The sequence below is a fragment of the Vicugna pacos genome, chromosome 11 (genome assembly GCF_048564905.1).
Source record: "Vicugna pacos chromosome 11, VicPac4, whole genome shotgun sequence".
In the NCBI taxonomy this organism is placed as follows: domain Eukaryota; kingdom Metazoa; phylum Chordata; class Mammalia; order Artiodactyla; family Camelidae; genus Vicugna; species Vicugna pacos.
The window spans coordinates 39,135,981-39,196,928 of record NC_132997.1 but is presented as its reverse complement, the minus strand read 5'-3'; the positions used below and the strand labels follow the sequence as shown (position 1 = coordinate 39,196,928).

Here is a 60,948-nt window from a genome sequence, read left to right as displayed (position 1 = left end):
GAGGAGCACCGTCACTGGGGCTGAGGGGCTGGTAGGGGCAGAAAGCAGAGATGGACTCCGAGGAACCAGAGCAGGAGATGCTCATCACAACATGTTTCCATTTCATACTCTCAGCCTTGGAAGTGGGCACTGCTCCCCTTCCAATGAGAAGATCCAGGCTGTGGGAAGGAAAGGCTAAGTTTACCCTGTAAGCCAGTAGCGGGTCTGGAGTCTACACTCGCCCTCCCCAAGTCAATTTCCCTCATAACGAGGCAGTGCTCGCTGCGCCCTCACTGCCTCCTGAATTATCCTCCTGCACAGACCTCGTTACCACCGGGAGCAGGGAGCGTGGCTCCAGCCTCACCCACCTTGGCTGCTGATGAGCGCCCTAATTTGATTGGCTCCAAATGAATGTGATGCAGAATTAAAAGATGCCAGAAGACACTGCCATAAATCGAATGAGTTGGCTTCAATTTATTATGTTTTGAATTTAATTAGATTTCTCCTCTATTCCTCTCCGAATATGAATCCAGCTGCTGGCTGCAGAGCAGTACCTGGAAGGGGCTATAACTGTTACGTTCCAGCCTCTGCCATTCGGCTTGAGCCTGGGGGACAGCGCTGGACGAAAGAGCTCAGCCTGGGCAGGGGAAGGTCAAGGGAGTTCAAGGCCAGCTGCCAAGACTTCCGCCAGCAAGCCAGCATATCTCCTGTCGGGGAAGGGATTCAAAGCAATGTACCTGCTTAAAGTGGTTTAAAATTATTTTTAGTGCATAAACACTTCGAGAGACAACATAGAAGGGGGAGCATTGGAGTCATGGACTTTGTTGTGTGACTGGCAGCAAGAGACGTGATGACCTGAGATCTGGGCTCAGCCTGGCCACAAACTCTCTCTCTATGTGACTAGGATAAATCACCAACCTCTCCCAGCCTTGGTTTCCCCATTTGCAAAATGAAGGAGTTGAGCTCCAAGAAGATTTGATAGCCCTGGATTCTGTGCTGCTCACCTGACCACCCATCCCCCGTGTCCCCCTCCTGCTGTCCTTCTCTGGCCCATTTGGCCTGGGAATCTGGCCCCTTCAGGCTGTCCCTCCAGGGCTTTCTTGCTGTCATAGGTCAGATTCAGCCAATGGGAGGCTCTGGCCAGAGGGCCAAAGGACAGGAAGAGATGGGTTAGGGTACCCCCTACCTCCGTCCCTTCAAGACCCCGCTCCTGTCGGCAGCCCTTTCCCCACATCTCCAGCTCTTCCTGGCAATGGCGCCACCATTGCCTCTTGGGCTTTTTAGCCTCATGGCTAGTACAACATCTAGAGTTACTGTCTCCCTGTTCCGCAATCTCCCTTGTTTGTTTTCTGCACCCTGCCCGCACTTCTGCATGGAATATTGTCATTAAAGTCTCATTAATTGAACCATCTGGGTTGAATTCCATTTCCTGCCATGACCCCAAATAATGCAGATGCTAAATCCGCTTTTTGATTGAGGGTCTCCAGGGAGGGTCCCCCAAGGAGAGAGACTGTAGCTGAGAAATAAAACAGGCTTCTGGTTTGGGAGACTGGTCGGAAGCCAGGGAGGTCTGGGAGCTTGCAGGAGGAGCATGGGAAAAGTTGTCCCCATGGGGACTGCCGATCCTCGGGTGGAGAGCACCAAGTGGAGAGGGAGGCAGTGACTGCAGGGGACTTGGAAATGGAAGCTGGGGAGTAGCTGTGTCTCCTGGCCCTCAGAGGGCAGGTGATGCCACATGCAGTTGAACAAAAGAAAGAGGGAATGCCTCCCCCACCCTGCTCCATCTTTGACCCAATTGGATGTGGGAGAGTGAGAAGCCCCTGACTGAAGGCAAAGGGCATGTATCTTCAGAGAGCATCAGGGCTGATGATGGAGGGGTTTGTGTGCTATGGAACAGAGCTCCCAAGGGTACAGTAAAAGGACTTGGAGTCAGCCGTGGGGGAAGAGCTGGAAGGAGAGGGGTCCCAGAGCAGGACAGAGGGAGAGGGAGCTGGTGGGTAGCTATGGGCTTGCTCTGGGATGGTGCCCAAAGATTACAAGGGAGGGGTCAACTAGGGTTATTTATGGCTCCTAATTTACACCTTCTAGCTTTGGTGTAAGTAAATGACCGGGACCCTGGAGGAGGGTGGGGAATTCCTCTCTGTATGCCTGGTCTGGGATCCTATGCGGGTGAGCTTGGACCTGGAGAAGAACCGGAGGTCAGGGTCACCAGGACTGGAGGCCTGGGTCGCCGTGTATCAGCATCCTTAGGGCAGCAGCCTGGCCACCTCGGGGCCAGCTGGCAGAGAAGGCTGAGTTCTGCCTCAGTGGCTCCCACATTTTGGTCCTCGTGCTGCCCTTTGGCTCATAAGGAGACTGGGCAGTGATTACTGACTTACCTGGAGAAGGAGCAGCCAGGGGAGGGATGTGGTCCCTGTCCCTGCAGGTGGGTCTCGAAAGCCCAGGACTGATAAGAAGGGAGACAGCTGACCTCAGGGACCTTTCCAAACTGGGGGCTCCAGGGGGCTGTGACCTGTGAGTCACAGGAAATGCAGGTATGAAGAAGCCAGACCCGGATTCTGAGTGACGAGAGATGGGGGTCTAAGCCATGTGTCTGAGCGCCAGGTCAGGGCCTGGGAAAGCAAAGGCGAATGGACCCTGGCCAGCTGCTCTCAGGCGGCTTCCTTTCATTCCCCAGGGCCAGAGCTGGCAAGAGCAGTGGAGTGAGCACAGCGTAGCCAGTGCCCTGCAGACACCAGAGACGGGAGAGCCACATGCCTGCCAAACAGGTAAATGTGGGAGCGGCAGGTCTTCTTGTGAGAACTAAGACAACTCGCCGTCTCTTGGAGAAAGAGGGTTGACAAGTAGTCCATCCATTCACTCCTTTGACTGTTTGTAATGGCTTTTGTTTCCTGTTGTTGGAGCAGGTAGGTTTTTTTTTTTTTTTTAAAGCCTTGGAACATCTATCTTTTACTGAAAACGACATAGCAGTTCAAACTCCCTAGAAAACCAGCCTAGCAGATAAGAAACAAGGTAGTTTCCTTCTTAAAAAACATAACTTAAATGCTAATAATTATCTGATTGTCTCACAAACTTAGAAAACAAACTTATGGTTACGGGAGGGGTTGGGGAAGCGCGGAGGAAGGGATAAGGAGGGGGTTTGGGATTTGCAGATACCAACGACCACATATAAAATAGATTAAACACCGGGGTCCTACTGTAGAGCACAGGGAACTATATTCAGTAGCTTGTAATAACCTGTAATGAAAAAGAATATGTATATATATACATATGTATAACTGAATCACTATGCTGTACTCCAGAAACTAATACAATGTTGTAAATCAGCGATACTTCAATTTAAAAAAAAGGAAAAAAATCATCTTTATCTGTATGTGACCCTAAAATTTCATCCCAAATGGAGCCACAGTACTAGATATTGATCAGATCCTTTTCAAAGCTTAGGTCATTCATCCAAATATTTAAAGGTCTTTCATTATCACAGTATGTCTTGTCACTGATGTAATGCCTACAAATAGAAACAAATCAAATAGGAGAGAAGTTTATGATGAAACAAAACAGTTGTTAACCTCACTTCTCCCCAGTCCCAGTCTCACTCTCCAGAAGCACACTTCTTTTAAACATTTCCATTTTTAGTACTTCTGGTGGATACCTCCACAATTCTAAGTAGCATGTAGACATACCCTTATTTCTTGATCCATCATCTGCAGAAAATTTATGGACCCGCTACAGTGGAAAGTAAGAAATTGCTTCATGGACATGCCTCTCCTTCCTCCCTTCATTTTCTCAAGTTTTATAGTTTTCCCATGATTATTTTTAGTTCTTCCATTATTTACTTTTTTTCACTATTCATTAAATTATGTTTAATCTGCATTGAATTTTCATACATTCAGAGTAGATATTACTACAAACAATTGAAAAGAAGGCACACAGTAACATAAATTTAAAAATATATTTTTAAATGTTTCTATATAAATAGCTAGTCTGGATAATACAGGACTAACAGCCAAACTTGCTATGCATCAAAACTAACTGGGAAATAGAGAGCGATATAGCTCATTGTATTAAACACATAGTCTTAAAAATAATCCGAAAACTATCATCTTAGAAACTACATATTGCTGACAGTGAAAATACAACTTACATGGCAAATTTTTATTTCAAAGTTGTATCTTAAATCTACTCCCTTGAAGGTTCTACGCCTATCCTTTCTACAATGATTTAGATTACGAGTGAGAAACCCTTCCTACATGAAAATATTTTAAATCCAATAAATTTCTGAATGAAACTTGAAACATTAAGAAATACAAGATCGATAACTTTCTGTAGCTTGCAGTACAGTATTTATGGACACGGAGCAATACTATAGAGTTCTGTGATGAGGTCTTCTATAAAAAATTTACATGTAACATACACAGATCATCCTCAGTTTATGATGGGGCTGTCATTTACTTTTATAACTACACTGTGTAATTATACCTTGATGCTGCATTGCATCAGCCTCAGTGAAGGTAATGGGCTGTGACAGCCAGTTTTGGTCTCTTCCTGAACTTCCCATTCTTCTTTTCTTTTGGGAGGAATCTTTCCTTGTCTCCCTGGGCTGGGCTGGAGCCTGCTCCTGGCATGCCAGTCCGTGCACCCCATCTCCTTAGCCATGGCAACTGCCTCAACACCGGGCATGTTCCCCAGTCCAGGCCATTAAGCATCCTCCCAAGCCTTTACCACTAAGACTGCTCTCTTTTTCTCTGGGATTACCTCTAGCAGGGAAATGGAACATCTGCTCTTGTCGGGTCCCTCTGGGCCACCATATGGAGCAATCCTGCCTGGGAAAACCAACCCAGAGGCCAACAGTGGTGAGTGAGAGACTGAGCTCTGATGATGGGAAAGACTGCTGGATCTGTCTCACCTGGAGCCCAGATCACCTCTTGACCTTCACAGCTATGTGAGCCTGAACATTTCATCATTAGCTTCAACCAACTGTATCAGCTCCCTGACTAACACAGGGCTAAGGTGGCGTGCTGAACACCCCACTGGATGGAAGATGAGAATTAGCAACTTGTTTCCTGTATTATTTTCCTATGGCTGCTGTAACAAATTACCACAAGTTTAGTGGCTTAAAGCATCACAGATTTTACAGTCCTGGAGGTCAGAGGTCTGAAGGGGTCTCACTGGCCTCATGTGTCCACAGGGCTGTTTTCCTGCTGGAAGCTCCAGAGGAGAATCTGTTTTCTTGCCCTTTCCGGCTTCTAGAGGCTGCCTGCCTTCCTTGGCTTGTGACCTTCTCCATCCATCTCCATCCCAGCAACGGTGGGCTGAGTCCTTCTCACCTGACATCACTCTGACCTCCTCTACTGCCTCCATCTTCCCCGTTTAAGGACTGTTGGGGTTACACTGGATAATCCGGGAGACTCTTTTCCTACCTCAATTTCCCTTTGCCACTCTGATGTTCTTTCTGACACCCAGTGTGTGGAATCTTTTCCAACACCAGTCAGTTCTCCAGTTCTCCAAGATTAACACCAGATCTCTGATTCTCTGACACAATTCGATGTCCAACAGTTCAGTTCTGACACTAACTACCCAGAGTTAGCACAGACCACACAGTTTTAAGGGTTCAGTCCCTCAGAGCTGACCTCACTTCACTTGTCAGTCACAAATACCACGGCTCCAGGTAATCCACCCTTCTGTCCAACAGCTACAGATTTGAGGCTCTGCCCCCACCAGGTTTGATAATTTGCCAGAACAACTCACAGAACTCAGGAAAGTGCTCTACTCACTATTCAAGTTTATTATAATGGATACAAGTGAGCATTTAGACGAAGAGGTACATAGGTGGGGTCTGAAAGGGTCCTGAGCCTCTGTTCCCACGGAGTTGAGATGCATCACCCTCTTAGCACATTGATGTGGGCACCAATTTGGAAGCCCTCCAAACACTTCTGTTCAGGGATTATTTTTTTGAATTTTTATTGGAGTGTAATTGACTTACAGTGTTAGTTTCAGGTGTACAGAGAAGTGATTCAGTTATACATTTATATACATATATATTTTTTCAGATTCTTTTCCATTATATGTTATGACAAGAAATTGAATATAGTTCCCTGTGCTAACAGTAAGTCCTTATCGTATGTCTATTTTGTATATAGTAATGTGTGTCTTTTAACCCCCAGCCTCTAATTTGTCTCTCCCTGCCCTTTCCGCTTTAGTAGTCATAGATTGTTTTCTATATCTGCGAGCCTGTTTTTGGTTTGTAAATAGAATTTGTATCTTTTTTTTTTTTTAAAGATTCCACATATAAGTGATATCATATGAGCAGTTAGATGAAGAGGTACATAGGTGAGGTCTGAATATGAAGTGAGATTTTTTGTAAACAGCATATAATTGGGTCTTTTTTTCATTTTAAAATCCCCTTTGCTAAGTTCTGTCATGCTTGGTGTTATTTAGACCATTGACTTTAAGGCAATTATTCAGATGTTAGGGATTAAATCTGCCATTTTATTATTTGTTTTATGTTTGTTTTCTATGGTTCTTGTTCCTGTTTCTCTTTTCTTACCTTTTTATGGGTTACTTGAGCACTTTTTAGCATTGCATACTGATTTATTTAATATGTTGAAGAATGAATCTCTTTGTTTTGCTTTTTTGGTGGGGGAGGGGAGGAGGTAATTAGGTTTATTTATTTCAGTGAAGGTACTGGGGATTGAACCCAGGACCTCATGCACGCTAAGTACGCACTCTACTGCTGAGCCACACGCTCCCCTGAAGAGTGTATCTCTTTGTGTCGTGGTTACTCTGGGCATTACGATACACATGTATGTCTTACAAAGTCTACTAGTATCAACATTATACCATCTTGGATGAAATGCTGAAACCTTGCCTGGTTGCAGCCTCTGTTCACGCCTGTTAAGTGTGTGAAGAGGGCCTCCCCCGCCCCATCAGGAGTCCTCGCACACACTCAGAATGCAGATCTTCCCAGTCTACTTCTCCTCTCCACACTCTCCCGTGGACTTGTCTTCCCGAAACACGTTGGTCTCTTTCATCCACGAATGGCCCTCCCTTCTTTTTGCTGCTGCCTTCTGGGCTTTATTCATTTAAAACTTACAGGATTAAATTTCAGGATATCTTCAGAAGAAGAGGAGGTGAAGGAACAAAGGTAAGGAACAGAAAACTCCGAGGTCCCTTTAAAAGGCGTGCGGTGGGAAGAGCCTGGACTCTGGCTCTGGGTGGCGCTGGTGCGACGTCGTGAGTCGTGAGTCTGCGCTGCTCCTCGTCACTCACACGCGGCCAGGGTGGGCGTGTGCTCACATCAAGCCCCGGAGTCCTCCCGGCAGCTCACAGTGTGGCCGAGAGGATGAGCGAGCCGGTGTGAGCGAGGGGTCTGGCTCGGGGCCGGGCACAGAGAGGTGCCCAGTTAACGGCTCTTGTTGCTTTTACGCCTGCACTTTGGTCAAACGCGAGCGCTGGGAGGTGCCGCACACTCCTGAGGAGCGACCGCAGACCTCCTTCACTGTGACTCCTGAAGCAGTCTGACCAAGCCAGCTTTGGTGCCGAGGAATGTCCCAGGGAAGGAGGTGTGTCCCCCTGCAGGGGACAGCTTCCTGGTGACTGAGCTGAAAGGTCAGGGCCATTTTAAGAAAGTCATTGCCCGCTACCCTCTATTCCTTGGAGGCTCCACCCACCCCATTTCAAACAATAAAACCACCCCATCCACCGCCATTAAACGCAGTTTATACGTAACTGTAGGAGTTACACGTAATGACGACAAACAAGCTCACCAGTTGACATGTTACATGTTGTAGGCGTTTAGCCAACTGTGGGCACGTGATTAAAATCCCTACATATTGTAAGGGATCTTGCATCAAAAGATGTCTTTCTAGTTTCGAGAATTTCAGAGCACCACACTCCCAAGGTTTCTCATGTCTCAGACGTTTTTAAAGGCCCTGGAAAAACTCAAAGGACCTGCATTCTGGGCTCATAAACAAAACAGCCCTGGGCAGTATTCTCAGGAGGGTGGTGGGGACCAGGCTCACTGAGGGAGGGCCAGCCGGATGCCCACCACACCAGAGGCAGGGCATCATGCCGCAATGATCGGTTTGCTGAACACACCAGCAGCAGGACCAACCCACAAAGCCCACAGTGAGTGGCCAGTGAGCGCCAATAAACAGACAACGGGTACAAAACGAAGTAACTTCCCCACAGAGAAAAACCAAGGGATGGAAGGAAAATGATGGCGGAAGGGGTGGGTTAGACTTTAGCGAGGGAAATGGGGAGTGGTCTCTGCGAAGGAGCGAGGGGGAGGAAACTGAGGCTCAGAGAAGTGAGGTGACTCACCCCCAGGCCACCTCCTGGCAATGGCCGGGCTAGTTAGTGGGTTGTCCTTTTCTACTTTGTCCTCATCATTATGTCAGCCTATTGAGATGAGGGTCTGAGCCAGGGCAGAAACTACGGTGCTGCCGGCATGTGGAGCCCCAGTGGAGAAGGTTAAAGCCCAGGCAGGCCAGTGCCTGAGCCTCTAGGCTCTGCTTTTAAAGTCAGAGTCCAGCATCCTGTCCCCTCCCAACACCCAGCATTTTCCTGGCTCTACACTGGTGCGCTCAGGAGTGAGACATGCCCTTTGCAAAACAATGAAAAACAAGGAGCCATATTTTAAAGGTGAACTTAGAGAACACCATCCCTTATTTTGTAAAGGAGAAAAATAGGTCCAGAGAGGGCGAGTGATTTGCCTGAGGTCACACAGCTGACCTGGAGTAGTCTCCCAAGGGATCCCTCAGTGCTCTGCCCACTGCTGTGGTTATATTCCCTTCTAGGAAACTTGCAAGGACCCAAAGGAATGCATCACTAATGGCGGAATTTCATGGAAGGTGGAAGTGAGGGATATGTGTGGCGTGGACACAGCCTGCCAATGGCATAATGTGGAACTAGCACACGCTTGGTATGTGGGAAGCTGTCCACGAGTGGCCACTCCTTTCCCCTTCCATCACCTGGTCTGGGACATGATGTCTGAGTTCAGGGCCTTAGGTACTGTTGGCACGCTACCAAAGTGTGCTGAGTGACCGCAGGAATGCTGAGGTGTGGGGGTGTGTTTCTTCCTACTTTCTCAAACTCAAAAAACACTCCTTAGACGCTTAGAGTGGGGGAGGTGTAGGGGGCGCCCATTTTCACTCTTCCTCCTGATTATGTGACCCTGCCTGCACACGTGCACATGTCTGAGAGTGCACACACACACACCCCTACACACACACGGCCCCCCATACACCTCCCCCCCAGCGTCTCAACTTTTGGAGCCAGCAAGGAGCATAGCCAGGCCTAAGATAATATTTGCTGGCCTCTTTTTTCTTGTGCTTTAGAAGGAAAAAAAAAAAAAAGAAGCAACCCTCCCAGCCCACAGCCATGGAGATCTCCTGGGCAGCAGAGTCTTAAATCACGCTGTGGAGGACAGGATGATCTGTGACTCAGGAATCGGCTGGGTTGATAACTCAATTCTGCCGCTGGGCCGCATTTGTAAGCAGCGATAGCACACCCCACGGAAACCCAGAATCCAATTAGGGCGGAGGGCTGCATCATTTCTCCTCCCTCACCCGGCCTTCCACAGCCCCTGACCGTCCATCTGCCTTGGCTGAGGCTCCCTGCGGTCTGCAGGGCGAACTTCTGACCCTCCCACTGGGGCCCCGGGCTGCTCCCCTGAGCCTCACAGTGGCCACGGGTATTGGAGTCGAAGCTCGAGGGGACGGGCTTTTCTTGGTCCCTGGGACTGGGGCACTTAGGATAATTCCAGACCTCCAGTGACTGGTGACACTTCTTCAGCTCAGTCCCACCTAGTCCTGGGGGTCCTGGGGGTTTTCAAAGCTCCCCTGGCCAGAGAGCCACTCGTGTGAGGCTGCATGCATTGCTTACCGGCGACAAATGTTGAAACGGAGAGTGTTAGAAAATCAGACAGGGTTTTCACAGCACAGAAAGCGGACCCCCAAGGGTTTAATCAGCTTCATTCACACAAAAATGCTAGTGCACTATTTGATAAGGCCCGCATGGCTTTGCATCAGGCCGCAAGATCAAGAGGTTCTGAGTTTTTTCTGAAATTCAGACTCGCCTCCCCATTACTAGGACTACTGAGGTTCCCCCAACACCCCCAACCCCAGGAAATATCTGACGGATACACTTGTTCCGTGGGCTCAGCCGCCTCATTTCTTGAGGACATCATTTGTTCTACTACATTTCCCCCCCACAGCTCAGCCTCCTCATTTTATGAACTATTTAGATAAGAAACAGCAAATGTCTTTCAACTTGCCTGTCGGCTCCAGGTGATCCGTGGTGGCTGCTCTTAAAACTGGGTCTAGGTGGAGTCCTCACTGGGCGCAGAGGGGAAGAAGGCCAAGTTCAGTCAGCAAAGCCCTTCACGCCTGCTGGAGGGTGAGAGGTGGCCCCTGTGCGACGTGATGTGCTGTCTTTGCGCTGAGCCATTCTAAACACTGAGAGGGGCCCTGAGCATAAATGAATAGAGCTGACTCTCCAGTTGCTCCCAGTATCGCAGGGACGGTGCGCCAGCAAGTGCTCCCCGGTCAGTGGACAACGCCCTGGCTGAGGCAGACGTCAGCTCCGGTGTCCAAGCACATGGGCTCTGGAGCTGGACGTTCCTCGGTACGAAGCCTGCTTCTGACACTTAGGTGCTGGGTGGCCGTGCTCCGAGTCACACACCTTCGTCTGTGAAAAGAGGAGAACACCTGTCTCACAAGGTAGCTGTGGTCATCAAATGCTGTCAGGTGTCTATGTATCGGACGCCTACCGGGCAGCAGGGATCACTGTTACAATGTCGTTGGTGTGGAAGCACACACGGGCCTCTCAGCTTCACCTCGGCCTACAGAAGCTCCGCAGAGAGGCCTGTTTCGCATTGAGAGCTACACAGACGGTCTTCAGTAGAAGACAGAGGCCATTCAGCACGGAAGAGGACATTCTGTCCCCTTGGTTAGGGAAACTGAACGATGGGTCAGAAAAAAATATTAGGGTCAACATTCAAACAACTTTCCTGAAATAAAGGAAGACTTGAATTTACTGAGTGGAAGGGAAATTGATACGGAGTGGTCAACACTGAGACAGATCCCAATAAATGAATGTTTGACTTTAGAGAAAAAAACTTTAAGGGTGTGCAGTGAAAAACTACCCCTTTAAAAGCCAAGTTAAGAAAGAACTCCCAGAACAAACAAACGAAAAATCACGTAAATACTCAAACCAAGAGAAGCACTTTAAGAATAGCCAGATAGAGACCCCAGAAAACATTTCCTCCGTTAAAACAATGAGAACACTGGCAAAAAATCATTGAAATCAACTTTTTCAGAACTCTGGAAATAACCAAAGGTTTTCAGCAACCTGAGTATCATTTATTGAAGGGAAATGGCTAAATCAGGGCAAGAATAGCAAGTTTTATGTTGTTTTAATTTGCCTTATTTCCAGCCTTCACTCAAGCTCCATGGTAGACTTGAAAACTAAAGGCCTTACGACCACAGTAGCTGTGAAAACCCGCAGCCTGACTGCCACTGGACAGGACGGAATGGTTTGGAGCTTTCCAAAAGATGCCGTCCCCAGAGAACTGTCACTATTTGATCTGACAGCGCCCTGGAAAATCTCCCATCTTAGGGATTATTTTATTTGACATGGCTCAGAGCTTGTTCTGTTCAAACAACTGTAATTGGCCTTTTGTCAAAACCAATCAGCAGCCTGGGGTGGTAACACCAGTTGGGGCTAATAGGAGGCTGATCAAAACACTCAAAAGGAAAAACTGGGGAATAAGATACTCACAAGGGCTTGGAAAAGCGTATTCCTAGAATTCTAGAAGGCCTCATGCCTGTGCGGAGTTGTACATGTGCCTAGGAAAGACCTGCACTGGCCTTAACCGCTGACTGACTGTGAGGCTCTGGGAGAGCAGGAGGTAAAGCCTGAGGCAGAGGTGAAAGTTGCTTGCTGGGGTATTGAGGGCAGACCCCCAGCATGCACAGTAGTTTCGTAGAAAAGGTAGGGAGACTTAGTGGTTCCGGCACTAAAGGAAATCTCTGTCCAGTCATTAGCTGACCACCAAACCCACCAAGGGGTTTTCATATTCTTTTTCATTAAAGGTTATTACAAGATATTGAATATAGTTCCCTGTGCTATACAGAAAAGATACTTTTTTTTAATCCTTTTTTGTATATAGTGGTTAACATTTGCAAATCTTGAACTCCCAAATTTATCCCTTCTCACCCCCTTTCCCCCGGTAACCATAAGACTGTTTATTACATCTGCGAGTCTCAGAACGTACTCACCTTATAGCTGGAAGTTTGTACTCTGACTAAGAATTGTAGGAATTCTTAAGCGTTCTTCCATCAAGTTCCTTCCTGGGTATGTTTTGTGGGTGCTTTCTCCCAGTCCTAAACTTATCTACTAATTCTCTTATTGGTGAAGTTTAAAACTTTGGTAAGATCTAATTTATCAATGTTTTCCCATTGTAGTTTCTGCTCTCTGTGTCTTGCCTAAGAAATATTTTCTTATCCTAAGTTGGTGAAGATATTCGGTTTTATTCTAGATACTTTTAAGTTTATATCTATGATTTGTCTCTAATATTTTTTTTTACCAGATGCATACGTTGCATTTAATATTAAAAAAATAACTAATTAAAGAAAAACATGTAGGAGTCAGTGGGAACATTACTGGCCTTGAAACCCAAGGTGTATCTTGGTTGTGTCCAGCCAGGTGGCCTTGGGCAGGTCCCTATCTAGGGAACAAAGTGACCCACTGAAGGTCAGTGCATGTGTGTGTATTTTTTTTTTAAATGGAGGTACTGGAGATTGAACCCAGGGCCTCGGCATGCTAAGCATGTGCTCTGCCACTGAGCTATACTCAACCCCTACAATTGTCTTTTGTGTGTTTTTTGTTTTTCAATTAAGTGTCTTTGAAATCTAATTGGAGATACTGCTCAGCAGTGAGGACACATGACTCTCCAGAAGGCTGACGTACAAGCAAATGTGGAACTCCTAGCGCCCAGTGCTGACGAGGGCCGGGGGTCCCCCTCCACAGCCTGGGCAGTGGGTGGCCGCCCGGAGGCAGACATTTAGCCTTCCTGCTAGCTGGAGCCGGCCACAAGGGGGCACTGTGACAGCAGGTTTCTAGGCCAGCTTGGTTCTGCCAGCTGCGACCATGCAGGGTTGGTCCCTGCCTGCTTGTGCAAGGGTGGTGTTGGCTCTCTGGGGGCAGAGGGGGCTTTACATGTCATGTATGGTCACACGGGGAGGTGGGGAGGGGGGCAGAGCAGTGACTTCGCCTAAGGTGTAGAAGGGTCTGCCCCAGCTGGTGTGTTCCCTCAGAACACAGACCTGGGAATGGATCTGTCAGGGGGACAGAGGCAGCCCGGGAAGGGAGGAGGGGCTGAAATGAGGGGCAACGTGGGACAATGGGCCCCAGTCGGACTGGCACAGGGAGACATGGGGACCAGGACAGAGTCTGATGTCTGCAGTGGGTCAGTCCACCCTAGGTTACGAGGTGACGGCCTGTGTCCCACCAGGCCAGGGGCTGAGCGTAGATGACTGACTGCTGTTTCAATTAGGATCAATTCATGACAGGGTGGGATGGAGGTGGGGAGTAGGGAACTTACCTGTGGGGGGCTACAGACAGCAGGCACAGGGGTAACGGGGTGGGGGGGCCACGGTTCACCCATGGCAGCCTGGTCACTCCAGCAGCGAGGCATTCTGGCAGTAAGAGGACTACTGAGTGTCAGAGAGGAAGGCTTGGCTGTAAAGCTGTGGCCCTGGGTGGGAGCTGACTGGCCCAGACAGAGTGAGGCAGGCATGTCCAGGCAAGCTGAGTGTCAGGCACTCCTGGGGTGTGGGTCTGAGAGATGCTGATTGGAGTTCGGCTCTAGAGCACATCACAGAAACACATAAGCCCTCATCTCCAGGCCGGTGGCCCCGGAATTCCAGCAGTGCCCAGCCCGAGGGCTGGGTCCACAGCCAAGAATGGGCTGGCAGGGAAGGAAGGTAGTCACAGGTTACTGGGGCATCAGATAGGGTCCACTGTGGCCCAGTGCCATGAGGGAACTTGGACACTTACACAGGGTCGTGGAAGTCCCCAGAAACTCACACCCAGGCCCAGGGCTCACAGAGCTATTTCAGAATTTATGGGCTGAGGGTGAAAGCTGTGGAAACCAGTATCTGCTCCTCATCACAGGGACAGAGATGCAGTGGCCTGGTGCCACATCACACCTACAGAGAAAGACCCCCCAGGGCAGGACAGGAAGTGGCCAAGGCCACCTTCCTCCTCGGGAGTCATCCCCTGGACAGCAAAGTACTAGACTGGGAGGCTAGAGGGAACGGCTGGCTGTAGTTGCAGCAGCTTCAGCGCTGGACTCGCTGCTTCTGGACTCACGCAGGCGCGCTCACCTTCGGCAGTCTGCGGGAACTCTCACTGAGATCTGTCCCGGATGCCCCCGGCCTGATCCCTTAAAGGCTCCCATTGTCCCTGGGAACAGTTTGAGCTTCTCAGCCTGATAGCTCAAGGCCCCTCACTTGCCCCCCACAACTTTTTTATCTTCCGACACTCCCACCTCCAGTGGCATGAACTTAACATTCTTGGTGTGTTTGCAGTCCTCCCTCTGCCTGGAATGTTCTTCCCCACCCTGTCTAACTGATAAGCACTGAGTCATCCTTTGAGACTATCGCCCTCCTTGTGAAGACTTCCCTGACCAGCTCCAGCCAGGTTGCAGGTAGAAGGCTTGACTGCGGTAACAGACAATGTACGGTTCTGACCACAAATCTATTCTGCCTTTTGTTTCTTACCAAGAGGATCCTGATTTTTTTCCCTAGTCAACCCTCAGCAAAGTTACCCTTGCTGAGCTCAGGGATAAACTGGGAAGAGGCCGCGCCCAGCATGCTAGCCCATCCCCCTGGCAGCCAGAAACTGACACTGGTGGGCGTGTCCTGGTTCTGGCCATTGCCCACGTGCCCCACGGGCCTGGTGGGCGGGGTGGCGAGCTCTCACAAAAGGGCTCAGTCAAGGACTGGTTCTGCTGGGCTTGTTTGTCATCACAGTGACAGAACCTGAAACAGGGCTTCCCTCCTCGGGGGAGCCCAAAGGTCCAGTGCACCTTCTGAGAATAAGAGACGATGAAGGATTGGCTGGGGCTCACTGGCTGTCAGGTTTTCTGTCCCCCCAAAGTCTGTGCTCTTCTTTGTTGTCTTTCATCCAAAAACCTTTCCTGAATGCCTGCTACGTGCCAGCTGATGGCTGTTCACAAATGAACAAAACCCAGTTCCTGCCTCAAGAGGTTCACAGCTTTTCGGAAGGAGGCACACAAACGGGTAACTTCCCTCTGATGCCATCAGGGCAGTGATTCTATGTAACAGAGAGACTTCTTCGTCGCTCACAAGAGCATCTACCCTGAATAGTATAAGCCAAAGAGGAATTTGTGAAAGGTCTTTGGATAACTCATAGAGTCCTGTGCCGAACAAAAATAACGTCTCAAGTCAGACTTGTAGGCTGGGGAGGGCATAGCTCAGTGGTAGAGCATATGCCCAGCATGCCTGAGGTCCTGGGTTCAATCCCCAGTGCCTCCATTTAAAAAATCTAACAAACAAACAAACAAACTTAATTACCTCCCCACTGTGGGGGCGGAGGGGAAGGAGTCAAATCAGAGTGTAGGACAAACTGTGACCTCAGTTTACTAGATCAGTTTCTGTCCTTCCCCACCAGGCACTGCAATGGAAGAAAACGAATCCAGCTTCAGAGTGAGAAGCCGTGGGTCTGAGGCTACTGGGGGAGAGCATGAACACATAACGTCTTCTAGAGAGTTAGAGAACAAAACAAAACAGCATTTTTCATTATAGAGCTACAAGCAGGGCGTAGATACCCTCTTATTTTCCCTCTTCGCTGAAATCAGAATGACTAGACCCCGAATTACCTTCAAGAACACAGATGTGGTAAAAACAAAACAAACAAGAGCCCTGAGGAGCAACTGCAGAAGCGCCTCAGGAACGTGTCTGTCAGAAGTTCCCCAAAGCTTTTTCCAGCAGAAATGAGTTGGAGTCCAGAGGACGCTACCAGTGTCCCGGCCAAGTCCCTCTGCCAGCTGGTGCCCCCTTCCCCAGCTGCCGGGGGAGCCAGCTAATGACGCCTAGCCAGTCCCTTCTCAGGAGAAGGCCCTCCGCTAGAGCGGAGCCACCTCAGAAGGGGGCCAGGTGACGCCCCTCGGTGCTCCAGCTGTGACCCCAGGAGGAGAGAGTGTCTCTCTAATCTGAGGGGGACCTCCTGCTTCCTCCCTGGGGGGATGGGGAGCGCTCCCTTCTGCTCCATCGGGAGTGATGGGTGAACTGCATGGTTCTGGGATTCCCTTGCTGGGCACATAGTTGGACACAACCAGGTTTCCTGGGCCGTCTCCTTGGCTGCTGCTTTTCTCCAGGCTCCTGTCTGGACGTGTGAGGCCAGTTTGGGGGCAGGTTGCAAGGGAGCTCTCTGCCCAGGGGACCAGCTTCCCAGAGGATCACAGGGCGGAGGGAACCTCTAAGTCCTTTCTAAAGGGCTTTGGCAGGACATGACGCAGTGACTCAGCACTGGAGGAAAGTCCGGGGTGGGACTTGAACAAAGCCAAACAAAAAAGGAATCATCACACCTGGCAGCCTTCCCTGGGGCGCCACAGACATCCCTGAAATCCAGTTTAAGGATTTCAGCCTGGCCTCGCAGCCCTTTAAAAAAAAAAAAAGAAAGAAAGATGAAACCACAGGCCCAGCTCCTCAAGGCTGCACTCTGAAAGGGGGTTTGTAAATGAGGGCGTGTTCAGAGGGCTTGGCCCCAAACGAGACTTCCGGAGGGGCAGTGGAAGGGACTGGGGACATTCAGCTTTGACAGAAGTCTTGGCAGAATATGTGGGCTGTCTTCAGAGATCAGAAAGTTGTTGGTGAGAAAGGCTAAGCTTTAGGGCCCTAGGCGGCACCCTCAGGAGCAGGAGGCTCCGTGGGGCAGACTGCGGCTAAGTTAAAGGAAGAATTCTGCTGATCACACCTGCCGGGAAGAGGCCGGGCCGTCCAAGGAGGCCAGGGGTTTAGAAGAGCCATCCCTCGGGTGACAGCAGGCCCACGCAGAGTGTCCCCACAGGGAGATGCCCACCTGTGTGCTCAGGTCTGATCAGCAGGATTTTTTGATCACATTTCTTTGATGTCCACTGACAAACTGAACTGGTGCTACTTTGGTCACCACTAAAAATCCAAAGACACTTAGATTCCAATGTACAAATCTTTATTATTCTGGAAAGCACAACACAGGCACCTCAGCTTCTCCTCTAACCAGTTGCTGTTGCAGGATTCGATCAGGATTAGAGATGTTCCAGGCTTGTGTCATGGAAGGAAAAACGGCTAATGTGATCGAGGACCAGAGAAGCCCGGGCCTCTTAGGACGCGGTGTCCTTGGGTCAGGACACTGAGCTGCAGCTTTCTCTGTTGGCAGGATGGCGAGAGCATTTTTCTCCCACCTCTAGCCTGGCATCTCAGATGAAGCCGGTGAACAAATGTTAGTGATAGCCCAGCTGGCCTGGATATACGTGTTCCTTTCTCAGCTGCCCACAAGTACGTGCTGTGAGACAAATGGGCTCTCACAACCTTCTCTGGTTGCCTGAAAGAGAAATATCTCAGCCGAGAAACTTACTAAAACAATTTTTTTTAGCTTTTTTCTTGGGAGGGGGGAGAGGGTAGGTAATTAGGTTTGTTTATTTATTAATTTTTAATTTTTTTAAATGGAGGAACTGGGGATTGAACTCAGGACCCCGCACATGCTAAGCGTGCACTCTACCACTGAGCTATACCATCCTCCTGAGACTTATCAAAATTCCACGTTCCCTGGTCCCTTCTCTGCAGATCCAGATCAGTAGATGAGGGTGGGGCTGAGTTTCTCTGTAGCTTGCGCCGAGGGGACTCTGTGGCCCAGGCTGAGGAAGCTTCTGTGCAGGAAGGAAGAAGTGAGGCCCAGCACCTGCAGACCCTTCAGGCGGAGGCACTTGTCAGGCCAGATCTGTGCTGAGATACTGGCCGTGTGTTCACACCTGAAATTGACTTGGGAGTTCGGCGGAGGTAGGAGCCCCAGGCTGACCCTTCCCCCTGGGTCAGAGGAACTGGCTGGAAAACACTGGAAGCTGGGAGATAGAAGACTGAAGGGCGTGCTCTGGCTCCCCCCCACCCCCACCCCGATCCACGGCCAAGTTTCAGCAAGCAGGATCCAACGCCTCCGCCTTCTTGGCCTTTGCGCTTGTCCTTCTGAGCCTTCAGAGGTCGTTGCCCACCAGGTTCAGCAGGGCGTTCTTGTAGTCGCCACTGGTGTCTTCCTGGGGACAGGAGGGACATGAGAGTTAGAAGGCAGTGGTTGTGGCAGTGGCCTGGCTTGGAGTCCTCTCCATCGGGAGCAGCTGCTCTTATTCCTAAGAGTGATGCTTCTTGCAGGAAGGCTTGGCACTTCCTAGGCCCTACGCCACAGGCCCCACACTGGGTCACCCATCTCTCCTTGTTTGCCATTTCAGGCTGTTCCTTTGTGTCTCCTTTTGATTCTCTTACTAACTGCAGGGGGGCTCACTGTGGCCAATGAGTCACAGAGACAGTTCTGCTCTTGAGCGAGATGGGCATTTTGGTGCCCCTTTACCCCATCCGCTGCCCCAGGGGGCACCCCCATGTTTCATTCAAGACCCAGGTGCACCCAACCATTCATTTATTCAACATGATCCATCATTCATTCAACACCTGTTATTGCAGATCTGAGAACAGAGGCTGAAAGCAGGGTGCCCAGTTCCCAACCTGTAGGTGGAGGGTGCGGTAGAGAGAGCCTGGGCTCTGAGCCCACGCAGAACCTGGATCACAGCTCCATCACTCACGGACCCCGTGGCTGAGTCAAGCCTCATCGTCACTCTGAGACTCAGACTCATTTATGATATGACATTGATGATGATATGAACCTTGCTGAGATGTGGCGAGAGTTAAATAGCAGGAAAAACATGAGCTTGACTGCATAGCAGCTGGCTCACGTAGGGGTCAAGTGACGTTGGTCGCCAGTAGGGCAGACCCCAGAGGTCGAGTGGCTGAACCCCTTTCTGTGGTCTCCCAGGCCCCCCCAGCTATTAGGCAGGTCCTGATAGGACTGGCCAGCCAAGGATCTACACACAGAGCCGGGGGAACAGGAAAGCTCCCTTTCTATGTGGTTGAGGAAAATGGGACCATGAGAGGGTACGGGGTTTCTTCAAGGCCACTCGGTGAGTAAGTGCGAGGGCTGGGGACTAGATCCACCTTTCTATTCTCTACAGCAGTTTATGTCTCATGGAAATTATCTAATTCCTTGACTGTTCTGTCAAATTTGCTCATAAACTCATTGGTGCCTGAAATTTTCTTGGAGATTTTAAATATCTTTTTTCTTTTTTTCACTACTTCCCAAAAGGTTTTTGTAATATGGTTTTTTAAAAAAGCCATTCATTTTGTCTACCCTCTCAAATATATGAGTATAAAGTTATAATGGGATTTTTATACATTTTTCTATTAATTTCTAGGCCAGAGTTTTTAATGCTGGTATCGCTGTTGGAAATCATTTTTGCTTTGATGACGTCTACAGGGGGTGGTCTATGCTAAAAAGAAAATATTTGGTCAACTTACTCACGGTTCCTAGGAAATTCTCTCTTTAGGTAAACTTTAGGTAAAACCTAAGAGGGTGGGCTTCATGTAGGTTTAAATAAGGCGCTGTATTAGTGATTATGCACTAATTAGCCTAATACATCTCTCTCCATAATGAGGTCTACATGTTAGTTGGGTCAAAAGTAATCATTTTTACCCAGCAGTGCTTTTGTCCTTCTGGAGTCTGACTGTGGCTCCACCTAACTGGATTGGCGAGAAGGAACAGAAATCTTCCTGATGCCTCAGAAACCACGTGGGGTTGTAGGAATTTGTGACACTGGCTGGGACTAAGTGTTGGGAAAGCCAGCCCTTTGAGTGACACAGCTGTAGCCTCCGCTGATTTTCACCCAGCCCTCCTAAAACAAAACCAAGAATAATTTCCACCCTTCCCACCCCCACCTACCTACTGGGCCATTTGGAAATATCTTAAAGCAGAAATGTCTTTTTAACATACGGTAAGCTATGTGTTTCTCAGAAAGTGTAGTGAACAGTAGATGTTTGTAGAATGACTAGAGACCTGACTTAATAGCCAGTGAAGACTTAGGGATGTGTTTCTCATGACTTGACTTCTGGTAATGAAACTGTCAAGGTCTCAATTGGCATCAATGTCCGGGAGAGCTATTTCTCGGGAAGTGATAATCACTCTGCGTTTTCTCAGCTCCAGAACTTTCACTAATTGGAATCAAGTTAGGCAACCCACTGGAGCCCATCTGATTTATCTCCGTAAAACTTTGCTGCTAGAACTACTTAAATCTGGATGGGACTGCCACGCCTCGATTCCTACCAAACTATCTGCTCTCACTGACTCTTGATGATTCAGTGTGTCATTTTCAGAGGGGCAACAGTAAGTCAAAGGCAAAGCTAACCTTCTGTGTGAAATGTACAGGGGCCTCCACTCCCCACCAGGCTCTAGCCGCACCCACCTCCTTGCTGACCCCTGCACACACCACGTAGCAATGCAAGGGTCTGATGCCCACTGGGAAGGGATGGGCACCTGTGACTTAGGACATTAGTTGCAGGATTCAGGTTTCCCAGTAAGGTCTCTGTTTCAAACTGGTGTTAGAATTGGGAGAACTGGGAACTCGTGGCTTACCATGATCATGCTGCTGAGGGTCTTGCCGTACATCTTGTTGAACTGACGCTTGATGAGATTTAAGTCAATCTCACTCCTTGAAACGATGTTTCTTATCAGGGTCCCATCCCGAGTCCCTGCTCCCTGGATAAGACACAGCAATCAACCATCACTTCTTTGTTTTTTTCCTTTTTTTTCGGTGGGGTGGTGGTAATGAGGTTTATTTATCTATTTACTTGTTTTTGAACCCAGGACTTCGTGCATGCTAAGCATGCACTTTACCACTGAGCTATACCCTCCCCCCAACCATCACCGTGTGCCTTTGTCCATCTCTGTGATGATGGACAGACCTATGTTGGGTCCCGGGGCTTCCACAGAGGGTGGAGATGCAGGAATGAGCCCCTGCTTTAGCAGTGAAGCACTGAGAGGGATGCGCTAAGGGATCCCTTGATCTCCTCTCACTCACTGCCCATGTGTCTCCCTTATTAGGAGCCAAATGCCCCCAAATTGCAGCGTGTGATTGGCCACATCAGATTCTAGACACAAAATGCTCACAGCTCCAGGAGTAAGACCTCTTCCTAGGGCAGCAACATCATGAAATCAGCTTAACTGGCCAACCCACATGCAGGACCTTCCTGCTCACTTTTATCCTTGGATGCTCTCATGTCAGAGGGAGCCACGTGGCCAAGGGGATCCCACACCCTCTGTCATTTCCTGGCCAGATGTAGCCAGAGACCTTGGGGTTCCGACTTTAGGTGATGTTAGCAACCATCAATCACAGAAGGTGGGCACCAACTTTAGTCCCGGGGAATTTGTCTGACTGTCTGTTTTCCACTGTGGTTCTAGTGGAACCAGAACCTCAACTTGATACGAGTGTTTTGAACATACGTCTGAGCAGCTAGTGCAGGCTTTCGGACAGCAGGCGACCCTAGACCGGCAGCTGGACACACGCACGAAAGTTGAGTTGTCATGTGTGGCCATCCCCCTCTGAATGTGTCTGCTCAAAGGGTGCCTTAACCTCCTGGCAATCTTGACCTGGGCTTTCTCAAGGAGGCCACATGGACAATTACACATAAATAAAATTATACATAAAAAGGACAATTGCAGTGGCTTGGGCTCAAATCAAGGCTCTATTACTTCCCAGCTGCGTGACCTTGGACCGCAAGCCTTGGTTTCACCATCTCTAGGAGGGCAGTTACGACATGGGTCTCACAGGGTTGTTGTAAAAGTTCAGCGCAATGAACACCTGTGAATACACCTGCTCACAGCCAGCCTTCAGGAGATGCGGCTTCCCCTCTCCAGCCTCGATGTGCCCTCTGAGAACTAAAACTATTCTGACCCACGACAGGCTGGGATAAGAGGAGACCCAAGTGTCGAAGACTTGGGTGGTGGCTCTGAGCATCCTGGCTTTGCCGTTGGTGCCGTGTAGGGTCGGGGTTAAGGCGCACAGCAGACAGATCAGTCACCTTCATGGCGTAGTAAAGTCGCTCCGCAAAGTAACTGTGGAGGTTCCGGGTGCATTTAACTGGCAAACAGGAAAGTTGTGTTAGCAACCAGAGGTTGTCAGCGGCACTGTGTATGTGTTTATTTATTTAAGTCTTGCCTCGAATCTTAAAGGTTAGCATTGTGCAAGTCCTAGCCTACTTATCTGTGCCCTGCCTCATCTTAAAATGAGAGGCTTTGTGTCAGGAGAGGTGGGGCAGGGAAGGAGGCCTTGGGCACTGGATACGGGTGCGAAGCCCAGAGCAGGCAGACAGAAGGGCGCGGCGTGGGACACACTGGGGCGCACGGGGCCAGGCTGGCCCGTCAGAGCACCGCTCCACCCAGGGGAGCTCCTGGGCTTTTACATTCCAGAGCCGGCTTCCCCAGGAGTCCAGCCACTCAGCTCCGGGGAGGAGCCACTGTCATGATGACCACTGGCCTCTAAGTGCCCGCTTTATATGTCACTTAGCAGAGGGCCCCTGCAGCTTGAGTTCCCCTGTGACGGGTGGGTCTGGGCCCCAGAACACGCAGGTGCCCGGGCGTCTGGTCTCAGGCTCGTCTTCATGCACAGTGTTTCAGAGACTCGGTGTCCGGGTGGGGAGGTTGGCATTTTAACCCAGGCGGCAGAAAGAGTGAGGGCTTGGAGGGGGGTAGGCATGAGTTCAGACCCCACCTGATGGCACCGTGTGCCCTTGTGACTTGACTTCCCTGTCCTGCTCTGTCCTCGCCTGTGGAATGAGTAATGGGAGTCTTCGAGGAGAAAGACAGGAAGCGCCCAGCACCCGAGGGCACCACATGGCTTCACTTTTTCCTGCCTGAAGATGTTATTCAGGAGTTTAAATTGGATCCAGGGGCTGCCTTTGGAAGCTGGGACTGGAGTGGGGGGCATGCTTAGATGCTCACACAGACTGGATTTATCATGGCAAAGGCGGCTGGGGAGTGTCAGATATCCCAGTTCACCCTGGAGACTGGGACACACGGTGCAGCTCTCCTGGCTTCCTGGCTGCTCGGCACCAAATGGGGGACCTTCTGGTGTGGAGGTGACCTTGGCTCCATCTTGGGATGGAGGAGGGAAGTCTCCCTGCCCTGGGGCTCAGTTCTTCACTCTGCACTGACTCCTCTCCCTGTCACCCCAGCTCTGGACCCCAGGATGTGCTCTGGAATGGGTCCTCCTACATGAACCTGACCTCATGGTTTGGGGAAGATTCTCAGCGTTCCCCAGCATCAGACCACCAATCCCTCACTTTGGACCAATTGCACATCGTCATTTCTTCAATCAGCAGCTGAGGCGGGGACCGGAGCCCTGGCTAAAGACCCAGACAGGTGAGTTCTTCAGGGCTTCACAGTCAGAACCAGAACGTTCTCTGTGTGGCTGCCGTGAGTGAGCAGAGGTCCTGGGCCTGGCACGATCCTGCACACGTGTGCGTACGTACACACACTCACGCACTACACGGTCTCACGTACTTCACGCACACACGTACACACACGGCTACACACAGCAATGGGCACTGTGTGAGCAGCCCAGAGAACAATCTGGCAGGACACAGCTCACTGAGGACACTAGTGTCCCCCCCACCCCCACTAGACTTCCCGTGTCCTGGGTGAAGGGTCCATGCTGAGAGTGGGGGCTGGAGTGGAGGTTCACCTTGAAGGTGAACATGGGGATCCCGTCTCTTGCTGCTGCACCCTGGGCCCTTTGCCTTTGGCGCTGTCCCATCACAGCGCCCCGGGGCCGGCGGACACACGTGAGTCTGAGCACGGGGCTCCGTCTCTCACCCACTGTGAGCATGGCCTCCTCCAGCGAGCCGTGGGTCTCACTCTTGATGCTGTCCTCAATGCTCTTGTTGGCGATTTTCTCATACTCCTCAAACACTGTGGAGAGAGGCCTTCTCTTAGGGGACATGCGCATCTCAGTGTGACCCGCCCTCACCAGCATCTCAGATCAGAGACTCCACATCAGTGCACCACCCTGACCTCCAGTTGGTTGTCGGGGAAAGGATGCAGGGCTCCCTGGCTCTCTCTTCAACTCCGTGACTTGACAAGGCCACACACTGGCTATTCAGTGTGAAGGGAGAGGCCCTGTGGCCAGAGTGCCTCCACCCGCCCCCTTCCCCTACCAGGTCCCACCTGACAGTGCCTCCCTGCCTCCCTTCCCCGGTACCTCTCATCAGGTGTGTGGCACTGCGTGTGCACAGGATGGTGATGAATTTCATCTCATCAGTCCCGCAAATCTTCTCCCCGGCTGCGTACAGATCCTGGCATTGGGACACCCACAACAAGCCAGTGAAGGTGAGCAAGCGGGTGAAGGATGGTCCCTCGTCCACCCTCCCAGGTCGGCATGCTCCTCTGATTTTTGACAGGAGCCCGCTATCCCTGGTTAAGTTCTCTTCTTGATACTAGGCTCTGCCTCTGGGCACCTCTAAGCTCTCTGCCAGCAGGCAGACCTATGGAAAGCTGATTGCACGCATCTGGGCCTCAGAGCCCCAGGGTCCCTGGGTTCGTAGGTTGCTCCTGCCAGGGCAGAGCTTCAGCGGACCCCACCCAAATCAGTCTCCTTCCTCCTCTACACCCTCACTTTCCTCTATAGACACCAGATGGTCAAAGTCTGCAGAGAGTTGAGCTGGGTTCCAGCCTAGCATCAGAGAAGCCCCCCACGGGCAGAGGGGCTGGGTGAGGCACCAGCCCCCTGGGTCTAGATGGCAGAGGGTGGGGCCAGGTGGCCAGCAGGGTGAAAGCTGCTGAGGGAGACCCCCCCACCTGTGCATCTTGGAGGGCCAGTCCTGGGTCCACGAAGCCGCTCAAGTCATCCCTGCTGCCCTGGGAACAGAAGAGGTGGCTTCGTAAGGCGGAAGCCTGAGCGGAGCCACTGGGGCAGAGGGCAGAGTCGGGCAAGAGGGCAGACAGTTATCCTCTCCAGGTCTCAACTCTCTCATCTGAAAAATGAGAGGAGTTAGGGACGCCTCGTAGAGAGCTGGGGGGTTCAGTGAACTAAGGTGAGTGAAGTGTCTGGCCTGGGGCCTGGCGAGAAGGACCTGCTCAGTGACCGGCCTCCTCCCACTTCCCGGGTGCCCTCTGTGGCTGAGTCAGGAGAGGCGCGGGGGCCCTGCACCGAGGACCCTCCAGCCACACCGGGAGGTACCCAGTGAGCCCGGGCCACAACCGCCTTGCCCCTACCCCACCGCACCCCAGCAGCCCTGCCCGGGGGGGAGCTGCTGGGATTCCCCAGACAAGGGGCTCCAGGAGCCTGGGATACCTGCAGGAGGCACACCAGGATCCTCTCCAGGTAGCCACTGGTGTCTGCTTGGATGGCTTCCTCCAGGCTGGACCCATAGTCTGCAGGGCAAACAGAACCATGAGGCTCAGCCCAGCTCTCCTCCTCCCCGCCCTCTTTCCCACACGTCTCCCCACTAAAGCCTCCAGGAAGGACAAGTCCTTGCCGTGGGGAAGGTTTGCCTGCCCAGGCGTCTGAGAGGCTGAGGTTGCATCCCGTGGTGGCTGTTCAGAGGGAGGAAGCAACGGGGATTGGCAGCCAAGCCCAAAGCACAAAGATGGGCCAGGCCAGAGAGCCGGGGGCTGCCAGTTGAGCTCCATTTCATTACAAAGCCAGACCCTTCGGGCAGGCTCCCCACCAGGCAGGCCTCCTGGAGGATGGGCTTTGCCTTGCGTCCCAGAGACTCCACGGAAGCTGGTCTGTGCTCTGCACTCCCCACTGCAATGGGCCCCTGCATGGTCCCCTCGGCTGCCTGTGCCTGGCCGGGAGGGAGCCAGCCCCATCCACTGCTGACACAGCTTGTGCCCCTCAGCACTGCCACGTTCTCAAGGGGCAGAGAGTTAGGGGGTGCCTGCCTTTCCCCCCAGCAGCCCGTGGGCTTAGGGAGATGAGAGACAGCGCCTGAATCATATCCAGTCTCATTGTCAGGCACGGGACTTGACACACAGTAGGCACTCAACATCCATGTCTGGAAAAGCCCAGAAAGGGTCCTTTCCAATGGGGCCAGTCCACTGCTTGTCCCTGGTCCCTGCTAGGCTGCCAAAGCTCGTGGCCATTCCCAAGCTAGCCTTTACCTCGGGGTCCCGCGCCCTCCCTCTCGGCAGGCCCCTTACCTTCCTCATACGCCTTCATTATCTCCCGCAGCTGGTTCTTGGTCCGAGAGGCCAGGATTTCGATGATGACGCCCTCTTTGGTTCCTAAGCCCTGTGGGTAAAAACCTCTGCTGCAGAGTACTGCCTGTGCCCTCCTGCTCTGCCCACGGCAACAGGCAAAGGGAAGAACCAGTCACTGCTCTGCCCGACTCGGATGGGGGCCTCTGCTGGAGGATGTTACCAGGGAAGTCACGTGCGTCTGTCTCCAGTGGTGGACACCGTGGCCAAGGGGTGTGATGGGAAAGCTAGGTCTCAGCTTGAGCCTCCGTAGCTGGGTGGTCTCGAACAGGTCCCTCCACCACTGTGAGCCTAAGGGTCCTCAGCAGGACACGGGGGTAACAAGCCCCCACCCCCCCTGCAGGTGGAGCAGGGATAATAGACGTAAAATGCCCGTCGGCCCACACAGTGAGTGTCCTTTCAATGGAGATGATTATTGTCACTGGGTTCTGACTCCCTCTTAACCATCTGCGAATGCGAAAGGAACCGTGGGAAGTAACTAGAAGCCAGGGGACCAGGCCCAAGACTGCAGAGGCTGGCTCCTAGTTCCTGTACACCTTGGTCTTGCAGTGACCTGGGAAGGAATGATTTTGGCCTCACCATGGCCGCACGACAGTGGAGGCCAGTCTGTTTGGCAGCAGTCTGAGCTGCAGGCTACAAGCTCGCTGGGCTCATTCCAAACAGGGTGCTTGGAGATCCCAGAGCCAGGCTTTCTTGGAAAAGGGGTCCCAGCGTCGCTCCCCCACCGAGTCCTTGTGAGTGTCTCCCGCCCCTCCTCCCCACCACGTGCTTGGTTACCTTCATGGCGTCGTACAGCTCCTTGGCTTCGTATCTGTATGGAGGGTACATGAGGGCTATGATGAGCCTCTCGAACTTGCCGCTGAGCTCCGACTTCAGGGTCTCGGTGAGGTCCTAGGGCAGGAGCAAGGAGGGGTGATGCTCTGACACTGCGCCCGCAGGAGTGCAGGCAGCAGGTGGCGACGGGGGCCCGGGGGCTCTGGCTGGATCCCCACGTGCGCTCTGCCGTGCGGGGGCGGCTGGGGTTTCTGGGACCAGCAACTCAGCCTCTCTAAGCATCGTTACCCCGTCCCGTGAAGTGGAGACCGCAGTGCTCCCGCTGTACACCATCGCTTAGGGGATTGGCGGAGAGATGTGTGTGGCTCAGCTCTGCTTCCAGGGCGGTGCTGGGCACGCCATAAGCCCAAGATACAAGCTTGTCATTGCCCGCCATCAAATCCCTGTCACTGAGCCCATAGGCACTCAATGAATGCGAGGAATGAATTAAGGAACCTATCTCACGTGTGTCTGCTTCCAAGAGAAGGAGAAGCCACAAGACCCAGCTGATCCCCCTGCACAGCACAGTGAAGGACCAGGGGACCTGTCAGACCTGGATTTAAATCCCAGCCTTGTTGCTGACAGGCCCTGGAATCTTAGGCAACATCCTCCACCTCTCAGAACATCAGTTTCCTCCAGTATTGAATGCAGAGAATAATCCATAGTTGTGAAGATTAAGAGAGAGAATTTTTTTTTTTTTTTTAGAAAAGCACATTGATTTCCTCCACGGAGTGTTTAGGCTTCATCACTCATCTTCCTGGATTAAATCTCCACATAATCAATGTGCACTGATGGAGGCTTCTGGCCACCACACTCTGCGCACATTTATTCCCGTGTTTACCCAGCACGCCGATGCCTGGCTCTGTCCTGTGGGTGGTGGGAGGAGGGGCAAAGGGTCCAGGCTGTGTGCTCCCAGCCCTTGGAGTTCCCGCAGGGCACGAAGGAGGAGGGGCCGGTGTGGCAGCTCCAACGCAGGGAGACAGCCCCGTGGCACAGCACAGAGTGGCACAGCCTGCGTCTCTGGCATGTGGGAGAGAGGAGGGCATTCCAGGCTCAGGGAACAGGACCAGCAAAGTACAGAGGGAGGGAGACAGCTCAGGGATGGGGCCATGGAGCAAATACAGCAGAGCAAGTGAAAGAGAAGGTGGGAAAGGAAGGCTGGGCCAGATGACAGAAAGTGGGACCAAGCTGGGGCCGTGGAGGGCCATCAGAAAGTCTTCCAGATAAAACACAGGATGGTGAGTGAAATATGATTTTCACAGAAAAAGTACATCATTTTTTTAGTGTGAATGTGTCCCATTTACCCTATGTTGCCAGCGGGCTGGGCTCTGGACAAGGGCCTGGTCCAGAGTGGGGCTGCGTCCCCGGCTGTTTTTGGCAGCAGCAGTCCCCACGGCCCCCCCCCAAGCACACAGGCCCCCATTTACCTTGCCAAACTGAGCCTTGAAGGACTTGGCGATCTCCTGCCGCTGCGCGTTGCTTCTCTTCGTGAGCACGTCGATGATGGCCTGCTCGTTGGTGCCTGCAGGGTGCACAGCGTGAGCACCCCCACTGCCCCCGGGGGGGCGAATGAGGGCTGGGGAGGAGGGAGGGCAGCTGCTTGATGGCCAAGCAGTGGGGACACACCATCTGAAGATCTCCAAAACCTGATGATTTTCATGGTGTAGACAAGACAGTCAGGAAATAATTCTGTCCACCCTGCCACCCGCACAATGTTGGGGCGCGGCCTAGACCCATGCTCACAGCGATGAACACTGAGGACCCTCTGGTCATCTGATAGCCCCTGAACATCACCCAGGGCCTTTGGAGCTCAGGCGGGACCTCCTGCCCTGACCTGCCTTGTGCTGGTGGCCCTGGGGGAAGATCAGGTCGGAGGGGCCAGAAAACTGGCTCTGAGCCCTGGCCCAGGAGCTGGGTGGCTAGAAGCCTCATCTCCCCAAGTCTCCGTTTTTCCCTTTGGAAAATGGAGATGATGGTAAAGATTTCACAGGATATCGAGGGCTGAACATGCTTTCTAAGCTCATCTGGGAATGGCAGTTTTTGTTAATGCCCCAATTCACCAGTCGGAGCCAGTTAGAGGGTAAATCCTGCCTGGGGTTGTAAATCTGACAGGAGGGCTGTCTGGGCCAGGCTACCCAAATCCCCTAATCCCCAAGGCTCCTGGCTAGCCCTTTCAGGCTCACAGGAATGCAGATGCTGGAGACAGGATGGAGCCGGCCCTGTGGCCCGCCTAAGTGGGGCGGGGGGTGGGGATATGGAGGGAAGCTGCAGCTCCTGCATGGCTGGAGCCCCCTGGGCCCAGGTCAGCCCCACAAAACTCCCAACATCATCCCATCCAAAATTCACCGTGACACGCAGGGTCCAGAGTTTCTGGGGCCATTTTACGAGGGAGAAAGCTGTGACTGAGTGTGGTGAAGTCCTTTGCACAAGGACACCCAGGGACACACAGCAAATGTCCCCCTTCCCCCACCCCCGTTACTCACAACCGCCTTCCCCCCCTTCCTTGGTCTTGGGGGTGTATATAGACCCGTGCTGGGGAAGGTGGGGCCTGTGTATTCTCTGGGTGGCAGGAGTCAGCCACAGAGGGTTATGGGGAGGCCCCCACCCCTGACCAGGCTGCCCCTGGTATCCCCTCTCCAGGGCCCCGGTGGAAAGGCAACTCACCGATCCCCTTCATGGCTTTGTAGAGGGTCTCTGCGTCGGGGTTTGGGTTGAAGTGGGGGCTGCCCTTCACCGAGACACCCTCCTGTTCAATCTGCAAGAGAACCCAGGCCCGCTCAAAGCCGGAAGGCAGGGCAGTTTGCAGCCTATCCCAGCAGGGTGAGCACCAGTTTGGCGCCTGCTGACCAGGGGCTGGGAACCTCCATCCATCCAGGCCCTGCCCATCCTCCCTGGAGGAGGGGCACCTGGGAGGCCGCAGCTTCTGGATATGCTAGTTTCCAGCAGCTGTGTCTTGAGGAAGGGGCATCTTTGTCCACGTTGCACCAAGCGGCCACGTGGCCCTTCCACATCGGGCCTGCAGAGGCCCCCAGTGCCTATTAGCCCCTCGGCCAAGGGGAGGCCTGTCCTGCCAGCCCGGCCCTCAGGCTGGAAGGAGGTGTCTCCTGAGGAGCTGTAAGCACCACCTGGCCACGCTAAGCGATGGAACCCCAGCTCTCAGCGCCAGCGCCAGCCCTGGAGAGCTGGGGCTTGCAGGCTCAGACAGCACGAGGGAAGGCCTCAAAGGTGGCTGATACCGCGGCCACTTACAGAGCCGCCACACTGACTGTGGGGCATCAGGAGGAGGGTGTGAGACTGGACTCCAGCCTTCAGTGTCGGGAGCCTCGTCTCCCTCCTGTGTCTCCCACGGCCAGCTGCCCCGTGGGGACCGCACACCCGGCAGTCCTGTGCCACGTCTCCTCTGTGGCGCTGGCTCCTTAGATCCTCAGCTGGACATTTGTTTTCTCCTTACTTGCATTTCCTGGATTTTTGTGATGAACATTGTCTTGAAAGAAAATATTAAAAACAACCCCCAAATGTGGGGGGCTGGCTCCAAGGGAGGACCAGCTGGGGCACCAGAGGGGGAGTGTCCTTCAGAGGCCAGCAGTGGTTTTTACTGGGGCGACAGGAGGTCTGTGAGGCTAGATGACCCAGAGACAGCCACTCAGAGGCATCAGCTGTGTAGGGAACCTATTTCATACTTGAGGGGGACCCCCGCCACCACCCAGAGACCGTGCCTGCTCAGCCTGCCTGGGAGGGATCGCTGGTTCCCCTCACAGCTCTGTGGGACTGCCTTGTCTCCTCTGCAGAATGGCTCCTTGGTTAACAGGCTGGCGTCAGCCAGAGCCACAATACCTTCCCCATCCCTGCCCCTGCCCTGGGCGTGGACTCTGAATCAGGCTGGGTCTCTCCCAGCCAGTGCCATCCGAGCAGGCCCGGCCACCCCCAGCTCCCTCCAGCACCACTGGCTGGCAGCAAGAAGGGACAACCCTTTCCAAAGCTATAAGGACAGTGATCAAGAAAGGAAAGGCTTCAAAGAGCTGAACATGCTGCCTGGGGAGTGTGTAGACGAGGTTGGGAAGTCAGGCCTGGTCTGAGCTCAGTCTGCCCTCTTCCTGAGAAGTGGGTATTTACCAGAAGGCAGAGAGCCAGGGCACCCAGCCGAACATCCTGCTAGCTCAGGGCTTTTGCAAGTCTACAGGCTCTTGGAGGCAGAGGATTAGGGAAAAAATTAAAAAGTTTGGTGCTTTAAAAATTGTGAATTAACTGGATAACCAAAGTACCTTGGCCCTTGACTTCAAATCTCTAATACAGATCTTGTCTGAGGGCTCTCGAGACGTGTGCCCTGCAGAGTTTCTCAGGTGCAAATGAATGATCCGTCTTAAGTACGCGATTTGGGAGAGGAATGGTAGAGGAGGAAGATTGGAGATGGGAATTGAGTTTCAGGGAGACGCAGAGATCCTTCAAATGGAAGAGTTTAGTCCCATTGCATTTGATCTCCCACTCACTTGTTCATTTGCTCCTTCTATCTGCCCCACATCCACTGATTTTCTCTTCCATCTATCCTCCCACCAAGTAATTCATTCATCTGTTCATCCCTTCTCCACCCAGACATCCCACTACCACATCCATCCATCCCTCCATCCAACCACCCAACTACCCCTCCAGTCGCCACATCCATCCTTCCTCCCTCCCTCCCTCCCTCCCTCCCTCCCTTCTTTCCTTCCTTCCTTCCTTCCTTCCTTCCTTCCTTCCTTCCTTCCTTCCTTTCTCCTCCCTTCCAGGCCCTGGTTAGATCCTGAAAATACAGCGCAGCCTCCCACCCACGGTATATCTGTACGGATATTTCTTTTGAGTAAAAGGTAAGGAGTCTTTCCATAGCTTCTGATCGAATTTCAAATACCTAGTGACAGAGTTTCCTAGTTTACTTCTTAGCACCGTGTTTCACAGAAGAAAATTTTAGAAGTAATTCCTTGTGGAAATTTTGTCCAGAGAGCCTGTGTGGCCCCAGATGTTGCCCAGCTGTGGGCTTGCATACATTGCCTCCCTTGTGTGTGGCGTCATGAGCGGCTGTTACTCCTGCAGTGATCTGAACACCTCCTGTGTGCCAGGCCCTGTGCGTCAGCTGCTTTAGGTGCTTTGGATGCAGTGCTCTTCCTCAATGGCCCTGCCTGTTGCTCTAGACAGGTGCAAATGCCCCATTTACAGGCTGGGCTTGGAGCATAAATGGCGGTGCTCGGACTGAACCTACAGCCTGACTCAGAAGTGAAGCTCCATCTACCGATGACTCAACCTTTTCCAGACTTTGAGTTTTCCTGAAACTCTTCACTGAAAGAAACCTCGCCCAAGGGAATGCAGGTCATCTGGGAGTGTGGGATCATCTCAGACCTCAGTGCTGAGCTCTGGGGGCCTCCTAGGAGGGGCTCCCCCTCTGCTCTTTTCCCCAGGCTGACACTCTGGGGGCCATGCAGCAGTGACTGACCAGGCTGTGTGTCCCAGTCACCATGGAGCGGGCCACTCAGCGGGTCTGAGGCTGGGCTCGGGTGGCCGTGTCTGTAAATAGCCCCCCGGGGGCTGTGATCTCACTGCATGGAGAAGCCTCCGTCTCCCTTCCTGTGATGTGGTTTTAGGGGAAAACAAGACAGTTTCCTGGCTGTCAGACCCCCGGATGTCAGCATGGTGTGGTGGGGCTCCGGATTTTTGATCTAAGGCCCCCATGTTGGAAGAAGGCCCTGCCTAGGCCTCTGCTGGGCCGGGTGGAGTGGGCTAGTCCAGACAGGAACGTCTTCTCTGGAAAGGTGACTCAGTCAGTCAGTGACTACATCTATATCGTGTCTGAGAAGCTCTCATTGGAGCTGCCATGCCTCGGCCTGCCCTCATCTCAGGGCTGACCCAGGGAACCCGGGAGACAGAGCTTCGTCTCCACAAGAGAGGTGCAGACAGGGCCCCGTCCCGCAGGCAGGCCTCCCTGAGCGGACCTTTCATCCCGCTCTGGTCCCGGTCCTGGGCTGGCCAGGGCCTCAGAGGTCATCTGTTCTTCCCTGGTACCTCAGCCAGTCCCAGGTAGGGTCTACCTGGAATCTTGCTCTCATGGGTGTGGGTGGTGAGGCCCCCAGGGTTTGGGCTCTGGCACCAGGCTGCTCAGATTCTAACCCAGGCTCTGCTGCTTACTAGTGTGACAGCCTCGGGCACCGTCTCAGCCTCCTTGTACCTCCGTTTCCTCGTCTGTGGGTAAGGATGTTAGTATCTGCAATGCAGAGGTGGCCCGAGGCTCAGGTGAGATATTGAATGTGAGGGGCGTAGAGGAATGTGCAGCACACAGTGGCTGCTCAGTGAGTGTCATCCTTGTCCGGCCACGTTGGCCAGGTCCCTACAAGGAGGCCTCTGTCTGCCTGGCTGGGTGGGGCCCCGAGGATGGGTTTCCGCCCCCACCCTACTGGGAGCAAGGCCCAGAATCAGGCCACCTGGGGCAGCAGCTGACTTTGGAAAGTGCCCAGCACTGGGCTCTCCCTGCCACGTCTGCCTCCTCAAGACAGATTCCCATCAGCCAGGACGAAACTGGAGGCCGCCCTGGCTCCTCGACCTGTCCTGGCTGCTTTGCCGGGGCCAGACTTGGGGCTGCCCCACGTTGCCCCTGGCTTCCACTTGGTCCCACCTGTCCAGGCCTGGTATGTCTGAATCTGAGAGCCCCTGGGTAGTGACTTTTGTAACAAAGAGACTTCCTGCATTAGGATAAGCCTGGGTCACCCACTAAGGCTCACAGAGAGCCTAGGGGCAGGGGCAGAGAGAGATCCAGTTTCATGCTAGACCCCTGCCTGCTCACTTTGGGACAGAGCAAGTCACTAGATATCAATGAGCCTCAGTTTCCTCATCTGTAAAAATGGAAAGAGCAGCCCTGATGTCCAAGGGCTCCCTGGGGATGAAGGGAAGGAAGGAGCGCAGAGCCTGTGACATCACGCCTGCCCAGGAGACATCACCTGCTCATCGTCTTCATCCCCCTTTTGGGTTTTCAACTCCTTAGCATGAGACCGCCTCAGACTCAACCCCGTATGAAACACTCCTGAGAATCTGTTCATTCAGCTGGGACACAGAGACTTGGGGTCAGGGTGTGCTGTCCTCCCTAACTCGGCCCATAGGTTTCACTCCTGGATTTCAACTGTGCAAGGTCCCTGCAGGCCAGGTCACCCTCCCATCACCTGAGGTGTGGGCATGGATGCGTCCTCCAACCTCAGCCTCTCAAATCAGGTTGCTCTCCAGCTCAAGCTCCTTCAATGGCTCCCCATTGCTCTTAAGGTACAGCCTGAGCTGCTTAGCCGGCCATGCATGCCTCCATGGGACCCAGCCCTGCCTGCTCCTCTACCTCTGCCTGCATGTCCCCCTACCCTCTACCTTTCCCCCCAGGACCCTCAAGCCAATGGGACCTACTTCTATTTACAGCCAAGCTTCCCGCTCTTTTGAGCCTTTGCACGTACTGTTCGGTCTTTAAGGGAACATCTGCCTGATTCCTCCTGGAACACATACTCATGGGCATACACCACGCATGCGCATATGGCTCAACCGTGACTCCCCCTCTCTTCTAGCAGCCTGACCCCTCCCTGCAGGCGCCCTTCCTCTGGGCTCCCCCAGCCCCTCAGCTTTCCTGGGAGCATTTCAAGGCTCCTTTATCTGCCCATCTCCTCTGTTCCCATCCCGGCTAGACGTGAACACCTCTAGGGCTGGAGCCGTTTCTCCTCGTCTTCCTCCCCAGTCTGGCGGGCAGTGCGGTGCCCGGCCGGGCAGGCAGCAGAGTGCTGCCCGAGCTGACCTCCCTCCAGACCATCACCGCGCGGGCACCCTCCGCCTCTGCTCGCTCTACACTCACCCAGGCTTTCCACCAGGCCATCTCGTTCACTTTGCCGGCGCCTTTCCCGGGGGCGATGAAGATACACCGGTCAGCCCTCCTTCCACCCAGAGGCTCTGCAAACGAACTCGGCCCCTACCGCCCTCAGAAGAGATGGTGCTCGGGGTTGGGCGTGGTTGCACTGGCAAGTAGGCCCCAGGCCCCACCCAGCACCACCCCTGGCCCTGCCCCGCCCCCTGGGCTCTGCCTGACTCTGGGTCCCTCCTGTGGCCCTCAGGCCCCACCCAGACACCAGCCTGGGCCTGCCCTGTGGAATTACACCACTCGCTGCCAAATGTTTGGGCTGGGGCTGCTACGCAGACTGGAAATTCTGAGTTCCAACCTTTGAAAGCCCCACTTAGTAAACATGGCTATTCACTCGGTCTTTGCTCAACCTGATTTCTATAAAAAAGGAATCCACTAACTTCACGGCTTCTCCACAATAAATCATGCAATGAGGGGGCCTGGCAAAGGCATACAATAATGGCAGGCTTTGCTTATTGGGGGTCTCTATGCCCAGATCCCTCTTCAGTCACTTGGTGTACGCTGTCCCCTACAATCTCTGCCACAACTCTAAGAAGCAGGTGGAAGTTCCATGTAATATACTAAGAAACGGAAACTCCAGTGTTAGATAATTTGCATAAGTCACACTTTTTGTGAGGCCACACGGTCCCCCAGGCCCCTCTGACTTGCCTGCTCTGCCCTGGGCCCTGCAGGACAAGCTGGCTGCCAAGGGAGGGAGGAATCTGCCTGGAAGAAGTTAATTTTTTCCTTTCTGGAGTTTGCCCTCCCTGTGGCCCCTGCCTGGAACATTCCTTGGCACCACTTTCCCCTTGCCGCCCATTAATTTGCCCTTTAGGGTGAACCTGTGCCTCAGAGATGCCCCGGCAGCCCCTCCATCCTGGGGAGACCCCTCAGGGCCTCCAGCATCCCCGCTGCTCCTGGAGCCCCAGAGAAAAACAGCCCCACAGAGGTGTGACTGTTTCACATTCAGTGAAGCCTTTCAGGGTGTCAACGAAAAACCATCAGTCGATCTAAGAAAGAAATGGAAAATTTTATTCGGAGGAAATTTGAGTATTATAACCTACGAAGAGCATCTCGGAAAGGTCTGAGAACTGTTCTGCCTGTTAGAAGTCAATTCACGTAAGTTTTTTGAGACAGAAGGCTGTATGTTAAATGAAGTATTATCAACTGTTTACACAATACAGAGCTGAGCATCATCGTGGCCCCTTACAAGGTCGAGCAGGAATGTTATCTTTTAAGGAGCTGTCCCGTCGTTGCTAGGAGAATGTTGCTCTTGGTAGTTGAGAACATATTTCTGCCCACGGGGAAGGTTGGTCGATGTGTGATGCAGATACACCACGCACCGCAGCTGGGGAGAGGAGGTCAAAGGAGAGGGAAAACTTTTTATGTTGACATTTTTCTCATCTTACGGTAAAATGTGAATTTTATTTCACACGGGTTACAGGTAAGAACCGTCCCCTCCGGTTTCCTGACCCTGGCTCCAGCGCTCTCTTCTCTACACCCAGAGTGTCCCCAGGCTGCTCCTTTTGGACCTGTGAGCGGGAGTGGGTGGGGCTGGGGCCGGGCCAGCACGCAGGGGGCGGGGAGACAGCTGTGCCGGGGCGGCAGCCGCTGCCCAGAGCTGCCGTGAGAACTGGGGATCGGTCACCACACCACATTGCGAGATGCCACCAGAAGAGGAAGACTGCGGCCGTCTTGGGCGGCAGGGACTGACAAATCCCCTGCTCGTGGCCCCAGACTCCCCACTGTCCTTGGGGGCCTTGCGGGCCAGCACTCAGGCATCCTCACGGGTGAGCTTTCTGAGGACCCCGGCTGCTCACGGAGGGGCGCCCACGTCATGACACGAGGGTCAGTGTCTGGGGAGCGGGCACCCTCTAGGAGGGTCTGGCCAAAGCCTAGTCGGGAGGATGACCCTAGCTAGGTCACCGCAGTGTGGCGGCCCTGGGCAGAGCCCAGAGAGAGACACTGGACTCTGAGGCCAAGACGGGACGCAGAGCCTGGTGCAGGGAGATGTCAGGCAGGGCCCGCCCTCTGAGAGCCCGCAGGCGCACTGCCCCCCGGGAGGCCGCGGGAGAACCCAGCCTGCTCCCGCCCGCGCTCCCGCCCGCGCTCCCGCCCTCTGCTCAGGCCCCGCCCTGACCAGCTCCTGCCGCCAGGACCTCACCTTCTTGTCGAAGCTCATTCCTTGCTTGGCTTCTGGGATGCCCAGCACTGCTTGCCACTCTTTTCCATCACTTTTCTGCCACCTAACTGTCCCCGGGGCTGGCTCCTCCCTGTGCCCTCTACTCTTCCCCCTTGGTTGGTGATTCTGAGGCTTGGCTACCCTTTGGGATCACCTGGGTACCTTCCCATCCCAGAGACAAGAGCCTGGAGGTCCCCACCTGCTCTTTCAGGGTCCCCTCGGCTCAACAACCCCACTCTAGAATCGTCCATTGGGTCTCACGTCACTCTGGGCCTCCGCTGTCCTGCGTTACCCCCACGTCCACTCTGGAACTTCTCACCCGCCCGCCTGTGCCCGTAGCCCGCCCCTGTGGCTCCTTCCTCCTTGTGAAGGGCTTTCCCTCACTCCTGGGTGGGTGTGGGTGGCTCTCCGCCCTGGCTGTGGGCTTTGGCCCCGTACAGTGATCCTCTTTCCCCAGATCACCTGGCTGGGGAAGGCCAGGTGATGTCAGAGATACAAGCAGGAAGAGGGTGTCCGAGGCCACGGTGCTCCCTGGGCCCTGCTGAGTGAGCCCTGGCCGGGGTGTCAGACAGAGCTGGGTCCAGCGTGCCGCACACTGGAGTGACTGTCTGAGTCCTCTGTGCTGGGTCCTCATGGGTGAAATCATTGTGACCACCCCCTTCCCACCACTCGGGCGGGCTCTGTGTGGCCCACACAAGACAGCCAGGCTGGCAGAAGCTGGCATGGTGCCTGGGAGGCGCTCAGGACCTAGCCAGGCCAAGCCAGAGTTCTTGTGAGATGTTAACTCTTCCCAGGTGGGTGGGGGGGCGCAGTGTGGTGGGTGGGGTGGGCGGGGAGGCAGTTAGCAAGATCTCCAACCTCACATTTCCCTCGTCGTCGCTACGAGTGATGGGTGCTGCTGTTTCCAATACTCAGCTGACAGCAGGCCATGCAGAACCTGCAGCCCTGGTCCAGGGGAGCACAGATGGTCCACCAAGCAGGTGAGCAGCAGAGAGGAAGGCAGATACTGTGGGAACATACGGCAGGGGATCCAGCCTTGTCCGGGCCCCGGTGTTGGGCGGCTGCTCTGAGGAAGTGATGTCTCACAGGCCCCGATGACTCATCACAGTCAGCTCAGGAGTGGGGCTGGGGGTGGAGGGAGCAGAAAGGCAAAACAGAGCTAAGGGATGCCCTTGGTGTGGGTCCCTGTCCAGATGGGGTGTGCAGGCACACGGACACAGCTGGCACCCATTAGAACGTGGGAAGGCCACGTAGGAGGGTGTGGCCTGTTCAGGGTGAGAAGGGCTGCAGAGTCACCAGGGAAAGGAGCAGTGGAGGCTGCGAATACCGAGGAGCCTTGCGGGTCATCAAAAAGGGTTTCCAAGTTTAGCCCGAGCACGCTGAGGCGGTATGAACAGGGCATGGAGGGGAATGGCTTGATGGGGCCCAGATTTCTGGAGGCCTGCAGCCGGGCAGAGCCCGTCAGGACAAGGCAAGTGAGTAGGAGGGGAGACGGGGTTTGCCGAAAAGGAAAGAGATAGAAACTGTGATGGGATGTGGGTGTGGGGTTGGAGGTGGCTTGCAGGGCAGGGACTTGGAGGCCACGATGTGATGGCATTGGCTGGGTCATCTGGTGGATGTGGAGTTCCCTGGGATAATGGTGGGCTCTGGGCTTTGGGCAGCATCAATGTGGTACCCAAGTCTGCAGTGAATGAGGGACAGATGATGATCATGGGGAAAAGGGTGGAGGATGGGAGAGAAGAATGACAGGACAAGGGGCCCTGACACTGGGCAGGCTGGGCTCTGGCAGAGGGGCTGGGGCCCACCCTCTGGCATCGACCTGGCCGCCCCAGCCAGGAGTCTGCTGTTCGTAACAGGACGCTGCACATTTGGTGGGAGGCCTGTGGGTCAGACAAGTGGGCACTGAAGGCCTTGAGCAGTGCAGGTCCCCGCACCCCGCCAAGTATTCTCCCATCTCTCCAGGTTTTAAAGAAATATCTCCAGCCTCCAGAAAGCAAGAACAAAGCTGTTACCATAGACAACCTGATAAAAGGGGACACAGAGCGGGCCTGAAATCAACTAAGTGATGAGACAAGTCTCCATCGTGTTCGTTCCATGAATTTACTAACCCTGATGTTTTAAAACTGATTTTTAAACAGGACTAGTAAAGAAATGTAAGCTATGAGCGCCATCTCCTGGAATAATTTACTGTATCATGCCAACCTCTGGTCAGCCTGTCCTCAGCAAGCCCTTGGACACCTAACACCTGAGGCTATACCACAGGAAGGCCCCTAGGGGGCACTGTCGAAGATACCCATTTAGCCCACTGTGCCTTCTGCCCTCTGGGCTCCCCGGGTTAGTCTGAGACAGCCCCAAGCCTTGCCCTATCCAGGGCGTGACTCCTGCCCCTGGCCTCCTTCCCCATTATGGCCTCCTGACAGCATGATGAGAATCTCCCAGAGCTGGCCATCTGCTCCTTGAGCTAGAGTTTGCTTCCCTGGGATGCCTACCACCCATGGATAGCAGGGAAATAAAGAATGAAAGTCCAAGATTTCCAGTTACAAGGAATTGCACCTTTGGGTTGAGAACCCCAGGTCATCTTGGGGCTCATCAGCTGAAATGCTGGGCATCTCGATGCCACTGTAGCCCCCAGAATCTCCACAAGGATCATGAGCTGGGGCTGCCACCCACACTTCCTTAGCTTTTCATCTGTCAAGGGAGATGATGAGTCTCCAAAGTCCTTCCTGATCTTGTAGCAAAAGTGGGTCCTGACCCAGCATTGCCTCAGACTTCCAGGAACTCATCCTACAGAAGATGCCCCTCAGGAGCCCCCACTGTGTGTGTGAGGGCAGGCAGCTGTGTGCGCATTCATGTCCAGTCTTCACATAGCTGTGGGCTCTATTGAGGGGAGGATGACCTGCCTGGGGTTGTCAACTTGTCTGTAACAATGGAGCTGAGCAGGACCTGTGGCCTCTTTATCTACAAAGCCTGTAGGAGTCTTTTCCCAGGACCCCACTGACCCCCAGAACCCACCACTTGAAGAGGGGCTCCTGAGGGTGTCAGCTGATAAACGGCTGTTATGGGCCGAGCTATGTCCTCCCCAAATTCACCTGTTGAAGCCCTAACCCCCAGGACCTCAGAGTGTGACTGGAGATGTGGTCTTCACAGAGGTAACTAACTTCAGGGAGGTCATAAGGGTTGGCCCTCATCCAATATAATTGGTATCTTTTTTTTTTTTTAACTGAAGTATAGTCAGTTACAATGTGTCAATTTCTGGTGTATGGCATACTATTTCAGTCATGCATATACATACATGTTGTTCATTTTCATATTCTTTTTCATTAAAAGCTATAATTCCCTGTGCTATACAGAAGAAATTTGTTTTTTTAATCTATTCTTTCGGGTGTCCTTTTAAGAAGAGAAGATTAGGACACAGATGGATAGAGAGGGAACACTGTGCAAAGACATAAGGAAAGTATGACCATCTACAAGCCAAGCAGAGAGGGCTCAGAATGAGCCTGGCAGACCCATTGATCTTGGACTTCTAGCCTCTAGAATTGTAAGAAAATAGGTATCTGTTGTTTAAACCACTCCGTCTCTGGTTTAGCAGCCCAAGCAAATGGATACAATGGCTTCCCAGCCAAGTGTCAGGCATCCCTTGTTAACATTCTCTGCATTTACACAACCACTGCCTCTTACTCTTGCGACACAAAATCAAATAAAATCAACACGTTGACAAGGCCTCCCGTTCCCTGAGGGATGTCAGGGAGCGAGGTACAGAGTGGGTGTGTGTCCTCTTTAAGCACCTGCAGTTGCTCTGGTCTCTGAATGGGGCCCAAATCAAACCACTGGGTCCCAGCCCACAGGGGTTAAGCACTCTCCTTAGTTCTTCCTTTTCTCATTGGCTTATTTCTCTGAAATGCCTGCGCCTGGCATTTTGTGCCAGGGAAAGCCTTCTAATAAACAGCTTGGGAGACCCATGTGCTGGCGGAGACAGAACAGGCCCACGAGGGGGTGGGAGAGGCTTCACCGCCTCTGTCCCTGCTGTTGGCAGGACGCAGATCCGAGGCCCAAGCAGTGACAGGACAAATAAGTGGGGGAGGGCGTCCCAAGAAAGAGCAACTCCAGGTACAAATGCTTTGAAGGGTGAGAGTTGTGTGACCTCGGGGAGCCCAGCAGACAATCCCTGCATACGTATACAGGGGCCATTCCAGCAAAACCTTGTTTTTTATTTCGAACATAAGGAAAGTTATGGTCCTCACTGTCCATCTACTTCAATCCATACATATTCACAACCCAACCCTGACATACCTTTACCTATAGTGGTCTTACAGAAATCCAACTGAAAGGCACAAATGTAACAGTCAAGGAGCTGGAGGGGAGGGTGGAGAGTGTTTTAACTGACTATCAACATGGATTAGGGACAACTAGTTCTGGTCCCCCCGGGGGCCCCTCCGGAAGTGCTCCCCGGGGCTGTGTGCGCGGTGCTTGGAGTAGTCAGAGACACCGTGTGCGCACGCTGGGTGGTGGGGAGGACACTGAACGCTAAAACATCTCTGTTGGGAGCACGGTTTCTTCTACGGTGGCAGATGGCAAGTAACAGAGGTTGAACTTCTCCAGAGAAATGGAGAGACTCCTCCAAAACTCCGCTGGGCTTGGAGACAGTTTGGGGGAATCTGGAAAGAGAAGGTGCACTTCCAGATGGGGAACAGTAGAGGGCGTCATTTCTTTCTGGGACACATTTGGAGAGCAGGTAGCCAAAAAACGGAAACCAGGAAAACGGAGTGAAGGAGGTGAGAAATTCAAGTATTCCTCTCTGCGTAAGATTAGGGAAGGAGACACAGGATTGTATTAATATTTCAAAGATGTTTTGGGCTTTGTTCAAAGGGCAGAATTTGGCTATAACCGCATGCATCACAGCCCTTGGTGACAAATGAACACGCAGCCGTTGGGAGTGGGACACATCATGTCTACTTCCTCAGGACAATAGGGTGCGAGGGGGCAGGGGGGTGGATCAGCGGCAGCATCCTGGAGGGAAGCCTGGGGCACATGGACAGGGGGTGTTGGCACCGTGAGCAGAAGTTCTTGATGGGGAAGCGCTCCCGGCTGGGCTGAACGCAGATCTTGGGGCCGCAGGGCAGCTGCCCACAGTGGGGCTTCATTAGGGCGACACTGATGCATCTCCCCTGCAGTGGGGAGAGAGAGAGAGAAGGTCACTAGAACCCGCTGGAATTGGGAGCAGAAGGCTGTGGTTTCCCTGGTCTCTGGGGCCTGCTGAGCGCCTTCTCTGCTCAAGCCCACCCTTTTCCTGCTGCCCAGAGTCTCACTGATCCCCCTGCTGCGTCTGTCTGGGCCTGCTGGTCCCCAGAAAGGCCCACCAGTCCCCACAGGGGCTCCATGTGGTGTGCAGGCTTCCCGCTTCCATGAACCTGTCACTTAGGCATGAAGTGTCACCTTGAGTGCCTGTGGGTGACAAAGGCCACTGAACGCTGCCTTCTCCTCCTGGGACTGTCATTTTCCTCACCCCAGGTTTTAAAATCCTCAGCAACCCTTTAGAATAATGGTGGTTTTCCCCAGTAATGTAGCCACACTGGGAAAACAGAACACCTAAACCCTCTTGAATTTTTCACAAGCTCTTTTTTTTTTTTTTTTAATGGGAGCACTGTGGGTTGAACTCAGGACCTCGTTCAGACAGCAGTGGAGACCCCGGGAGATGGCAGGGCCCATGAGTCTGCCGTGTGGACATAAGGGGGTACGGGAGGTAGCAGGGCCTTGGGAAGTGACGGTGTCCTTCCCCTCTGGTTTTCTATTAATGAAGAGATCTAAGCCAGTAACCAATCGCTTCTTACACCAGCTCAGCCTCAGTGAAGGGATGTTTCTTGACACAATTGGCAAGTGGTTGATTGAACCTTAACTTCCAGTGCTTTGGAGCTTTGGCTCCAATTCTAGATTTCCTGCTTGCTACATAAGGATGTGCGTGTGTGTGTGTGTGTGGAGTAGGGGTGCAGGGGTCGTCAGGCCTGCTTCCATCGCTATCCCAAAGTCATGATCTGAGAGTTTCCTGAAGCACAGCTGTCAAGTTAGGACTTCCTGGAGGGCTGAAGCCCTGTCCCAGCTTTTATCACACACCCCTGTGGACGGGGCCTAAGGACAAGGACTCAGGACCTCCTTGGCCATGAGCGCATCATACGGCCTGTCTGCAGCTCTAATCGTTACCCTGGACAACTGTTTCCAGCAAATACATGTGAGCTCAAATTTAGACGTAGTCTGCAAACAACACAGTGTGAAAATAAGACATTAATATTCACAATTGTTTGCAAGAGGAAGGAAGAACTTTCCAGACATTTCTCTATCTCCCTGACAGCAGGGTACAGGAGACATAGACTGGGCTGGGAAGTGAGACTCCCCTGGGGTCCTTTGCAGCCCCGCTAACCCCTCCATAGCCCTGTCACATTGAGCTCATCATGAAATGTCAGAGCCTCAGTTTCTTCAGCCTCAAAATGCGGAGCAGTGCCCACTTGGCAGGACGGAGAGGCAGCCACGCTCGCAGGGAGGAGTTGGGCACCGGGCTGTTGGTGCTGGTCTTCCTGCTTCACGGCTGTGTGACTGGGCAGGTGACTCCACTGAGTAGGGGTCAGCTTCCCCCTCCACCCAGTTGTTGGAAGGATGAAAAGCATGAGCTTGTGTAAAGTGCTCAGTGTCTGGCCATCCCTGCTCCGTATAAACCACTGCTGTTAATTGTGACAATGAAGTGAGATCCTCAGGTAAAGGGCCTCGTGTGGTGGCGACATCACCCAGGCTGTACTCTTTGGGGACACTTATATCACTGTCAGCATCACATTCAGTGAGACAGGGGAGGGCTTCCCACTTTTACGTGATTTTCCTGATGGATTTAGGAGAACTGATTTCCATGAGCTGAATGGGCTACCCTGGGAAAGGTGGTGAAGGAAGAGGATCAGGACCTTGGGTGGGAGTCAGGGTTTGGCTCAAGACTAAGAAACTAGACTGTCTGATTGCATCATCATCATCATCATCATCATCATCATCGTGTATCTGTGTGCAGGGAGAGGTGGTCTGGAAGGGACCATTACTAGAAAACCTCCTCTGGGGATTAGAAGGCAGGGCGGGGTGGGGCAGAGACATACAGTCCCTTTGCAGAAAGTTACAGCAAACAAGACTGACTACTTCTGCTGCAAAACCGCTGAGGTTTTTGGTAAACTGAGCCTCTGGGAACGTCCTGCATTGTACTGTGCTGAGGTACAAAACATCTGGATTCACTGAAACAAGCAGCAGACTGGGCTTTTACAAGGCAGTGGCTCCTGCAAGTTCACCACCAGACTCCACTGCTAACTCCCGAGCACTTGCCCATCGGCAGGCCTGACTGCAATTTCCACCCAGAAAGAGTCTGGACAGTAAGTTGTACCCCAAGTGCTCTTTTAGTAACAGTCCCAAGGCACTGCCCAAGCCTGATGCGGGTTCAGCTCCTGGATGTGGGGCTCAGGGCCCTGAGCTGCCTGTGAGATGCTCCTCTAGGGGCCTGTCTGCACAGGCTGCTTGCCGGGCCTGCCCAGGGCCCGCTGCTCCCCACACTGGCCTTCCGGGGCGTCTTGCCCTCCTGCGCAGGGGGCAGGGCGGCCCTGGGTCTGGGAGCCACACCCTGGCGGCCTCACGGCTCCTGCTGCTGATGCGCATGTCGGTGTTGATGACGGCGGTCCCGTGGTTCAGGCCGACATCAACACGCAGCTCCCTGCAGCAGAGGAAGGGCAGGCAGCGACCCAGAGGCTGGACACACACACTTCCTCCGCTTGGCTCACACTGTAGCTCGCAGTCTCCTCACTGTAATGACTTTGAACATCAGGCACTCGGGGCTACCGCAGAGCAGACAGCGAGGGAAAGGAGAGCTCATCCCAAAGCACTGCGAGGTCGACCTCTGCAACGAAGGCTGCCCAGGCAGTGAGGAGCCCCACATGGGATCAGATGTCCTCCTGGCCATGAGCCTAGTGACCAGGGATGGCAGTACAGTGTCACCATCCCGACTCCTCTGTATTTACAGAGTATGTGAGTTTAGCTCCAAAAGGCTTCCTGGAGCAAAGGTACCATCCCCGGGTACCTCCAGCATCATCTCCAGCATCCTGCCCTCCTCTGCAGAGCCTGGGCCACACTGCATCCCCGAGCAGCTCAGAGGACAACCAGCCAGGGCAGGTGAGGAGGGTGCCCTGAGCGCTCCTGGAGACAGACATGTGCTGCCTCAGGGGAGGTGGCGTCCCACATTCTTTACACTTCATGGCGGCAAAACCTGCCCACGCAGCCTCCGGGCTGGGCACTTCATCTGGCTTCTCTGTCTTTACTCCTGGGCATATTATGGTGGCAGCTTCCACAGAGATAGGTTTTTTATCTAAAAGACAACCACACAAGAAGAACGTCAATGGACTTGTCCGTCCATCCGTCCCTCCCCTTCTGCCTGCCCTTGGCGAGCAGAGCTCAGGCTTTGGCAGAATCAGCTTCCCTTCTCTGCCCTGTTCTGACACCTCCCGTGCACCAGGCACTGTGCAGGGCTCCGGGCTTTAGTGAGGACAAGACAGGCAGACACTCTGCTCTCCAAGGCCTGACACCGGAGGGACCGGGGAGGGAGACAGACAACGCAGTAACAAACAATGAACAAACAAATGCTGAAGTGGAAAATGCTGTGACATCAACACACAAGGGAAGGGACAGCCGTCTAAGAACAGGTGACCTGTCCTGTATTTTAGAGACAATTTTTCTTTAAAAGTAAGTGAAATGTTTATACAGGAAATGGTGTGATGTCTGGGATTTGCTTCAAAATAATCAACGGTGAGGGATCAGTAAAGCCAGGCTGGCCGGGGTTGACCGTCACTGAGGGAGGTGGAGGCGGCTCCCAGTGCGCTGCACGACTTTGGCTACTTTCGTGTATTATTTAAAATTCCCAGCAAGATGAGCTCTCTCTGAGGCAGTGGTCCTGGAGCTGGGGCCAGCTGAGGGGACAGCCAGGGAAAGTCCCCGAGGAGAGGGCTTCTGGCTGTGTGACCAAGACCTGAGGTGTACCCAGCTGAGCTGGTTGAGGGGAAAGAGGTGGGGGGGGCAGCGCCTCTGGGGCCCCGGGAAGGGGATGGGGCTTTGCTCTAAGTGCAGTGAGTCTGTGGAGGGGCTGCAGGTCCGGGTGTGTTTGGACACAGAGGCAGCAGGACCTGCGGGGGGACTGGATGTGGGGGTGGGGGCCAAGGGGGATCCAGGATAACGTGCAGGTGAGCAACCTGAGCGCCTGGGGGTGGGGGTGCCATTTACTGTCACCAGGGAGCCTGAGGAGGGGGCGGAGCCTCTGTGTGTGTGTTCTGTTATTTGGGGGAGCTGGGAGGCTCACTCACGGGGCTCAGACAGTTCACAGCAGGCAGCTGTGGAGCCTTCTCTGTCCTGAGCCCTAACTCACTGCGTCCCTGCTGTAAGGAGAGAAGGGAGGCCCGGCTGCTCTGCCTGGTTGCTTTCCTGCCAGTGCCCTCCCCACCCTGCTCCAGCTTCCCCGGGTCCCAGACTCCTCTGAAAGTTAGGACCAATGGTCCTAACCCCCAGGGTCACACCACTTCCGACATCGGTGATTTGGGAGGACAATTCTTTCCCTGGCCTTCTTCATGACCCGGGCTTCCCTGGGTCCTAGGAGCTAAGCCGCCACTTCCCAGAGACCGGAACCTCGGCTGGGCGCCTGGCGCCCCCGGTGGACAGATGCGGGTCTGCATGTTTCCCCCTGTAGGAGCAAAGGCCAGGTCTCTCCTGCAGCTGCATCCACTGGACTGTGATCAGAGGGGGAGGAAGCTCTGCAGGAGGGGCCATACTCAGGGCCAAACCCCGGGAGAATCTCCCTAAGAGTGAAGGTAGTTTTAAATGTCGTTCTTTAAACATTTTTCAAAAATAGATGTCTGTTTAGAAAAACTCTCTATTTTTTACAAGTCTAAGTGTCACTGCCTGGACACTTGAATTAAAAAAAAAAAAAACAGACTATAATCAAAGTAAAGATTCTTCACTTAGAGCCCTAATCTGTTAGTGGTTTTGTAGACTCATTGTAACTTCAGGGTTTTTTGCAGCGTGGGGTTGGGAACTGGTTTGTCTCATGAAGAAACGTCTGTGTGATGCTCACTACTTCCTTCAATTCCACTGCAATTTTTGGTCTGTCCTTCAAAGAAAATGAGGTTTACTAAACTGTATTTGACATATTACAGGCACTTACCTGTGGGTTTGGGATTTGGGGTGATGTTTTATTCTTTACTCTTTTGTATTTTCCTGCTTTTCATATCTTTTTTTAATTTTTATTTTTTATTGAAGTGTAATTGATTTACAATGTTAGTTTCAGGTGCACAGTGAAGCAATTCAGTTATACATATACATACATACATATATGTATATATATATATATATAGATTCTTTTCTATTAAAAATAAATCTCTGGCTTTTGGGGGGTAATTAGGTTTATTTCTTTCTTTCTCTATCTATCTATCTATCTATCTATCTATCTATCTATCTATCTATCATCTATGTATCTAATGGAGGTACTGAAAATTGAACCCAGGACCTTGTGCATGCTAAGCACACACTCTACCACTGAGCTATACCTGCCCCCGGGTATCATTTTTATAATGAACAATCTCTAATAATTTTAAAAATTGTTTTTCTCTTTCTTGCTGCAGGCCAGGGCTATTCCCTACAAATGGCTCATTTCCATGTGGAAAGCTTTTGGGACCTATTTCAATGTCAGATGAGCTATGAAGTTTTGAACAGTGTTAGTCTTTCATTGGGAATGATAATAAAAACTAGTCACCAAGCATGATTAAGGGAAAGGCTTTGCATCTGAGAAGAAGGATGGTAGGAATTAAGTGAAATAAAACCTCACGGTTTGTATAAATTAACTTTTTAGCAGGCTGTTCACGGTCCAGAGTACAGAAAGTGAGGTGATGGCAGGTACCCCCCATACCAAGGCCCAGAAGAGCATGGTTGACTGAAAACGAGTTTTCAAATCAATGTTAACTGATTAACTGAATACTTCATTCAAATGGCACATCAAAAAACTTCTTAAATTAGATAAAGCATCACACACTAAAGTCAGACAACATAAAACATATAGAAACACTGATTTAAAGTTTTTTCTTTTTTGTGCTTCTCTATATTTTCTAAAATGTTTTACCATATGTTTTAATCAGCAGAAAATGTGATTAAAAGGAACCAAATCAATCCTCAGTGGGGCATCAGCGCTCCTGGCAATAAACAGACCTGCTTGGCCGCTTCCGGCCAGCCTCCCACCAGGTGCAGTGGGGTGGTCAGCAGAGGAGCTCAGGACTGTGGGATGGGCTCTCCCATGTGAGCCCCGGTCCTGGTCCAGCTCAGAGAGAAACACTGGAGATGTCCGGGGTGGGAGAGCAGTATAGCTGCCAAGCACAGAGGAGGCACATTTCCTGAAGGAGAGGTTGTGTCCCACCTTCAAGAGCTGTCATCTCGTGAGGTTGAAGGCCCAGACGGGCAATCACATCACCTCTGCCTACTTTCCAGCTCTTCCTGAACCAGCCTGTGACCTTGGACAAGCTCTTCAACTGCCCCTGACTCTGCTTCCAGTTCCATGCAAAAGAACAGCAGTAAGTCTCTTTTGAGAGTTAGTTGGGACAGTAAAGTAACACAGCACATGGCCTGATGTAGTAGGTGCTCAATTAACATTAGCTCTCCATGCAAAGTAGTTACTCAGTCCCTAACCACTCCTGAGAAAGTATAAACCAAGGAGCATCTAACTCCCTGAGGCCATCTACACACTGTGTGGTGTGGGAGTGTGGCAGTGGCAGAGTCCTGCCCATTTTATGTGCCCATGGCAGAAAGAGAGATGGCCCAGAAGTGTGCTGGGGGAGAGGAGTCTGTCTGGGTTGACCAGATGGCCTTGGAATGGGAATTCACTGAATATGATCTAATCATATTAAATGACTGTATCAGGGGGCTCACTGGGAGAGCTGAGGGGGAAGCAGAAAGTCCCACTGTCCCCAGGCACCCTGTTGGGGGGAGATCAGCCCCACCTCAGCGCCGAGGGCACATCTGCTGCCCCAGCCATGTGCTTCCTCAGGCCATGCACCCATCGCGAAGGGACACCTGACGCCTGAGTATTTCCAAACAGTAGCTTTACATACATGAGAGTGCTTAGTGCACCTGCCATATTGGCCCCATTTTATAGTACAGATAGTAGAGGCTGACCCAGAACACTCATTAGGTCAAGGTCACACATGTAATGTGGGCCTGAGCCAGGATTCCAGGGCCCAGGCCCGGCAGTTGGCATCCTCTCTCAATCCAAGGTGACCACACCCTCCTGGGAGAGCTACCAGCGCACCTGACACGGACTCAGGGCCCTGGGGCTGCCTCCACACCCCACCAGCAGACTCATGAGATTCACGTCCTTGCCTCTCAAGGGAAGTGAGAGCTGAGAAAGGTTTAGGGGAGTACAGCAATGAGGGAGGCCCAGGACTCCAAACCCAGCCTCTGCAGAGGTAAGTGCTGGTCGAAGATGCTCTAGATTTACTGGGGGATTGAGATGAAGGGAGAGGTGGCCAGGCTTCCTAGCCAGGTCCCTCCTTCCACTTGTCCACACTGCCTGTGTCCTCACAGTGTCCACAGTGAATGGTCAGCACGGGCTTTGAAGGCTGAGCTGGCTGAGGGGACGAAACGCGATGTGGGAAGTGTGGGAAGTAACCAAGTGGGCTACTTACCAAAGAATTACTTGTCTTTGAACTTGAACCTACAAATAACTTCATCCTTGTTTTTTGCGTTATTAAAGCCTTTCTTGGAAATCAATTCATATTCATCTGCAAGGACCACATCCAAAGGTCTGTGTTAGGAGGGGCCGAGTGCTACCTCCCTCTGATCTCACAGCTGTGGTGGGCTGCCCCCAAATGGAATTCCCTGGGGACTCCTATGAGGAAGCTGTGTCTGAATCAACATCTGTGCACCCCCTGGTCCTCAGCTGGTGTCACTGAGGGTATAACTGAGACAGCTGGGCTGGGCCTGGAGTGCTTGGGGGTTTCTCACCATTGACTCTGACCCATCAAGCTCATTAAAGGCCCCCAGTCTCATCCCCCAAGCTGGAGCAAAGCTGGCCATGGGTTTCTGACCTAGAAGTCCCAGGGTCTTCCCTAAGGGGTGCAGACAGTGCTCTCCACCAGCCCTTCCCTTACATAAATGACAGAGGAACCAAGACAACATAGGCTAAACTTAGCCCTGACTCTTGTCTGAGGTGAGCACCCAGGCCTGGGTGCCCATAGGATTTCCTGACACATGGGGGTCTGTTCCTCTCCCCCTCACAGTTTCTGTCTGCCTATGGCAGGATGGAAACCCTAACAGCAAGGCTGGGAAGTGACCAAGGAGGCGAGAACCCTGTATAGGAGAGTCCCCCATGGAAGGTGAGCTCCGTCTTAGCTGTGGTTCTGAAGTCTGCAGTGACTGCTCTTCCTCTCCCTCTTCCTGACCTTTCGTGTGCCTCACCCTCCCCACCCAGGGATCCACCAAGCACCCACTTCCACCAGGGTGGGAGACAATGACTTGCTAAGGTGCAGTTCTGGGCCGTAGCCCTTTGCCAGGCTGCTGGGGATTTTCGGCCCCTAAAGCAAATACCAGGGGATCCAGAGAGGGCAGCTAGCGAGCCTGGCTCCTGAGGAGCTGGCCAAGGTCACATGCAAGTCTTCCTGCTGCAAGCCCTAGGGCATTAGCCTCCACCCCTGCCTCCTGGCCCAGGCTGGTTAATTCCAATCCCAAATGCTTGATTTACACAAAGTCAATTAACTCCAGGAACATTCCTCAGAAATGTCAGCACAGCCCTGGCCCTAGCAGTTCTGATTCCTCCTGCTTCAGGTCTTCCTGAAGCTCCCATCAGATCAAGGCAGAGTTTGCAAATTCTGTACTTTGAGGTAATTAGATTCTTGGGCTGTGGACTGAAGTTGGCCTGCTGACGTGTTTTGAAAGGTTTCAAGTGCTTTCAAAAAAAAAAAAAGAAAAAAGAAAAAAAAAAAAAGGGGAGTCCATGTTGAAAAGTCTGCATATTTTCCCTAATAATCCGGATTACTTGTGTTCTTGGAAAATGGAAACACTAGGTATGAATGGGTTTGTATTTCTGCGTGTCACCCACTGGCTGGACCAGAGGCCACTGCCTTCTCAGACTGGGATGCTCTCCAGTGGCCAAGCACTTGTCTTTAAACCAGGGCCCCTCATACTACAGGTCATTGTTCTTGGCTTGGTCTTGGCTCACTCCTCTTGTTCTTGGTACCTGCCTGGGGCCCGAGAGCACTTGATGCAGTGACCCTGCCCTGGAAGAGGCTGAGCCACATGGAAGTGTGGGGAGAGCCCTGCGGTTTTGAGAAGTAGGGAAGTCCAGCTGATGGCCTCATGTTAAGATAGCAGACATGTGGGCTACTTGGGGCGGCTTTGGGGTCCCTAAGTGACACATCCTTTCCCACACCCAGTGGCCAACAAAACCATGTTGCTTCTGAATCCAAATCTTCCAGGCTGCATCCTCACTGCTCACACTTCATAAGGGTCCTCCTGCCCACTCTGACACAAGAAATATATTTGTCCTGGAAGTAGCAGTTGGGACAGTGTCTTGCACACACACCTTTGCCAACACAACGTGGTCCACCCAGCACAGGGCTCCTGCCTCGCCATTTCCCAGAACATCATTTGCAATTACATCCTTGGATTATTAATTGTGAAGAATGATTTCTTTGCAAGGCAGAACCTGAAACTGACAAGCCATATGCAAGTAGATACAGGCAGAGAAGGGAAATTCAGCTACTAAATGTGAAGAAATCAGGCTCTCGGTGAGGCAAAAAAAAAAGCCAGTGCAAGCCCTCCTGCTATAAGCAAAAAACCAAAAGGAACCAGAAATGAGTAAATCTGTGCCTGGCCAAGCTTAGTAAATCCTGTGTTCATCCCAAATGACATTCACCACTAATGAGCATCTTTACACGTTCTCTTTTAAATCTTCCAACACCATGAACTAGACGTGATCTCCTACCCAATTCTACAGAGAGGGAAATTGAAGCTAAATAGAGCAGGGGAATCTCCCAACTCCTGGCAGTTATAGAGCCAGGGCCTGACCTCAGGTGCCCACTCCAGGACACACTTTTGCCACCTCTGCTCCTGTCTTAATTCCAAATACCCATCACTCTGCTCTCCCGGGACAAGCCCTCTCTGATACCCTGAGATGTGGTCTTCAGCTCACGGGGCTGTGAGTCTGGAACCAGAAAGCCTTGTTGGCACCTGGCCCGTATCAGCCTCAGGGTGAAGGGTGAGCCCAGCCTCCTCCTCCAGGTACGTGATGGGAAGAGAGGAGAGGAGCCATCGGACAGCCCTGCACATGGCCTGTGCCAGCAGCTCAGGAGCAGTGCGCGCTCCCCTCCCCCAGATGCCTTCTTCCTCCCTTGTGTCCCGCTGCCCTTCAGCCCCGCTCAGGTACTGCTTCACCTCTGCAGCAGAGCCCCCTCTGTCCCAGGCCCTGCCCCGCTCCAAGTGGGGCTTCTGAACTCTGGCACGTCTCCCAAGGGGAAGGCAGGGTGATGGTTTCACTATTTCTGCAGAAGAGGTTTTCAGCTAAAGGGTTTCTGCTTTGTCCAGAAAGTGCTCCTCTGCTTCCCAAAACCCTGGCCAGTGCACCCCAATTCCTCCAATAGTATGAACCAGAGAAAGAAAAGGAAGTCACAGAAGCTCAAAAATCAGCTCGCAGGGCTGCATTTCCCACCTACAGTCCACTGCCCACCAGCTCTCAGGCGGCAGAAGGACAGACAGTCCCCGGAAGTGAGACCGATCCTTTCTGAAACAGAGACTTCTCTCTCTAGAAGAAAAGTTTTACACCAGGCTTTGCATAAGGCGGGGGTGCTCCAGAGAGAGAGGAGCTGAGAAAGCAGGCGGCTCCCAGAGAAGACTGGTGGGGCTGAGCTTGGAGAGGGCATCTGACTGCAGGAGGCTGACAAGGGCGCACATGTGGACGGGACCTGCTCTGGGGAGGGCGGGTCTGGGAGCGCCGCGTGCTGCTTGGCACAGCTGCTTTCAGAGAAACTGGACGCCAACTACTGCAGCCCGGATGTATCTTTAAGGCATCAGTCCTATGTTAGTCTTGATCCCAAGGAATTCCTTTCCCAAGCTTACAGAGTGGTAAGTGTCAGGATGGTCCCTACAATGTGACTTATGGAACAATCTGAATACTGCCCAGGGGAGACTAACAAAATGAACTGGTCCATCCATGCAGTGGAACACTGTGCAGAAGATGGGGAAGATATTATGTACCGCATGGTCCCATTAATGTAAAAATATCCTTGTAAAGCGTATTTAGATAGGTATTTATATATAAAAGATGAGCTGTTTGTGATTGTTATCTCTGGAGACAGTAGATGGGGCATGAGGGAAACTTATCATGGTGGAGGGACAGCAGCTACCCAGGCTGGTTGCAGGAGGGTCCCTGTCTACACAGGGTGTCCTGCCTTTGTCCCTCAGGTCCTCCTGCCCCTCCCAACCCCACAGAGGGTCTCCCAGCCATGATGCAGACCTGGACGCTGGACCTCAGAGGGACGACCTGCTCTGCACTGCATCCTACTGTGGCCCCCACCACTGTGCCCCACCTGCTGGGCTGCTTTGCAGACACTCGCTGGGTCTGGTCACACACAGGAACTAGAGTGGCCAGGGTTGCCTCCAACCTGCTTCCTGGTGTGAAAGCCCTGAGCAAACCCAAACCCCAAACCACACATGAAGGATGAATCCCCAAACCACGGAGCCGAGTGCCCCAGGCCAGACACCGCATCCATCCCACGTGAGTCACTGAGCAGATGCTCTAAAGCAGCAAACTAACCTGTGGAGGAAGGAATCAGACAGTAGCTGCTCCGGTGGGGAGGGGCAGGGATTGCCTGGGAAGGGATCTGAGGGGACTTTCTGGGGACAACTCTAGTGTTCTGAGTCTTCATGGGTTTTTGGGTTACATAGGTGTCGCGTCAGAGCTCATCAAATGATACACTTAATTTTGCTGGGTTTGAAAAAGAGAACTCAACAAAAATTACTCCTCAGGTAAAGATTTGCAGAACGAAGGGTTTGGGAGTGTGGTAGCTGATGACTGTAATTTACTCTGAAATGCATCAAAAAAATAAGGTGGATTGATGGAGAGAGAGAGAGGAAATAAAACATGGTCAGAGATTAATTGTAGAATCCAGGTAGTGGATGTAAGTGTTTACATTGTGAGTTGTTTTAACTTAGCTGTAGACTTAAAACATTTCTATAACAAGTGGTTGGAAGATAAACAGAACTAAACGATAAAATAAAGCCACAGACACAAGCCAGCAGGAGTCATAGTTCACAGCGGGGGACACATGACTAATGAGCGTGCAGACAGGGCTGTGGGAAGCCAGAGGGGCCAGCTGACCCAGAAAGGGTAAAGTCTCAGAGGCTGGGTGGGCTGGACCCTGTAACGCTGAGGAAGGTTTTGCAGCAGGTGGGCTTAGAGCAGAGGCTGGACCTTGGGGGGCCCGGCCGTCTGGCTAGGGGGCCTCAGGCTCCCCGGTCAGGCTGGGTTAGGGAAGTGGCTCTCTCAGTCCCTCGGGCCCTGGGCACAGGATGGGCTGGAGCACAGGCCTGGAGGCAGGGAGGCCAGCAGAGGCCTCTGCCCAGCCCAGGAGGGAGCCTGAGAGGCCGAGGGGGCCGAGTGCCTCCTGCTCACCCCCTCCCGGCCTCCTCACACCGGCCCACTGACTTATTCAGAGCAACACACTGATGAACAGCTCTGACTTTACTGGGGTCCAGGTTCCTGCCCTGAGCTTTCCCTCCAAGGGACTGTCATGCTGTGTGGCAGCTTTCAACAAGATGACAGCAATTTTAAAGGTCAGAGCAGCGCTGCTGGGCCATGCAGGCAGAGGGGGTGCAGCGGGCACCTGTCACTTCGGCTGGGCCACCCCAGGGCATGGATGACAACTAGCATCCTCTCCTGGGGTTTGACAGGCCTGTGTGTGTCCCAGGGACACAAGCAGAGACCTGCAGCTGCACGTGGCACCAGAGAAGCAGGGAAGGACCCTCCGTGTGTGGGGCCTCTGGCCTACGTCCACCCCAGCCCTGGGGGTCCCAGGGTCAGAAGACAGGAGGAGTCTGATAGCTGCCAGCAACCGCAGGCTCAGCTGGAGCCCCTTCCCCCTGGATGTTCTTAAATCACTCCCCAGCCCAAGCTAGGCTGACATGGGGGTGGGGGCGGAGCCGTGGTCAGTGATGGAATCTGAGCACCAGCTCCCGTGGGTGAGGGGTCCCAGCTTCTAGATCCTGTGCAGGTCACTGTGGAATCCACTGGTCTATGTCTCACTGCACATCTGACAGTGGGTCCTGCTATTTCTACTACTAGAGGGCGGAAGTGGAGCTCACAGACAGTCAGCAGTTTGCCCAGGTTCGTGCCCGTGGGCAACAGAGCTCAGGAACGGACACTACTCTGTCTGACCCCCGGCCTCGTGCACTGCAGCCCTTCAGTTCGGAGCATGGGGCCAGGCCCAGCTCCCGGGTCCGCGTCCAGCTGCATCTGGCTGAGTGCTGGTCCCTGTGGAAGCGTGTGCTCGCCCCCTCACCTCAGCTGCACAAACCCCAGTGATGTGGACGCACGAGCTGGCACACACAGCTCACTCCAGAGACAGGGTTCCTGTCAGAAAAGAACCTGCACAGGGTCCTCACCGCACTGATGCAGGGACCCTTCTGGGGAAGAGAGGGCAGCTTTGTCCAGTTTCAGACCTCAAGGAGAGGCCTTCCCCATCTAACCGCTTGGTGTAACGCTGGCTTTGAGTATTCGCGTGATGACTTTGTCAGGCTGTGTTCCTGGTATGATGCTGGGACCGAACTGTGTCCAGTTCTTTTCTTCATCTGTTGAGACAATCATTTTTCCCTTCTCCATTTGCTGCTGTGGTAATTTACATTAATAAATTAAACATAGAATCAGACTCGTATTTCTAGGGTGATCCCTAATTAGTCTTGATGTATTGTCTTTTTTATATGTTGTTGGATTTCATTTGCTAGTATTTTGTTTTGGGTTTTTAAAATAAAAATTTTCTTATTTCTGAATTAACCTTTTGGTTTTGAGTTTTAAAAAAATATGTACACTATACTTTTGGTAAAAAATTCACAATATTTTTGTGTCAAGTCATTAGGGGACACACCTTAAACTTACATAGAGCTGTATGTTAATTACATCTCAGTAAAACTGGGAGAAAGAAGTAATTAACAACACACAGCCCACAAGCCCTGGCATACACACCTCACATAAACACACGCTTATATGCCCAATGTAGTCATATGCCCAACACGTTTGTGTACAACCACCCCGCGTGCCCACAGCACACACTCAGATACCACACTCACATACACCACACACACATGCCATACACACTCACTCCACTCAAACCACACATACGCCACACATGTTACACGTACTGAAAGCATGTGTTGGCAGCACTCCCACAGTGCACACGGGGCACACTCACAACTCACACAAACACACACTCTTATGTTTACAAGGGTGACTCCAGCTCTTATCTCCTATACAGAGACTGGAAGGTGTTACAGTTGTAATTTCAATACAAGACTTAGCTGCGAGCTAGAATGAGGGGCAGGGGCAGGGGGCATGAATGGTGGGGGCATGGTGCAAAGCCACCCTTACCGCTTCTCACACCCAGCCCTCACCCCCTGAGTTAATAATGCTTTTAAGACCACTGAATCCTGTGTCCAGTCCAAATACGTGATCTGGGCTGCCTGCAATTTCCAGTATCTGCAAGGGAGAGGAGGTGGCTTGGCTCACAGCCAGGGGTTGAGGACTCAACAAGTCCTATCCCAGGACACAAGCTCTTGCCTCCTGCCATGTTAGACTCCAAGGGCCACCGCCTAGCATCTGCCAGCAGCCCATCATTAGGGACCGGGAAGCCCCCTGCCCGCACCTCTGGTGTGTAGGTCTACACAGCACTCGTTGCTCATCTGCAGTGGCTGTCTGCTGTCTGAACACTGGAGTAGACAGAGGGCCATCCTCGGGGTGACCCTGGGACAGCTGCCTTTGAAGCTTTCCCCAACTGGTTTACCTGTTCTGAATTACCTGGTCTTTCTTATAGTCATTTACACCCACACAGTATACAGTCGCCCCCAATTTCCTAGACTTCTGAGCCTAAGAGAAAAAAAGCATTGAGTATAATTCACCAAATACATGGAGCACAAAGCTGGTAACGATGGTCTGGGCTCACTTCCTCCTTAGTGTCTGCAAACGCCTGTGGCTGCAGATTTCTGTCCGTCAGAGAGATCATCATGGCGGCAGCCTTCCTGTCTGCAGAAGCAGGGAGCGGTCTGGCCAGCAAGGCACTGGAGGGCCCCGCCTCAGGCCGTCAGGCCCACAGCGCTGCTCCCCACACCCCTCCCTGGGGAGAGGCCCCCCCCGACCCCAGCGTCCACCATCCAGAGCGCCTGGAGGGAGAAGGGGCCGAGGCCCAGGACCCACCTGACAGATGAGGAGGCTGAGAGCAGCTCAGAGCTCTTCCTGGTGAACCCTCACTATGACCAGATGGCACAGCCTTGGCCCTGAAAGGCCTCTCCAGCGACCTCCCTGGACGAGGACCAGCCTTTCAGGGTGAGCAAAGGCAGGAGCTGGGCTCTGGCCCAGGCAGCACCTGCGGCCTTTCCTGCGGGCTCTGTGGGGCCTGCCGTTCAGGACTTGAAGTCAAGATGCTTGGACAGCAGACCCCACCCAGCTCCCAGCCTTTCCCTGCAACCCACGCCTCTTCCTGACAAGAGCTGCACCCTGCAGTCCAGGTGCTGAGGGTTCAGGGCCGAGCGCAGCCTTTCCCACTGGCGGAGACTCACTCACAGGACAGGAGTCAACCCGAGGGTGGAAGCTGAAGGGAAAGGAGGTGGAGCTGGAACTGGGTGGACACAGGTGTGGGCAGCCAGGGGACATCAAGGCCTTTGTTCCCTCAGCTGAACCCTGTCTGCTTGTGGCCCCTGGCTTTTCCCTTTTCTGTCTCGTGCAGCCCAACCGCAGGTCAAGCACCTCATATCTAATAAGAACCGTCTGGTTCTCAGAAGCCTCTCTGGGGGTGGCTTCATCCTCACTGCGCAGAGGAGGAAGCTGCTGCACAGAGAGGGCGAGGACCTCGCTCCAAGAGGCAGAGCTAGGAACTGGCCGCGGTGGGTCTGCGCCAGCCCCTGCTGCGGCCCGGGCCTGGCTCTGTCCCACCCGAGCACAGAGAAGGCAGCAGGCAATTTACCTCCCGAGTTAGTTTGTTCAATCTGCTCATTCGCCTGCAACAAAATGAAGGAATGTGGGCAGAGGGCAATGAGGTGACCCCAAAAGACTCTAAGAACTTGAAAAAGCAGAATAAATTCTCAGAGCTGTAGGGTCTGTACCTTTTTCAATCCTTCATGCATGTTTGTGTCTCCTGTAGGCACTGCCTTCCGAAGTTTGATAAGACCAGCTTGTATTTCTCGTCTGAAAAGAGTCAGAAAAGAGGATGGTGGAGGAATGAGGGTTGACTGTTACACCACAGCACAGCTGTCCTGGCGCCATTCTGCCCTGTGCAGACCTGCCTGGATGGGAGAAGACACAAGTCACCCTGTCATGACCTTCCTGCTCACGTCTCCGACATGACAGGCCTTGCTCAGGACTCCTCTGCCCCCTGTCTGGTGGGTGTGGGGGATGCTGCTTTGCTGGTCCCATGGGAAGAGTCTGGCTTCCAACATGCTCACCCCTGTCTCAGGAAGGCAGCCCTCAGGGACTCAGCAAGGGCCCTGCCTTGACTGTCCGTGGTGAGAGGGCGTCACCCAGGGCCGTGCACCTGGGAATCCAGTGCTCACACGTCTCTGGTGAGGGCACATGGTCCTCCAACAGGTAAGGCTGGGTTTGGAAAAAGTCATCCTGCTGACACCCCCGCCCTTCCCCATCAGCCCCTGCCACAGACCCCTGAGGTACACTTGGTCCCTCCAAGCCACTTCCCCTTGGGATCCGTGCTAAAGGACATGGCCAGGCCGCTTCATTAGAGTGCTGGGCTCCTGGACTTCATGTGTCCCTGGAGAAAGAGACAATAGACTGGAAAAGAGGCTAAGCACCATCCACGCAGGAGGAGAGCAGTGACCTCAGGCTCACTGGGATGGGCTGTCGGCCTGTATTAAAGCAGACAGCGAGGGATGGGCTGGGACACATGAGGTGGGGCAGGGGTTAGGTCAGGCTGATCCAGTGTGTGGACTGAGCTATCACAGGAAGACTAAGGGGCTCTCACTCTGGGCCGAAGAGATGCCAAGTTGTGGTGAGATCCGAGGGCCCCGGGTCCTGCCCGGCCTGACCCAACCCAGGAGTGCAGGAGGCCTGAGACCCAGGGCCAGTGGAGGCCAAACCCAGCTTTGCCCACCTCAGCACAAACACCGGCCCCTCTTCTTGGCACCTGTGGGAAGATGTCTGCTTTGTTGACCGCACTTCGAATGTGCTGGAACTCCCAGCCCTTCACAGTCTCTGGCCCGGGACTCAGCTCGGCCAGCTTCACTCTTGCCTGAGCGGGCCTTTTTCTTGCGCTTTCCCCTGCACCCCAATCCCCACTCCCAGCTCTGCAGGTGGAGAGGACACCAGGCTGCTTATGCCCTCATCAAGCCGTTCGCTTTGTAATATATCACCCTTCACAGACAGCTTCACGTCTTTTCCGTTCCCCTGAGCCCCACCCCTACTCTGACACCTTCCCTTGAGGAATGTGTCCCCACCTTCACTCTCCAGAGAGGACCTGGGAGACTCTCAAGGGCCTCCCCACAGCTCCCTTGGTTCAGGTTCTGAACCCCTACCTTGGAGGAGGCCGTGGTCCCCTCTTCCCCATGGGCAGCTCCTCCACCAGAGGCCCACGCCCAGCCCCCCGCTGCCTCTGCCTCCTGCCTTCTGCCTGACAGCTCCTCACTGACTTGTTTTCTTCCACCTCAGACTCACTCAGGTCTCTCTCTCTGAAATGCAGGCCACAGGGACACACAGAACCACACCGTCCCCCAGCTTACTGAGGGGCCAGCCCTGCCCCTGCTTCTCTTGGGAGCCAGGCCTGAGGAGTGCTGTCTCCGTGCGCTGGCACCACCACGTCCCCTCCCCTGCAGCCTTGCTGTTGGGCTCCTCTTCTGGTCTGAGCTTCTGTCCAAGGTGCTGAACGTGGCTCTGCGCCGCAAATCCTGGACGCATTCAGTCCGTGATGTCCTCAAACTCTTTGGTATTTCACCCACTGAACTGGGATCCAGTCACTTGCATCATGAGACTCTCAACCTCACAGCTACTCAGGAGCTCCATATCTTCCCATCTCCAGGCCTTTGAGCCCACTGCTGTCCACCTATGTCTCACCTAGGATGCTTGGCTCCCTCCGGCACCACATGCCTCCCTCCTGCACCCCAGCCCAGCCTGGTGTTCAGAACCACACTCATGAGCTACCTCGTCTCAGACCCACCAAGGGATCCAGCTTCCATCCACTGAAGCCCCCAGCACTTTGACAACCCCTAACCCTGCCTCCTGGTTCTGAATCTGCCTCCCCACTTCCCCCACTAGCCCAGAGCAGAGAGGGACACAAACAGCAGGTGCCCAGTACAGGCCAGTGTTCATAAAGGGCTCACACATCTGCTCCAGCAGATCCCAGGAGTCCTCAGAGCCAGCCTGTTCTAAGAAAAGGGAATAGCACTCAGGGGACACAGGACAGGTGGAGGGCAGGGCATAGAGGGGGAGGAGATG

General features: G+C 53.1%; 1 protein-coding gene and 2 long non-coding RNA genes across 3 annotated transcripts in view; 1 reads left to right on the top strand and 2 right to left on the bottom strand.

The window, feature by feature from the left end:
- Nucleotides 1-17,793: 17,793 nt before the first annotated feature.
- LOC102538745 (annexin A8) lies at nt 17,794-35,146 on the bottom strand. The gene is made up of 12 exons (XM_072971169.1): nt 34,991-35,146; nt 29,815-29,905; nt 28,578-28,672; nt 27,115-27,228; nt 26,281-26,371; nt 25,430-25,509; nt 24,934-24,993; nt 24,338-24,431; nt 23,953-24,048; nt 22,161-22,219; nt 20,716-20,838; nt 17,794-18,295 (listed from the first exon to the last, which is right to left on the bottom strand). Exons 1-12 carry the CDS (start codon nt 35,009-35,011, stop codon nt 18,236-18,238), a joined length of 984 nt encoding a protein of 327 aa, XP_072827270.1. The 5' UTR covers nt 35,012-35,146; the 3' UTR covers nt 17,794-18,235.
- A 1,470-nt stretch (nt 35,147-36,616) lies between these two features.
- LOC140699772 (uncharacterized) lies at nt 36,617-40,366 on the top strand. The gene is made up of 3 exons (XR_012078007.1): nt 36,617-36,822; nt 38,130-38,194; nt 39,177-40,366. It is a non-coding gene; the product is annotated as an uncharacterized lncRNA (long non-coding RNA).
- An 18,246-nt stretch (nt 40,367-58,612) lies between these two features.
- The window catches only part of LOC140699771 (uncharacterized), a 3,970-nt gene continuing 1,634 nt past the window's right edge, over nt 58,613-60,948 (bottom strand). The window contains exon 3 of the long non-coding RNA XR_012078006.1: nt 58,613-58,695. This is a non-coding gene — a long non-coding RNA (uncharacterized lncRNA). The remainder of the gene's footprint in view (nt 58,696-60,948) is intronic.

Coding starts and splice junctions, on each gene's coding strand:
- LOC102538745 (XM_072971169.1), bottom strand. CDS start 35,011: ATGGCCTGGTGGAAAGCCTGG. Junction 20,839..22,160: donor GACTTTACTACGCCATGAAG/GTGACTGATCTG, acceptor TGTCTTATCCAG/GGAGCAGGGACTCGGGATGG. Junction 18,296..20,715: donor CCCTCAGCAGCATGATCATG/GTAAGCCACGAG, acceptor TCCTGTCCCCAG/GAAGACACCAGTGGCGACTA.